At 49.0% G+C, this 62500-nt stretch overlaps 4 protein-coding genes across 7 annotated transcripts in view; all 4 read left to right on the top strand.

Annotated features, from left to right (window-relative positions):
- The first annotated feature begins 11242 nt into the window (after positions 1–11242).
- Positions 11243–40681, top strand: chl1b (cell adhesion molecule L1-like b). 3 transcript variants are annotated; one of them, XM_076013384.1, is made up of 28 exons: positions 11243–11476; positions 13141–13158; positions 14190–14298; positions 14485–14675; positions 15423–15545; positions 15704–15874; positions 16131–16157; positions 16309–16420; positions 16561–16742; positions 16951–17082; positions 18388–18528; positions 18606–18717; positions 19020–19189; positions 19320–19485; positions 19977–20101; positions 20455–20556; positions 20802–20999; positions 21080–21150; positions 21921–22143; positions 24312–24427; positions 24683–24887; positions 25049–25171; positions 26680–26856; positions 28821–28850; positions 30006–30077; positions 32837–32963; positions 34005–34082; positions 39095–40681. In XM_076013384.1, exons 1-28 carry the CDS (start codon positions 11380–11382, stop codon positions 39300–39302), a joined length of 3606 nt encoding a protein of 1201 aa, XP_075869499.1. In that variant the 5' UTR covers positions 11243–11379; the 3' UTR covers positions 39303–40681. The 3 variants fall into 3 exon arrangements, with proteins under 3 accessions (XP_075869499.1, XP_075869500.1, XP_075869501.1); XM_076013385.1 differs by lacking the exons at positions 28821–28850; positions 30006–30077; XM_076013386.1 differs by lacking the exons at positions 13141–13158; positions 28821–28850; positions 30006–30077.
- Positions 35909–38349, top strand: LOC142879865 (tripartite motif-containing protein 16-like). Its single transcript, XM_076013392.1, has one exon. The coding sequence runs from the start codon at positions 36145–36147 to the stop codon at positions 37810–37812; it is 1668 nt and encodes a 555-aa protein (XP_075869507.1). The 5' UTR covers positions 35909–36144; the 3' UTR covers positions 37813–38349.
- A 3208-nt stretch (positions 40682–43889) lies between the features above and the next one.
- LOC142879866 (tripartite motif-containing protein 16-like) lies at positions 43890–45691 on the top strand. The gene has a single exon (XM_076013393.1). The coding sequence runs from the start codon at positions 43890–43892 to the stop codon at positions 45555–45557; it is 1668 nt and encodes a 555-aa protein (XP_075869508.1). The 3' UTR covers positions 45558–45691.
- A 5120-nt stretch (positions 45692–50811) lies between these two features.
- Positions 50812–62500, top strand: part of cntn6 (contactin 6) — a 69371-nt gene continuing 57682 nt past the window's right edge. The window contains exon 1 of one of the 2 annotated variants that reach the window (XM_076013389.1): positions 50812–50950. The gene's annotated coding sequence lies outside the window, so the exon portion shown is untranslated. The remainder of the gene's footprint in view (positions 50951–62500) is intronic. The other variant, XM_076013387.1, reaches the window with a different exon arrangement.

Raw genomic sequence — 62500 nt, forward strand, 5'->3', positions numbered from 1 at the left:
CAGCTGCAACGTTTGTTTGTGTCGTGACTGACTTGGACCAAAGACCCAGTCAGGGCGCTCAGTGCGTGCAGCTCGTACTCTTTGATCCATGCGTGGGGTTTTTTTTTTTGGTTGCTGTTATCTGCCTTGGAATCACTTTCTGCTCTGCAGCTCCAGCACCAGACGACTCGGCCGAGCCTGGAAGTGATTGCGGGCAGCGGCCGTTACAGAGTCACGGATGAACGGCAGTCTGAGAAAACAAACGCACGGAAAAAGTGGGTGAAACCCGCATGAGTGGAATTTCTACCTTCTGCCGCACATCTGCAGCCGCAGGTCGTGCAAAACGGAAACAGCCGCTGGTGGAGGTTCAAGCAGGGGCCGGCGCTAAAACATTTCTCTGCTCTTCTCTTTTCTTTTTTTTTTTCATAACGCGCGCTGTGAGAATGAAATCGGACGGAGAAGCCGCTGAGGCTGCTGACCTGTTGCCATGACGACAGTTTTCATATTGATTCCAGAGCGCCGCCGCCGCCGAGGCCCCGCCCCTGTCAGTCAGCGCCAGGTCTCAGGCTTATTGGCCGTTGGCGACAGACCGGGCGGCAGACGAGCCGTCGGGCCGCTGCCCAAGAGTTCAGTCAGCGAGAGGCTGCGTTCAATGCCACGCCAGCGCTCAGTGAGGGGGAGGGGCCGGGGTTGGCGGAGGAGGGGGGGGGGTTCCATTCTCAGCCAGTTAGAAACTCTATCTCATCTGGAACGGATGAGGGAGATGTGAAGGTTTCACATGAGCTCCTGATTTGGAAACATATGGTGGCGTCGGCGAGGTTGGATCAGACGCCACCTGCCGTCCGTCCGTCCGTCCGTCCGTCCGCAACCACCGCAGCTCCCCTACCTTTGGAGGCAGAGGCCGGTAACCCGACACGCCGTACGGAATGTTTCTCGGTGCTGTGGGACATTTTCCACCTGTTTGTACATGGAAGCAATGGGGAAGAAAGAAGAAAGAAAAAGAGCAGGCATGTATGCCCCGCCCACCAGCATGAAGTCGGGACACTGACAAGATCTGGAGACCAGTAAAAAAAAAAAAAACTCCCTCCCTGACTTCCATGATGTAGTCAAGATGAAGAGAACCAATGAGAAGTTGCTGGTCCAGTCAGAGGAGAACCGAGCGGCTCAATTGAAAAGTGCCTTCATCCTCATTTAATATTCAACCAGCCATCAAGTACAACAAACTGCTTCTTTTATTTTGAAAGTAAATGCAGGGTTTCCTGTCTGGTTCCTGTGCTACAACATGAATCGGACGCTTCACCTGTGGAACCAGGTGGTGGCGCTCAGGTTCCCCCCTGGCCGACACTTGACACACACAGCTGACCGACTGCAGCCTTGACCACACTGGCTTCCTGTTTCCTGTCCCTGCTGGAAGCCTCGGCTCCTCCCCCCTCAGTTGTTCTCTGCTTTTCAAGATGGACATTCACTTTAAACGTCTCAGCAAACCCAGCGACTTGCCAGCTCTGCAGTCTGAAGAGAAGCTGTTGCAGGTCAGCAGATTCAGGACCAGCGGTTCAGGTCCAGGCTGGACCAGAACCAGAACCAGGCTGGACCAGGACCAGAGGGTCAGGAGAGTCAGATTGTATCTCCAGTGACTGCAGACTGCAGAGCTGCTGATAACAGCGTCCAGTGGCTGCTCTGGGAGATAAAGGGAGGACGTGTCCGGAATGAAAAGATTCTCTGCACGTTTTCCTTAAGGGGAACAAAAGAAAAGGAGGCGGAGGAGGTGTTTGTGGTTACCGACTGGATTCTGATTGGCTGTTGAGGAACCGGCATCAGGAGAAGTTGCTGAGTTGACCGACTGCTCCGGCGTGTTGTCGCTCCCTTATCCCCTCGATGCCGTCTTAACCACCGGCTCAGAGAGTCAATGAATTTTTTTTTTCAAATCGGCAAGTCTGAGTGTGAATGAGTGGCGGAAGGAGCGCCCCCTCCACCCCTCACCCCCACCCCCTCTGCCCTCCACCCCCACCCCTCCCCCCAGGACTCTTTCCCAGGACAATGTCAGGTCTGTCCGGCCTCAGAGTGCCGACACCACTGGCAGCTCGCCCCGGTACCTTCCCATCTCCGCCAGCCTGGCCCCGCCCCCTTCTGCCCCCCCACCCCCAGGAGCAGCTAAGCACTTGTGCAAAGTTCATAAGGCTTCCCTCTTGTTTGCTGTGGCAGCTCCATCCTGCCGAGGCGTCTCTCTCTCTCTCTCTCTCTCTCTCTCTCTCGCTCTCTCTCTCTCTCTCTCTCTCTCTCTCTCTCTCTCGCTCTCTCTCTCTCTCTCTCTCTCTCTCTCTCTCTGTGACTTTGCCCCCTCTCCTCCACCTCCCCCCTTCCCCTCACCCCATTCCTCACTCACCCTCCCCCTCCCCGACACCCAGCGCTCAGTGCTTCTTTCATCCCCCTCCATCCGTCCTGTCCTTTAAAGCCCAGTTTGTCCGGCCGGAGCCCAAACTAAGTCGGGTTAAGAGGCTCATTTGCTCGGCCAGTTGAATCGAGCGCCGAGCGCCGAGCCGGCCCGGTTTGTTTCTCCCTCTCAGGGGAGGAGCTCCAGTCTCACCCTCCGCTATCAGTTGACTGGTAATAGCCTTGTTACTGGCGCTGAACTGGTTCCTGTTTGGAGGCAGCGGGACCTTCGCTCGGCTCTTTCCGACGGCGAGTTACGACTTTGCATCAGCATAATTCAAGCATGACCCTCCAACACCCCCCCTCCCCCTCCCCCTCCATCCCAGCCCCCCTGTCTGCCTCCCACCTCCATCCATCCCTCTCCCACCCCCCTCTCTCCTTCCCCCCTTTCATTTTCCGCCTTTCTCCTATTTAAAGCCCAAGTCCCAGTCGGCAGCTCCACACCATACATCATCCAGACTCCCCACCCCCTCCCCCCCGTGTGTCGTGGGAGAGAGAGAGACTGCAGAGGACCCCCCCCCCCCCCCATCGGGCTGGTGGAAGGAGGCTCCTTATCGCCAGGCTCAGCTCCCCACTGACACGGCAGCAGGGCCGGCCGGCTTTGGAGGTCACCTGCAGGGTCACACATCCAGGCCCAGGCTGAGGAGCCACAGCCAACCACAGCCAACCACAGCCAACCACAGCCATCGGTGCATTAACAGAACTGAACTGGAGCATTGTGTGTATTGTGCAGAGTCGACTCCTTTTGCTGATTACATGAGGCTGAAGTCCCAGATTCTCACCTCCGTCTGTGTTGCTGCTTTTCTGCAGAAATGATACAACTAACCGTTGTCTGAAGAGCCGGATGGTTATTATTACTAGCTATTAGCTAATAAGCTATGATTATTACTATTAACTTGTGAGTCATTATGACCTCCACTGGGGTGAGTGTCTAAACAGGTTTGATCGGCGGCCTCACAGCGAGCAACTTATGGACAAACGCCCACCTTCATTACCATGATATCGTTTTTCCAACATGCTGAATCAATTTCATAGTCAAATGAAGATTTATTTTGACTGATATTGATTATTTTCCCTTCTGGCGGCTGCTGTGATATTTTATTTTTTATTTCCGTCCACTTTCAGAAGAGCCTCTCTCTGAAAGCCGCTCGCTGCTCCGCACTCACGCCGGCCGACGCTCCTCAGTTGCATTAGCTAATGAAGGAGACCACAGACTCCGTTTTTTCCTCACAGCGGGCGATCCGGACCCGACCGGCCTTGATCGCCCGCCGCACCGGCCGCACCGTCTCCCTCTCTTCCACCCATCAGCAGCTAATCAGTGCCTCTGGCTTCAGGTGCCGCACCGCCTGCTGCCACCAGGGTGGGGGGATGAGCTGGATGGAACTCACATTCCTCCGCTCCCCTGTACACACACACACACACACACACACACACACTCACACACTCTCACACACAGAGGCGATGAATAGCCCCGGGTCGGGGCTTTGTGGGGGCTGATTGTCGCTGGCTTAATGAGCGGCTCTGCCAAGTTCGCAGCTTTGGCAACATATGCGTCTTCTTCGGCGTCTCTGAGCTTCCAGCTCAGCCGCTGTTTGGTCGTCGTCCTCGTTGCTTTCTTTTGTATTATTTTTTTTTATTTATTTTTTGCATCACCTGAGTCAGAGTAGATGCTCTGCTCCTCCCACTGGGACGGTGAGATGAGGAGGAGGAGGAGAAGACTCTGAGTATCCACAGTGTGTAACACAGCACCTCGGGGTGGTGTGTGTGTGTGTGTGTGTGTGTGTGTGTGTGTGTGTGTGTGTGTGTGTGTGTGTTTTTCAGGTGATGATTTGCACCACAGTGCTCCTGCAGAGGCAGACGGGAGTCGTTCAGATTGAAAGATGTTTCTGTCCTGGGGTCGGTTGATGAAAAGGTGCAGTTCGCTGCCAAACACCACGCAGGAAGACGGGGATGTTCTCCTGGTTGCGATAAGGATGGCGCCATGCTGAAGCCTTGTGGTTTTATTTAATCTTTCCCTCTCTTTTGGCAAAGTCAAGCAGCGAGCGTGAAGGAGCCAAAGTGGAGCATGGAAGCGCCCACATATCAGTCAAACACACATCATCGCTTTACGCCCGTGAAAATCGTTGGCGGGACCTTCATCATTTATGAGGCGGGACGTGTCTCAGGGGGCGGGGCCAACATTGACAAATTATCCTGGCAAATTAAAAATGCATCCGTTTGAAGCGTCTGTAGCCGCCGCAGTGGATTGACTTCATGTTGGAGCGAGCGAGTCGCTCGTATCGAGTCTCATGAATCTACGAATCAAGATGTAGGGTAAATGACAATCAGCGCCGTTGAGGTTTAAGATGGTGTTAAAGTGATATTCTGCACTTTATTATGAGTATTATGTTCTAACCGCGCCGTCGTCGCTGTGAGGAAAATGAAAAGGCACTCAGGATGCAGCTCAGCTCAGCGTCGAGGACCAAAACCAAGTCGCTGGAAACTGATTCAATTCCAAATGTCTGGAAAATGGCCGTGGCTGGTCGCAGCAGGAGGGAGGGGGGACGGGTCTGGTGGGGGTGGTGGTGGTGGGGGGGGGGGGGGGGGGGGGGTCTGAGTGTGCACGTTGTCCCCCGAGTGTGCACGTCAAGCAGCATTCCAGAGACTCGCTGGTCTGCTGGATGTGCTGCAGGTGTGGATGCATGGAGGCTCTGAGTCCACGTCATGTAAACAGTTCTCCATCAGTGTCGGCTGGGAGGAGGTCCAGCTCCACCAGAACCAGGACCAGGACCAGGACCAGAACCTGGACAGGGATCGTAACCAAGACCAGGAGCAGGGCCAGGACCAGGACCAGGAGCAAGAGCAGGGCCAGAGCCAAGGCCAGAACTGGGCCAGGGTCAGAACCAGGACCAGGACCAGAACCACAACACATGAAATCCAATGTTTTGTTTTTTTTTTGTTTCTTTAGCTCAACCACATCAAGATAAATCGGCTCCATCTCAGATCCTCCACATGACAAAATTCTTGTCGCTCTTTTACATAAACATCACTTCGACAACAGCGGCGGTGGAGGTCAAAGGTCGCTGACTCACTGCAGGCTTGTGTCGCCTCCTTTGGGGGAAAAAAGAACAGTGACAGTCTCCAGAGAGTCCGTTTTCTCCATTTTAGGCTCTTTTCTGTCTAACGTGCGCTGTCGTTCTCGCGCCTGTGATAGTTTAAGGCCGGGGGCGGAGTCATGGCAGCAGCCCTACACAATGCAGAAGGTCCTGACTAACTGTTCTTCTCGGACCTTCCCAGAAAATCATAAACTGATGTGAAAAAAAAATTCTGCTACTCCGTTGTTGTTGTTGTTTTTTTTTTTTTTTAAATCAGCCCCTTGTGATGTCACACAAAGCGTCACTCATATTCTCATACCGCAATAGTGGCCACACGGGGCGGTCCGCAGGCGTCGCCACTGCAGTTGAAGGAATCTGATTGGCCGCCTTTGAATGTGACCTTTGCAGTTCATCTCTGACGGGGCCCTCAGGTGTCGGAGCTCTGCTCCAGATGAACACCTTCAATAAGTCACATAGACGCCGTGAAACCTTCCACCTGGAAGGTCGGAGTCACCCGATAGCCGCAAGAACGCCACATTATTGCAGTTTTTTACATTTGTTTTCAAAGTTGAACGACGAGGTCGTGTTTGGTTTTTTATGGCTGCTGTATTTCTGGACGATCTGCCCCGTCGGGGACGTGAAACAAATCTGGGCGCCTGTTCTGTGTTTGGTATTCTGAACTCAACCTCCGTTTGACCTCACGAAGTGCCGCAGAGTCGCAGGAAGTCCCGCGGCTCCTGTCAGAGCCACTTACCTGGAGTGACAGCGTCCAGACACCGGGGCTCGAAGCCCCGGACGGGAAATTGTGACACCAAAAAAAATTGAAAAAGTTACGATTTCACCCGTTTTTTGCACGTTGAGCCCCTGCAGGGATTAAAAAAAGCTACGCTTGGAGCGGCGGTGGGCGGGACATCAAAGGTTCCCCGGCAGAAATAAATTGCTCCAGGGTTCCGACAGGAGGGACGGACTTGGCGATATGAAAGCCATCGATCACGGCCCGCCGGCGCCGCTCGCCGTCGTCATCCGGCAGGAAGATTGCCCCGGATCGGGCGAATTATTAACGCGGAGAGGGAGCACGACGATGCCGTGCACAACATCATATTCCCCGCTCGTCGCCCCCTGCAGCCTGACCCGAGAATCCATCTCGCTGCCAGCAGCGAGAGGGGAGGCTGACGGGACCAGGCGTTAACACGGCTGTTGTTGTCCTGGGTGAGGCGGGGGGGTTAGATTTCTCCCCAGTTAGATTTCTCCTAGATCACTTGCCCCCAGAATTCAGCGGCATTTTGACGATCGTTTGCATTTTTTAATTTTTTTTTTTTTTTTATCAGCGGTCTAGAATGAAAAATCCTAATCGGCAGCCGAAGCAAAGACGCGGCTGTGGGTTTGAACAAACACGGCTTGTCTTTCCGCTGATGAGCAGCCAGTTGGTTTGGGAAAAAAGTAGGATCAGCTCAAAGGGCCAATCTGCTGCCCTTTGTGATGTCACAAAAACCCACTGTTTCTGAAACCGGGTGCTGCAGTAAAAGCACGTTGGGGAGGAGGAGTTGACTTGTCATTAGAGAGAGAGAGAGGGAGAGAGAGAGAGGGAGAGAGAGGGAGAGAGAGAGAGAGAGAGAGAGGGAGAGAGAGGGAGAGAGAGAGAGAGAGAGAGAGAGAGAGAGAGAGAGAGAGAGAGAGATTGATTGTCAGTTGAAGCAGAATGTGGAACCTTTGCAGACTCGACGTGGCCGGACTATAAATATATTTCTGACAAAAAAAAAACCCTCCTGCCTGTTGCTTGCAAAATCCATATTTATGGCCTTCATTTGCATTTCAGCGGCCGTCATTGTTCAATGTTCATTGTTCTTCAATCAAGGCAGGAGCGCCGTGTTTCATCACGTCGTCAGGGCACAGACGGAGACTATTGTTGGAAAACATCTGGACGATGAATCGTGCACAATGTCGTCGTCGAACTCAACACTGTATTATTTGGTTTTGTTTTTTTCTGCTATGCAAAAATGCTAATTTGGTCACGTGATCTCTGAGCAGCAGGCGGGGCTCCCCGTGCTCATCACTCATTGGCTCATGTGTCATTCCTCCTCCCCACCTGCAGGGGTGAGCAAAAACATTTTCAAATGAATAATAATAATAATAATAATAATAATAATAATAATAATAATAATAATAATAATAATAATAATAATGAGAACTCTGGGGTTTTATGATGGTTCCACCAACTCTTTTTTCCCTCTCCTCTTTTTCTCTCTCTCTGTCTCTCTTTTTCCCATTTGCAAACTAAATGGTCCTCTCATCGCAGGGAGGTAGACAACAAAAAAGTGAAGAAGAGAAAAGGAGCAAAACTGCCTTTTGCACATCTTAAGCGGCGCCAGTCGGTCGGCGCTCGCCGTTAATCAGCTCGCCCGTCGCTTTTAATTGTTCTCAGGCGATCAAACAGGAATGGGAGTGTAGGAGAGGGTGGGAGGGGAGGAGGGAGGGAGGGGGGGTTGGAGTGAGGGGGGGGGGGCGGGGGTGTAGCTGCTGTTTCCCTGTCTCAGGTCTTTAACGGAGAGAGTATTTTAATCCAGTCTGACAAGACGAGGATCTGCTTAATCCCATTACAAGCCTTCACATTAAAGTACAGTACAGGCCGCCTGTTGTCTCCTCACGCGTGTGTGTGTGTGTGTGTGTGTGTGTGTGTGTGTGTGTGTGTGTGCCAAAGGCAGATGGTGCCAGCTCACTGTCGGGCCCACTGTAGTTGTGACCCCGCCCAGTCACCAAAACAAGACAGAATCACGAGTGACAGGAAACCTTTAGTCAATCTATCTATCTATCTATCTATCTATCTATCTATCTATCTATCTATCTATCTATCTATATATATATCTGTCTGTCTGTCTGTCTGTCCGTCCTAGCCAGCTCCCCTCTATCTCTCTTTTTGTTTGTTTGTTTTGGTTTGTGTTGTTTGTGTGTGTTGCTGTGTGCGTTCTCTGGCTCAGAGTTGAGGTGGCGAGAACAGATGGCTGAGAGAGGACGAGACAGAGAGAGAGAGAGAGAGAGAGACACGGCAGACGCAGTGAGCCACAGACGGCGAGAATCATCGCAGTCATCCGAGCGCCAAAGGGAGTGCGAGGAGGCGTGACGAGGGCAGGGGGCGCTGTTGAGTCTCACAGTGTTTGAGGGGACGTGCACTCTCTCCTCAAGGTCACAGAAAACGTTAAAAAGTTTCGAAAGATATCAAGCCAGCCAGACAGACAGAAGGTTTTGATTGGACTATTTTCAAAGAAAATAAGAAGCTGTGACGTCGCCGTTAGCTCGCTAAGCTAGCTCTCCGCTGAGTACAACGTTGCTATAAGTTTGAGAACATCTGCAGCTTTTTGAATTTTTGCGTCGTACTGTTGGGGGAGGGTCTCATGCGGCTGGGGCCCCGCCCACTCTGAGTGAGAGGAGGCGGAGCTTGGTGACGGCCTGTAAATCAGCCCAGCCGGGCGACGACCGGTTCCGACTGGTTGGTGCAGTCGCTGTTAGATGTGGTAGATGGGAGCCTCCCCTCCACCAGATGGCCTCGCTGCGTCCAAACAAGTGTTTTAACAAGGAAGGGGCGGGGCCGGCACGTCAAAATCAGAATGCAACTCAGAGTGTAATCCATCTAAGGCTGCATCAGGTCGGCGCAGGATTCCACTAAGCTCAATGAGAGCACATTGTCTTGGGATTGGAACGCCCCCCACTCCTCTCCTCCCTCCCTCCCGCCGTCCCACCCCCCCCCCCCCTCTCATCCAGGCCTTTTCCTCTCGCCAAGAAAGCAGGAGCCAATTAGCACAAAACCTCTTTAGCTGTTTGATTTTAATCTGCGTTTAGTAGCATAAATCACAGCGCTCGGAAACGGAGCCGAGGCCCCGGGGAGCCTTGCCGACGCCTAATCACCCCGAGGCGGCTTTGATTTAGAGTCGAGGCCCAGCCGGGCTGTGCAGAGCCGCTCAGTCCCACAACCTGGACCGCTGGTGCTGTAGGAGGAGTTTACAAGGGGTCGGAGGTCACCGCTTGACTCGGGGTGGAGGGGGTGGGCTGGGGGGGGGTCCGTATCGAGTTACAGGCCTGAGTTAATACCATTAAGGTGACGCTAGCACGCTAACTCGCTCGCTAGCTGGGGTTCACAGGTTCACAGGCTGGCCTCTCCAGATCGACCTGCACGGAATGCATGAAATCCACTCTGCTCTTCTCGGGTCAATTTTTCAATCTGCTATCCTCAGTTTGGTCGCTTGACCTCGGCGGTTCTTATTGAGTGTGTGTGGGCAGCGGGCTCTTCGGCGCTTCGGTGCTTCGGCGCTTCGGCGGCGACCTCGCCGCAATTAGAGGCTTTCATCAGCGTGGAGCTGCTTGCAGTCCGGTCATTAGTTCAGCAGGCTGCACAAGCACTGGCGTGAAACCACCTTCCTGCAGCCTTGCTGTGCTTTCTCTTCCGTCCAGTGAGTCCGTGGTTGACACGCCCGCTCAGAACACACTGCCCGGAAAGCAACAGTATGGGCGGTTGATCTGCAGAGTGACTGACTGACTGATCTGACTGTCGTATTCAAGCGGACCAATCAGATTCGTCATTGTAGTCCCGTTGTAGTCCAGTTTCTTTTTTGTTTCAGTTTCCAGTTTCAATTTTTCAGTATTATTTTCCACAGCAATCCCAATATCACCCTCCAACCAAATCCTCGGTGTTTCGCCGTTACAACGCGACGCGTTAGCGATTCCGCCGCCATGTTCGCTGCGTGTCGGCCTGGGCTCGCCTGTGCGGCCAGCCGACTCCTGCTGTCCCACTGCTGACTGCGTGCAGCGCTGCAGCCTGATGTTTCTCCTGCCAGTTTGGCTGTTATCTCTCCAAGGTCGCTATCGGAAAACAGCCGACTTTTTAAAGCGCCTCCGGAATTGCGCCGACTGTGTCTCGACTCTCCGCGATGATTTTGATTTCGATCTCGGCTTGGTTCCCGAACGCAGTGCCTCATTTTTATTCAGTCATTCATTCGTTTATTTATTTATTTATTCAATTTTTTTTTTTTCCTCCTGCAATGCTAAACATCTGCCTGCTACCAGTGAACACACAGGCTCTCTCCCATTGTGTTCCATTGTCTCATTAGAAATACAGTTATTTCCCCCCAGACGGCAGAACAGTTTGACTCCCATGGGGGAGGTGGAGGGGGGGGGGGAGCAGGATCTGTTGCGAACATTCTGAAGTCTGAACTGCAGCCGAACTCTGTGTTGATGCATATTAAAAGGCGCAGACTCGTGGACGGTTACGGCCGGCTGAGCGCCGAGCAGCCGGCGGTGTTGTCGGCTCCCCCGGTGGTCAGAAGAGCAGCTACAAGCTGTCCGAGAAGTCGCTCGAAGTTGCAAAGTGACGTCATCGCCTCATTTGCATAATTGCCCATGTGCAGTGTCAGAGTAACAGACACTGCAGGGCTGCATGAGAGGAGAAACGTGGTGGCAGAGACAAGTAAACATGTTGAATGTGTTGAGAAATGGACTTCTTCTTCTGAGAGAACAGAGACACTCTGACCGAGTGGCTGCCTTGGTTTGTCACCTTCATGGCTTCATGGTCCACATAGGATCTGACTAGTGACCACATGACGAACCAGAACCACATTGACTAAGAACAAAGTCACCATCCGGACCACAACATCTGGAGCATCAAAGCCGTCGACCAGAAGATTGTTGTGTAGTTTTGGTTGTTTAGTTTTGCTTTTGGGCTTTGTCTCTTTCCGTCTGCCGCAGACTCACCAGGCTCCTCCCCCTTCCCCTCTTCTTCATCCCGCCAGGTGCCACGTCTCCAGCGGCGGAGCTCCAGAGACATGAACTGAGGACGCCACTGGGTGGGCAGGGAAAAGAAGTGTCGCTTTCTTGAGCACGGGACTGAGATTGGATTCGCCGAGAGCCAATGGCGTCGCAGGAGAGCCTGCCATTGGCCACACTGGGTGTGATCACCTGCCTGTGTGCCTTCCACTGGAGCGCAGCCATGGACATCCCACTGGAGGGTGAGTGCAGCACAGGAAGTCCCGTCTGTCTCATGATGAATTCATCATTTAACCATCATGAATGATTCACCACAGAGCTCAATGAATGGGTGTGGCCTCGTCGCAGGACTCCAAGAAAACACATTCAATACATATTTCATGAAAGGGAAAAAAAGAATAAATGAATGAAAATACACATAAACGGCATTAATGATGTGAGTTCAAACCAGCGACCTTCAAAGAAGCAAATACAAAGTAGCTTTAATGGCATTCGTAGCCAAGCAGCCAATTGTCACAGTGCATTCTGGGAGATCAGCGGCAGTTTGGGTTGATGTTGATGTCCAGTGCATGTTTTCAGGCCTTTATCTTTCATCCTGGACTCCAGTGAGGTGGCGTCACATGATCAGTTTGTGTCAGTGTAATTAGCCCTCTGTTTGTAGCCTGCAGCCTAAAAAAAACTGTTGCTTTGTCAGACCTTGTGGGTAAAAAAAAACAAACCCAAAAAACAACAAAAAAACAAAAACAAAGGCAGTCTTCGGGCGGAGCAAAAACCTGGCTGGGGGGGGGTTGGTTGCCTGAGTGGGATGTAAGTGAGCTAGCAGCCCCCTTTGTGACATCACAAAACCAAGAACAGGATTGATTGGTTGTCCAGACAGGGATGACCTCATCACATCACAAACAGAATAAAACCAGTCTCACGTCTTCTTTCTGGAAGACAATTTAAAGGTGGAACAATGAAATGAGATGAGAATTTTGGATTTGGATGATTCACAACACGGCTGCCATTCTTCTATCAACCTCTGTCAGCGTCTCACTGAGTCGGTGGGGTGAGAGGCGTGAGGCGCATTCATAAAAAAAAAACAAAAAGAAAAAACTGCACTGCTGAATAATTGAGGCGAGGAGAGGAGGGAAGAGGAGGGAAGAGGAGCATCACACCGCTGGGAACTGTTGCGTCACGTGTTCTGAACACTTAGAGCCGTTGTCTGCCTTTGAATTGTCTCTCTGTTGTGTTGGATCTGCACATTTGCTCAGTTTCCTTGGAAACGTTCGCATCAAACATCGGCCGCTAAATAATTTAGAAATATCTCGTAAGGTTGTGTGAGGGAATAAAGGAGCCAAACAGGCTTGTTTTACAGTGTTTCACAGGTATTACTGTCATCCATCCATCCATCCATCCATCCATCCATCCATCCATCCATCTTCTAGACTCCCTCCTTCCTGCACTCAGGGTTGTGGAGGTCTGCTAGAACCTATACTCTTCTTCTTCTTCTTCTTCTTCTCCTTCTTCTTCTCCTTCTTCTTCTTCTTCTTCTTCTTCTTCTCCTCATTATCACCATAATTATTATTATTATTGTTATTATTATTATTATTATTATTATTATTATTATTATTATTATTATTATTATTATTATTATCATAATAAAAAGAGAAATAGGAAAACAGCAACATATTGCAGTTGACTGCTGTCAGAATATTTTCCTCCTGCTCAGGTTGTGTTTGTGTGACTCATTCACCTGTTTGTTGTTTTTAAAGACATGAGGGAATTCTGCTGACTGTGTTTTGTTTCTCTGTTTTTCTGCCCTCCTGCCCTCCCCTCCCCCCTCACCCTTACGGCTAACCCCCCCCCCCCCACACACTCCTCCCACCCCTCCCCACTGCACCCCACCCCGCTGTGGATTTTGTAGTTTTAGGTCGTACAAACAGTAAGTTCACCCCCCGATTGCTTCACTCGAGTCGACGTGTGTGTCGGATCTGACTCTCATGTGTCATCCATCAGTCGTGTCAGTGTGTGTGTGTGTGTGTGTGTGTGTGTGTGTGTGAGGGAGAGAGGGAGAGAGAGAGAGAAGTGCTGCTAATCTGCCGCAACTTCCAGGAACAGTGGCATGATGTCACGGTTCATCCTCCTCCACATGTGGTCGCGCTGCGCTCAGCATCACAAACCACCAGGCAACAAGCAGTGAGACAACCTGCTGGTGGATCACACAGGTCCAGCCCTGCCTGAGTCTGATTGGTCCAGACTGGCACTGACGGGAAAACGATCGAAAACGGGAGCCTTTCACCGTGGATCTGACTTCAGATCCATCAGAAATGATCCACTTTAAAATCTGCTTGTTAGGATTTTGATTCTTGGCTGGGACCATTTAATACATCACTGCTCTTGTGTTTGACATCACAATAACATATCCATTACCTGTTTTGCCATAATTCTCCCCCTTTAAGGGCTCCTATTTGTGCATTTTATTGAATTTCATGTGTTAGAATTTTAGGCTAGAATTTCGCATGTCAGAAGTAGCTTTGTAGAGTAGCCACTGATTTCCTGCCTCCCCCTGATTGTCCCTGAAATCTGCCTGGTAACAGCGTCATTTCTAGCATACTTCCATTTGGGTCCTTTAATATGATTCAGGTGTGAGAAAAAAAAACAAAAACAGAACCCTGCAGTTTAACAAGGCAGCGTGTTAACCAGAACATGACCTGAGCGTCTTGATACTGGAAAGCCGCTGTGTGCACATTAACGCGTCCTGTGAGACAAATGTGCGAAGGGCCTCCAACCATTTTACCATTTGACCTCTTGGCCCTTCGCTAAATTTCAAGCTCGCAGGTGTTTCCTCTGCGAGTCAGACACGGTGTTGCGGGTCAGTAGCCAGAGTGTTGGGGAGCCGCAGCCCACTGAGCTGTGGCCGCACTGAGGCCCCTGCTGCGCCTCTAACTCTCTGTCTGTTTGTTTGTCGTCCAGTTGAGCAGCTGCCCACCATCACGGCTCAGTCTCCCAGCTCCCGCATCGCCTTCCCCTTCGACGAGAACTTCCCCATGACGTGCGAAGCCAAAGGGAATCCCGAGCCAGAGTGAGTGGCCCGGGCTGGAGTGACTCCTAGACGGGAGGACGCGTTCACAAAAGAGCTCATTAGCAGTCGGACATCCAGCCATAACCCGCAATAGCAACAGTGACAACAACAGCAGCGAGGCCTTGTGTTGGTGCTGCAGCGGCTTCACTGGGAAACTGATCCCACTGGACTTTTTCCTCTGTGCAGATTCAGATGGACAAAGAACGGGATGGAATTCGAGCCCTCGCTGGACCCCCGGCTGGTGAAAGAGGAGAATTCCGGGACCTTTGTGATCCCCAATAATGGGAACCTGACAGAGTACCAGGGAACCTACCGCTGCTACGCCTCCAACAGGCTGGGAACGGCCATATCGCAGGAGATCGACTTCATCGTGCCCAGTGAGTCGCACACCAGCTGTGTGTGTGTGTGTGTGTGTGTGTCACGATGAGTGTGTTGAGGTTCTTTGAAAGTGATTCAGGACCAAAGGTCGGGTCGGATGACTGGACCATCTCACTGTGAGCCTTATTGTGTTGGACGTGGCCTGAAGTCCTGGACCGGGTTTGAGTCAGAAAATCTTTCCCTGCTCAGTGGAAACTCAGAGATGAAGCTCGACGTCTCGCAGCAACATGTTTCTGCCCTTCAAGTGAACTTACAGAAGTCGGCCTGTGGATCAAAGGTTGTCAATCATAACAGTTTTACCTCCAACCCTGTTTGCATTGGGCTTGGAGAAGAACTTCCTCAGCCCTGTCAATGAGGGCTTTTGAGCGCCCCCTACCCTGCACAGAGCCACACCATCAGCTCTGAGTTGGACCGTGTGTCCGCCCACTCTGCTGTTTATAGAGACAAAGAAATATTGTAGTCTTTTTGCCACGATCAACTTAAGTTTGATATTGTTTTCCTCCAGCAGGGGGCGCTTTCTGTTTTTGGCTGCGCTTGAGGCAGCAGTAGCAGTGTTTGCTTTCCCTCTGCAGACAGCAAACACTCATATTCCACTTGGCTGCACGGACCTCTCAGACAGCACAACACACATTCCGAATGGTTTCACTGCCATCTGCTGGCCAACACAGGAACTGCATCACGTGGTGTTTCACTAGCATTCCATTAACCCCGACTGACTCTCCTTCCTCCTCTTTGGTCTTTTCCAGACGTTCCCAAGTTTCCCAAGGAGACGATCGACCCGGTGGTGGTGGAGGAGGGCCAGGCCTTTGTTCTGAAGTGCAACCCGCCCACTGGGATCCCACCATTGCAGATCTACTGGATGACCATCAGTGAGCGCTTCCTCCGGCCTGCCAGCGGCGGCGCTGTTCGCATCGTCGCTCATCATGTTCGGCTTTTTCTTCTGCCGACACATGTGAATGTGTGCATGCCAATTTTTTGTTTGTTTGTTTGTTTGTTTGTTGTTGCGTGTGCACGTGCACGTGCACAGACCTGCAGCACATAGAGCAGGATGAGCGGGTGTCCATGAGCCTGGACGGAGACCTCTACTTCTCCCACGCCGAGGAGAAGGACAGCCGCAGGGACTACTGCTGCGTCGCCGCCTTCCCCACCATCCGCACCATCGTCCAGAAGACGGCCATGTCGGTCGTCGTCACCACCAGTAGGTGTCGCTCTGCCCTGGCGTTTCCCTCTGCCTCGCTCTCTCTCTATCTAAAAAGAACCCTTAGAAAGACACTCATTATGTTGTTTTTTTTCAGTGATTCTTCCATCACAGTGTTTGTATTCATGTGCATCTGTGTTGGATTTGTGTTGTAATTTTATTATTATTTTTGTCCTCCTGGTGATGTTTTCTCATTTTACGGACTGTCCTCATCTCCACGTTGTTGTTTTTTTTGTCTCATTCATATCCATTTCAGAGAAAAGTGACATGAGTCCTGATGCAGGTGAGTTTTTGTTGTGTTTTGTTCTCTTTTCATTTTTTTTTAACCCATGACAGACACAACGGTGACTTTCTGGATGCTGTGTCACGTGACTCTATTGCGTTAAAAGCTCTCATTCTATTTTCTTTTTCTTTATTTCGCTGCTCTTCCTCAGCCAATGCCATCCTGGCGAGAAGACCCTCCATTCTGACGCCCTCTGGTGCCAGATCAGCGGTACAGCGGGTCAAGGGAGAAGACCTCATGTTGGAGTGTATTGCAGAGGGATAGTAAGTCTCTATTTAAAATACAAATGATATATATATATATCGTTTAACCTTCTTGTGACCTTGATTACATTTACCTGAAGAGAAATGATGTCGCAGCTTCACGCGTCTCTCCCCATCTCTCCTCCTTCTTTCCCTCCCAGTCCGACTCCAAGGGTGGAGTGGGTGAAAATGGGTCACCAGCTTCCCGCCAAAGCCAAAGTAGAGAATCATGGGAAACTGCTGATCGTGCCCGACGTTGAGCAAGAAGACGGCGGCAATTACGTGTGCACTGCGAATAACCTGCTGGGAGAGACCATGCACTACTTCACTGTGACGGTGGAAGGTAGCGACTGCACATCACAATCACTTCAACTGCTTTGTTTTGCAGCTGTGAGAAAAAACATAGGGAAGTAGGTACAAGAGGAATTATTTGGTAAAAGTATTCACATTCTATACTGAAGTAAAAGTACAGGTACTGCAACAAAAAAAAACACAGTCACCAGGATGTGGACGGTGTTCATTGTAACCTCTCGCTCCTCTTGTCTCTCCAGAGCCTCCAGAGTGGGAGTCGGAGCCCCAGAGTCAGCTCAGCATGATCGGCTCCGAGGTGGTGGTCAAGTGTTTGGCCGGCGGGATGCCCGAGCCGAGCATCACCTGGAGGGTGAATGGTGTCCCGCTGCATGGTGGGTCCCAGTGCAGGCCCCCCACCCTCAGGTTTTAGACTGGTGGTGTTAGACCAGGAGAGGAACCAGGAAACTCTGGCCATGTGTGGTCTGGTCTGGTCTGCTGGGTCTAGTCTGGTCTGGTCTAGCCTGGCCTGGATTGGTCTGGTCTGGTCTGGTCTGGTCTGGTGGGTCTAGTCTGGTCTGGTCTAGCCTTGCCTGGCTTGTTCTGGTCTGGTCTGGTCTAGCCTGGCCTGGATTGGTCTGGTCTGGATTGGTCTGGTCTGGTCTAGCCTGGCCTGGATTGGTCTGGTCTGGATTGGTCTGGTCTGGTCTGGTCTGGCCTTGGCTGGCTTGTTCTGGTCTGGTCTGGTCTGGTCTGGTCTAGCCTGGCCTGGATTGGTCTGGTCTGGATTGGTCTGGTCTGGTCTGGTCTGGACTTGGCTGGCTTGTTCTGGTCTGGTCTGGTCTGGTCTGGCCTGTTACTGTTAAGGAGCAGTTGGCTTTCTGATGGGGTTCATTGCTTTCAGAAGCTGCATAAAAAAGAAAAGGAAAAAAAAAGCCTTTCGATGTGTTCACTTGGCCGAGCTTTTAGCAGCGACTCAATGTCAACGGAAAGGTCGTCCTAATTTATGCTGATTTATGTCAGTTTGCGCCGCTGAAACAACTCCCTGCTCCCGCTTGTCTCTCAAGTGGACACGGCGCTTAAACAAACCCTAAAAGCCTCCCGTCTCTCCGCCGCAGCTTCATCGATATTCACGGCTCCGCCTCCTTCTCCCCCCTCCCCCCCTCCACTCCCCCACCCCACTACCCCCCTACCGAGACCTTCGCTCACTCGGCGCAACACAGCACGGAGGGGATTTTTAATCAGGGACGGGACAAATAGTCAGCCAGTCTAAAAGTGTTGGCAAAACACCATCGGACGAGGTGTTAAATCCACTGTATGACGGTTAATTAGCGCCGTGCTTTGGATTTCACTATGGAGAGAGAAACCCTCGGGGGAAATTAAAATGAAAAAAAAAAAAAAGCCTTCAAAAACGGAGGGTTTTGTCCAGCCCAAAAGTTTTTGGACAGCCTCGGGCAGCCTCGGTGGACATGATGCAGGAAGAGGAGCAACAGGCTGAACTGCACAGCTGAGAGGAGAAAATGTTTGCAGGTTTCCTGCTTCATGTCCTGTAATGCTTCTCTATGTAGCACACAGTCAAACAAAAAAAAAAGTAACTTTTATTTTCAGGCTAGGTAGTGGCATCGACGTATTTGTGACTGTAATTTACCCATACACACAATACACAAACCTCTTGCTGTGCGATGTGTGTTCACTTGCAGACTTCCCTGCAGCCAACAGGAACGTTCTGGGCGACACCATCGTCATACGCAATGCCCAGGCCTCCGACAGCGCCGTCTACCAGTGCGAGGCGGCCAACGTGCACGGGAAACTCCTGTCCAACGCCAACATCATGATCATGAGTGAGTTTGCTGCCGGAAAAAAACAAGAAACAAGAAAACATTTGAGACCGACTGTGGCTTTGCCAAACTCTCTGCAGATCTGGCCCCCGTGGTTCTGACCCCCGACGAGGAGGAGTACTCGGCCGTGGAGGGGAAGGTGGTGAGGATGCGCTGCGAGGTCTTCAGCTCGCCTCCTCCCGACATCTACTGGTGAGTCCGTCTCACTGTCAGTGTCTCCAGCCCGCCAGCAGATGGCAATAGATCTCAACCCAGTTGCTGCTGCTGCTGCTGCTGCTGCTGCTGCTGCTGCTGCTGCTTCTTTAAATAAAAATTAAAAAATCCCTCAAAGTCTCACAACCGCAACAGCAGCTGCGACGAGGCTCATTTTGCAGTGAAGATCTCTCCCCACTCCCGCCGCGGTTAATTGATCTGCGGCTGAGTTTTTAATTGGACGCGGCCTCCCGCCACCCCGACTCTCGCCGGCTGAACGTTAACGCTTGGCCCTTTTCCAGGAGCAGAGGCGACTCCTCCGCCGAGCCCGTGCAGGACCCCAGGTTCAGCGTGCACGCCGACGGCACGCTGGAGATATCTGGCGCCCGTGTGGAGGACGCGGGGCGCTACACGTGCCTGGGCAAGAACACGGAGGGAACCTCAGACATCCGCGCCACGCTTCACGTCAAAGGTCCGCACCTGGCATGTTTCTGTATCCATAAAAAAGCTGTAAAAAAAATAAATAATGATAATTACAAAAAAGTGTTTGACGGTAAGCAGTTGTTTTATTGTATTCATTTATTTTTTTTAAATCTCGGCAGATCCCACCAGGATCGTCGTCCCCCCCGAGGACCTGCACATCCTGATAGGAACCACGGCGCAGCTCTCGTGCACCGCCGAGTATGACGCGTCCTTCAGCGACGACTTTGAGCTCCTGTGGGAGAAAGACGGCGCGGAGATCTCGCTCAACGACACCGAGGCTTCCAGGTTGGGAGTTCAATGACCTCCAAGCAGCACAGTGCAGTCTGTCCATGTCCGACTTCTTCTCTTTTTTATGATTCATTGACTTTGTAATGTGAGAATGACGTCCTGGCTGTAATTATTCCCGCGAGACAGCGCCCCCCACTGGCCCGGTGGAGGATTCAGTTACTCTGGTTGCCTGCCCAGCACCCTCGGGGGGAAAAGAAAACACGCCTCACTTTTTCACTACAGCATCATGCACACCTCTCACCTCGTGATAAGGTGTGTGTGTGTGTGTGTGTGTGTGTGTGTGTGTGCTGGGGGGTAGGCAGTGATCAGAACAGCAGAGGGCGCCAAAGAGACTAAAGAACACACGGCAAACAGAAGAAGAGAAGCAGCGCAGACTGCAGGGCAGGCGACCAGAGTGACGGAATCATTTTACAGTGATGTCATGTTTTTGGGAGTGAAAGCAGAAAGGTTGGCTTGAGTTCGTCTTCTTGCCCTGCGTCCGTCCTCAGGTACTTTGTGGAGAACGGCGTTCTGCAGATCGTCAACGTGAGTCACAGCGACCGGGGCGTCTACACCTGCGTGGCCAGGACGCCGGTGGACGGAGACGAGGCCTCAGCGGCGCTCCTGGTGTTAGGTGAGACCCGGAGACCTCGGAGGGGGCCAGACCTGACCCTGCGTGACATCTGCGGTCTATATATAAGTCAGGGGAACCGCAGCAGAGCGTGAACGTGCACGTGTCTTCATCAGAGGAGGTCTGACTGAAGACGCTTCAGGACAGTTTTGGTGTAAAAAATGACGACAAAAAAAAAAAAAGACAAAAGAAGCGGCAGCGGCGAAGCTCCGCCCACGTCCTCCACCACTCGGGACGTTTCCGTTGAATATTTGTTGCCTCGGTTTCCCTTTTTGTTGTTGTTGTTGTTTTTTTGTTCTACTTGCAGCTGATGACTGTTGTGTCTGTCTGTGCCACCGTGTTGTGACGGTTTCCAGACGTCCCCGACGCACCCGAGCACTTGGTGCTGTCCGAACACAAGGGCAAAAGTGTGAAGCTGAAATGGATCCCGGGGGACGATCACAACAGCTCCACCACAGGTACGGAAGGGAACTGCGGTCCTGCGCCTTCTCTCCTGGAAAACACGCCTTGCCGACTGAAGTCAATTGTCATTAAAATCTCTATCAGACTTGTGTGTTTCACATTTAAATGCCTGAATGATGAGCAAGAGCTCCTCAGGATCAACATTTACAGTCTGTGACCCTAACCCCTGGTTTTCCCTCGTGATGAACTACTGAGCGAGGAGCGGAAGGCTCTGACGGCCTCGCTGCCTCTGTCCCGGCAGAGTTCGTGGTGGAGTTCGAGGAGAGCCAATGGGAACCCGGCGTCTGGAAGGAGCTCCTGCGAGTGCCGGGCAACCACCACTCGGCCGTGCTGCGGCTCCACGGCCACGTCGACTACCGATTCCGCGTGTCCGCCGTCAACAGCGTGGGGAGGGGTCGGCCCAGCGAGGCCTCGGAGAGATACAAGACTCCTCCCTCAGGTTTGCCACACCCCTCTCTGAGGCGGCGCTGCGTTCCCGTGCCATTGCGACCTAACCTGATCTCCTTCCCTTCCAAACAGCTCCCGACAGGAACCCCGACAACATCAGGATCGAAGGTCACGTTCCCCACGAGATGGACATCAACTGGGAGGTCGGTGCCTTTGCTGCAGCTGGCCGGCGTGTTTAAACGTCAGCGCCTCCTTTCCTTCTGCATCTGCCGCAGCCTTTTTTTCTTTTTTTTTCTTCTTTTACTACCAAGGAGAACATAAGAATGAGGAGCGGCACCCTCTTTCACGTTGCACTCTACAGTTCAAACCTTTAGAAACGCTCTTCCCTTTTCCCCCACCATCGTTTCTGAGCGGCTTCCAATTCCCTTTTCTTTGATTGGAAGAAGAGAGCATGAAAGGAAACTTTTTTTCTTTTCTCCCCCCCTTTTTTAAACCTGTACAGTAATATATTCAGTTTCATTGTGAAAAAGAAAGAGAGATAAATCCCCCTCCTCACCTATTATTGGGCTCTCCTCCGACGCTGGCTGGATTCACCGGCTCGCCCGCTCCGCTAATGATTCACTTTAGCGGCTAATGCTTTATCCTTCCCTACCCGCAGCCTGGCCGGCCTCGTCCTCCAGCCAGGCGCTGGATCTTTTCATCTCGGATGTCTCCCTGTATCAGAGCGGAGCCACGCTGGCCCAGTCGGGTCAAGTGTTCCTTTGTTTTAATGGACGTCGGGCTAAAAGCTGCTGCCGGGTGTTTTTTTTTTAATTCTTTTTCTGAGCCCAGTTCACTCGGCCCAGCTTGTCATGCTAATCCTGCACAGCCCAGATCTTACGCAACTGCGAAAGTCTCTGTGTAACCGCTCACCCCATTGTTCCCTTTTTCACACACTCATCCCCACTCGTCTCTCTCTCCTCCCATTGTGCAGCCATTGTTGCCCATGGAGCACAACGGGCCCGGGCTGGAGTACAAGGTGAGCTACAGGAGGCAGGATGTGGAGGAGGACTGGAGGGAGCACATGGTGAAGAGACACTCCTTCGTGGTGAAGAACACGCCCACCTTTGTGCCCTACGAGATCAAGATCCAAGCCAGGAACCATCAGGGTTGGGGCCCCGAGCCCCGAGTCGTCAGCGGCTACTCGGGGGAGGACTGTGAGTCTGCGGCCCAGCAGTGTGGCACCATTACACAAAACATTATTGTTTGTAGTTTGCAGAAAAACTGGTGGATGGAACTGCATTTCTAAAGCGACTCCAGCAACTGAGTCACAGCCGTCCAGCTATATATGGACCGTGTTAATTGAAGCATTTAACGCTAAATACAGAGAACAGATCCTGTTGGAAGGAGTCCCCACCTGCACCGACAGAGGCCCAGAATGTAGATCTGCTCAAAGTCTTGAGGATGTTTAACCCCAACGTGATACCTGGTACCAGAAAGATGTCAATTAGGATTACATCAGGATTATTATTATCAGTTATATCGTACATTAGTTTTCTGCAATGCACTGGATGACCATGAGATGCTTTGAAAGGCGTTTCCCCAGCCGACATCCAGGGGTCATTCTGCTCTGATTCAGGTGCTGAGTTGCCTTTGAAGGACAGATTGGTTTCTTCGGACCTGCAGAATTTGCTAAGTCTGTCCCTGATGGCAGCAGGATGGACATCCAGGCAAACACGCTGCTTTTGGCTGCAGCCAAACGAGGTGTCGCTTTGCATCAGGCCGCAGGAAAAATCACAAATCAACAGAAACGTCTGTGTCTGCGGTGGCCTCCACAGGAGACTGGAGCACATACGGAGCACATTCCAAGAATGAAGCAGCGAGGGCTTTGTGTACTCAGCACGATCAAGGCTGCGCCGCGTTCAACAGACTGCACAGAGACTTGTTAGTGCACCCCCTAGTGGCCAAAACCAGTCGGCCTCGCAGAGTATGAACAAACACTAAGCCACTATTAGATCCAGTGAACACAGGAATATACAGAAGTTGAGTCCGACCAGTTGGCCTCCTCCTTAGACCTGCCACCCCTGTTTTACAGTTACAATATCTGCACGCACTCCTTGGTACCGTGCCACTGTCTCCATGCCAGCCTAGCGGCGATGGTTAGCAACGAGCAGCTAAACAAAATATGGAGTTTGTTTAGCAAGACAGGGGACAAACTAAATATATACAGCAGTGCATGTGAGTTATAATCCTGCTCAGCAGGACATGGCTGAACACGCAGATGTCTCACTTTAACTGGAATTGCAGTGTCTTTACTCTCAATTAGCATGACAACAGAATTTGAGATAATTAGCTTTATTTAGCCTGACGGCGGCTATAAAAATGGATCTGCGTGAAGCCGTTTGTCAGCAGCTTTGTGACGAAGCTTCACGTTGAACCCGCTGTGACTGTTGGTGTTGCTCTCTGCCTATTGATTTATCTCCACTTCTCACCTTTTGCTCTATCGATTGGGCCAAGAGTGCAGAGCAGCTCGCGAAGCCCCTGGACATGCATTTTATTTTTTTTATTTATTTTTATGGAGATGTGATTTAATTTCACGCGCACGCACAAACACACTCATCCCGCCTCTTCCAGCCCAGCTCTCATGTCTCCAGCTCCAGGGTTCAGGTGGACCTTGGAACGATTTATTCCTGAACTGTCTTGTGGTTGTGTGCCGTCACTGCGCCGGCTGCTGTGCTAAGAGAAATTCTCCCCTGTGTTTAGCTTTCTTCTGGATTTGCCCTCGGGAGGTCACCTCAGGTCACCAGCCCTGGCTTGTTTGTTGTCTTGTGTCCTCGTCCACACAGGGTGTTATTAAAGGCAGAGCTCGTGCCCTAGTAGACGTGCTAATGTTAGCTTAAGCCTTCTAGCTTCAACGATCCTGCGGCTGTGAGTGGTGTGTTTTGCTAATTAGCTCTAGTTTTAGCTGTGTTTGTTTCCTATATTCTAGCTGTCTTTAGGTTGATTATTTTTCACCCCGGAATTCAGTGGAGCATCCTCTCATGAGTAAAAAGGACGCCTCTATGTGGGCGGAGCCAACGCTTGACAAGGCCTGACAAGAACGTACGGAAGCACATTGGAAAAAAAAAAGGGTGGCAGCAATGCGCTTCCCTAAGAACAGGCTTTTTTTTTTTTTTTTTTTTTTGACAGAACCTAAACCAGCTTGTTGCTATAAAACAGGGGAATTCTGACCAATACGGAACCTTTAAATCTGTTTTTTGGAGTTTGGGCTCTTTTACTTCCGGCCAATCGCTGCTTTGCGTTTCCCCCACCAGTCGTACTTTTTTCCTTGAGTGACTTTCAGTTATTTTCCCAATATTCTGATGCCTGTTTCTTGTCTGTGCAGTTCCCTCTGCTGCCCCCGAGGACGTGGCGGTGGAGGTGATCAACAGCTCCGTGGTCAAGGTCAGCTGGACGCGGGTGCACAAGGACAAGCTGCATGGACATCTGGGAGGCTACAGGGTAAAAAAAACAACAGAAAAAACACAACAACACAAAATCAGCCTTTGCTTGTGGCCCTGACCTTGTTTCCAAACACTCTCTCCAGCCCAACCTTGTTCACTTTTAGCCTAGCGCTGTAGCGGGAACACCACAAATACACACACACACACACACACACGCCAGTTCCTCATTAGTAATTCTCTCACACTTACATTTGTGTGCAAAGTTGAACAAAAGTTGGACGTCCCCGCCTGCGTGTTGTCTCCCCTCTGCCAGCTGAGCTGGTGGCGCCTCCGCAGCCTCGCCGACTCCCACAAAAGCCACCAAGGCAAAGAGACGCTCACGTTCCCGGGGGACCGGAGCCACGCCGCGGTCGCGGGACTGACGCCCTACTCCGAGTACAGCCTCATCGTCATGACCTTCAACGGGCGGGGGAACGGCCCCGGGAGCCACGCCGTCAACTTCAGAACCCCGGAGGGAGGTGAGCGACTCCGGAAAGCAAGGCCGAGCCAGGCCATCGATTCCCATCACCGTCCGGTGGGAAGATCTAATCACGGAGAGCGGAGCTGGGCCTGAGGAATTTGACCTCTGGCTGTGTGTGTGTGTGTGTGTGTGTGTGTGTGTTTGTTTCCCGCTCCACAGTCCCGGAGAAAAACCCACTGTTCAGCGTCAAAGACGTCCACAAGCACAGCGTGTCTCTGGTGTGGTCGCCGCCGCCGGAGCCCAACGGGATCCTGAGTGGCTACCTGCTGGAGTACCAGCTGGGTGCGTATCAGCCTCGGCGCTCAGGGACTTCTCAGCATCGTGAGGGACGTAGTGAAGCTGCAAGGAAAGAAACTAGAGCAGAAGAAGAAGAAAGATGAATTAATTTTGACTTAATTAGAGTTTACACAGGATGTGATGCTTCATTTTTACATGAATAATAGAAAAATAGAATACATGTCCACATATATGAAGTAAAAATTAGAAATAAATGAAAAGCAAATTGCTGAATAAAGCAATGATTGTGTAATTAACTGAGGAACTTTAATGTCAACAGTCATGAGACTGAGAGAAAAGACATTCAATTCACAGGCTAGAGTCCAAACTTGTGACTGGCAGTGTGTATATAACTAGAAACACAGAAGTCTGGCTCGTCCCTGTGGGCGTCGCCCTAAGAAAGGAGTTATACGTCTTTGTTTCTGCCGCCGCCGTCGTTACACTTTCCTCACAGCAAAGGTCACTTTCAGCACCTGCCGCCTCCTTTCTTCCTGCTACAGTGAACACGAGCGCCGCCGCCGCCGCCGCCTCGGCTGCTTTGCGCTGTGAAAAATGACACCCGTTAGCGGCTCAGACACGGCCGCTGCGTCGTGGATGAGCGGAGCGCCGCCCGTCGTCTCTCTGAGTGATATTTCCAAGCGACTCGGGAGCCCGACCAGCGGCCGCCTTTTAATAAAGCCAATAAAGCAAATGCGGGAGTGTGGAATGACAAATGACATTCGCTTTATTCGGCTCGGCTGTCACACGGAAGCAATTCTTTTCTGTTGTTTGCTTGCTTGTTTGTTTGTTTGTTTGTTTTTAAATGCCAGCCGTTAGATTATATTTTCCCAGGCAGCGTGCGAGACGGAAGCTGAGCCAATCAGAGTGCGGCAGGAATATCCAAATCGTTTTGTCGTTTATGTGTGAAAATGATTTAAGAAGAAAAAAAAAAAAGAAAAGAAAAGCCTTGTGTTCTCTCAATTGGAACGGCTGGTGTGAAGGAAGGACCCCCGATGCAATAAAACTGTCTGGTGCCGCAACGAGACTTAAAAAAAAAAAAACAAGCAGAAAAAGTGCTTTTTTATTTTATTTTAGCTCCGCTGTCCTGCGTCGTACTAACGAAGGCGACAGTTGTCACGCGGTGTGATGCTGATCCAGTGGGAAGAGGCCGAATGTTGTCGGACTGAGCAGCTGGAAGGCCTTCCAGGAAGTAGACTGATCCCTGCCGGTGAATCCCCAGAGATCACGTCTGTCCGTCCGTCCGTCCGTCCGTCCGTCCGTCCGTCTTTTCCTGCTTTTGGCTTGTTCCACTTTCCCTGGCAGTATGTGGAAGCAAAGCGCCTGTGACAAAGCCTCGGTCTCTGCAGGAGGCTGCAAACAGCGGGCTAAGCATGTCCTTCCTGTGGGTTGCCTTGCTGTCGACTTTGCAGCGGGAGTCCGAAGGGAAAATGTGAAGCTATGGAGGACGCTGAGTGTCTCTTTCTGACACTTCTTCCACTGTTCCCTTTGTTTTTGTCTTGCTTTTCCGAATCCAGTCAACGACACTGAGATCGGCCCCCTGCAGACCGTGGACATCAGCGACCCCGACGTCACCAAGTGGACCCTGCACGACCTGGAACCTCTGACCAAGTACAGGTTCTACCTGCGCTCCTGCACCACGGTGGGCTGCGGCCCCGTGGCCAGCGAGGAGAGCACCACCACGCTGGAGCACAGTGAGTGACAGTGACGGCACCCCCTACGGACAGCAGTGTCAGTAGTGTAGTGTTGTGCTGTGGAACCTGAGTTCAACAAGTCCGGTAGTGTTGCTGTCGTAGGTTCCCGGTGCGTGAACCAGACAACAGGAGCTCCAATCGGAATGTTTCCCCTCCTGCAAGCTGCGGAAAACATTGCGTCTTCCATTGGAACGCACACACAGTTGCGCAGTTTGATGTTTTGAACGCAGCTTTGGTGGAAATGTGAACGTGTGGGATCATTTTTTTCAAATTATTTTGACCGTCAGCTTTGGAAAGCTCCACACGGTAGAGCAGTGGGCGGCTATGCAGGGTGTGTGTGTGTGTGTGTGTGTGTGTGTGTGTGTGTGTGTGTGCGTGTGTGTGTGTGTGTGCGTGTGTGTGTGTGTGCGTGTGTGCATGGCTTAACATTTGGGGAGGACACAGAAAGTGAAAGGCCGTGACGGCAGCGGACGGACGGTGATCCGGCGATGCGGCCGAGCGTCGGCTTTCTTCCGTCTCAGTCATTCCAGCAGATAAACAATTTCATACGGCCGCCGCCGCCGCCGCCGCCGTGGGGGGAAGCTCTCATTTGTCATTGTCACCGGAGAGCAAGCGCTTATTGATTGGACAGAGAGCAGCGGCTGTGGAACAATCAGCCCAGAGAGAGAGAGGAGCAGGAGGCGGGAACCACAGGCTTTGTTTGTTTATTTATTTATTTATTTATTTATTCCCTTCTTGATGCCGACACGCTGTAATCATGCGAGTGTTTCCCGTGGCCGTAATGAGGCGGCTCGCTGGCATCTAATCTCATCTTTTCAATTACACGTCGTTGTGGCTGCGGCTCAAGTGGTGGCGGCCGGGGCGAGATGGTGGGCGGCGGCTCTGTGAAGGATTGGACAGGAAATGAAAGAGGAAACTGCGCCTGGATTGGCTGTGGCGCTGCGCACAATGGATGGACTCCCAGTGGGAGAGAGGCAGTAATTGGGCTTTGCACCTTTGACAACCCAAGAAGCCGCTTCTGTCAGAGGTCATGGATTCCAAAGACGGGGGGCGGGGGGGTGGGTGGATTAAAGGGACGGTTTGCTAAAAAAGAAAAAAAGAACGACTGAGTTGGACGTTGACGTTTCAAGTAAAAACTGAAACACTGTTGGGTCTTCTGGCTCCTCAAGCGAGAAGGTTACTCTAGCAGCCCACCACCTGGATTTGGGTCACTGGTGGTCATGCTGGGGTGGGGGGGGGGGGGGGGGGGGGGGTTGGGGGGGGGGGGTGATAGTCGGGGAGATGCAGGTGTTGAGAGCTGAGTGTGTGAGTGATTCACTGGAAGATTCCTCCTCAATCACAGAGGGAAACCTGATTGGCTGCTAGTGTGACAGTCCTGTCACGAGGCCTCTGATTGGTCGTGCACTCTGGCTACTTGGCCAAAGGGAGCTTCCCATTGGCCGACTGGTTAGCGTGCATGACTCTGCTGAGTGTGGGGTTCGAAGCCCAACCGGGGACTCTTCACCTTGCCACGTTCAGACATGGAGTTCTTACAGGAAGGAAGGACTGTGTGTGTGTGTGTGTGTGTGTATGTGTGTGTGTGTGTGTGTGTGTGTGTGTGTGTGTGTGTGTGAGAGAGAAAGAGAGAGAGAGAGAGAGAGAGAGCAACTCTGTTGCTTTAACATGAAAGTTTTAACATGAAAGTACTTTCAAACTGCAATTGTGTGTGTGTGTGTGTGTTTGCGTGTCGTTTTCAGTTAATTGCACATTGCTGTGAGCGTAGACTTTGATGGCCTGCCATGTGGTGTGTGTGTGTGTGTGTGTGCGTAATTGTTCATTTGCGTGACTGTGTTGTAACCCTCAGCTTGGCAATGCATCGTTTGTCCCTTTTGTCCTGTTGTGTTGTTCGTTCGTTCATTCATTCATTCATTCATTCATTCATTCATTCATTCATTCAATGATTTATTTATTCTAATTTCCCGCAGCTCCAACTCTGGCTTCCACTGCCCGCACCAGTATGTAGCTCTGCGCTGGTTCACAGTGATCACGCACTCTTCCATCTAGCAGACAGTACAGTTAGTGTATTGTGCTGTAGTATGGCATGTCAGGCCGTTGTCGTAGTCGTTGTAGTTGTTGTTGTCGGGTACCAGTGCATGATCCACATGTAGAAACTAGAATCTTTAGGCGATGTAGAACAGCGGCTGCATTTCCATGACCTCTAGTATCGTGCAAAACTGTAAAAAAAAAAAAAAGATATTTCAATAAAAAAGTGGTGATGGAAACGGCTAAACTTGGGAAAACCCTCTCAAATATGCCTAAAAGGTTTTGAATTTTAGAAATTAGAAATATTGCTTTTATTTTGAAAAAAAAAAAAAAACTGTCATGGAAACGCAACTGGTTTCAACGTCGCCGCAACCAATCCAAATATTTCTGCACTGCTTGTCCTCGGACCAAGCTAGCTTCTGCTAGCTCAACAATAACCTTGCATCTCCCATTGGAGTGCATCGCTGTCAGAAACGCAGTTTTGGTCGGCGTTTGAACGTGTGGGTGCTGAGGACCCCAATCTAATTATCTTGACTTTGTCAGAATTACAAAGCGCCAAACAGGCTTCCTGGTGTTTGGGGTTCGTCGACCTCGTCCGCTGTTTGGCCCTCCGACGCCTCCTTTCATTAGACAAACGTCCACTGCTGCTCGGAGAAAGTTTGCCACTTTCCTCTCCGAGGGCGGCCGTTAATGAGGAGCCTGATTATAGATTCATATTCATCTTGGCTCATTAGCGGCCGTAAACCAATATTGACTTTTATCCACGAGCAACGGGGGCCCCGAGTGCAACTCGCCCATCAAGCCGATGATGATGCCTGCGTAGCCGAAAGGCAGGAGGCGATGTTAAGCCATGCAAAATGTTCCGTGTTTTAAACAAGAACGTGCAGGAAAAGGTGAATAAATACACAAATAAAAATATACATTAGTCCACTTTGTTTTTTTTGGGGGGGGTATCATTCGCAGTGAACAGTGTAGACGTGCAGAGACGTGTCGTCCTAGTGAGTAGCTACTAATCCTAGAATGCAGCAGCAACTAGCATGTGTGCTAACAGTCGGGGGTGTAGGTAGCATAGCAGCCCCGGCACTGGGGAGCCGATGGTAACCCCTTGTTTTGTTTTTTTCCTCCAGGCCAGTCAGCTCCCCACTCACCTCCCAGCACGCCAAAGTCCCCCATGACCAAACCCACACGACACAACATAGGTAGAGCCCACAACACGAACCGACACAACACTGAGCAACGCCAGAGCAGGAAACTAAACGCCGCCTCCCTCTAATCTTGAGCCTATTAAATGAAACGGCCAGGAATCTGTGTAAATAAATGGCTTTGAAGAAACAAAGCAGAAACATGAATTAAAAAAAAAAAAAACGACACAGGAAGAAATGACATGGAAGCAGCGAAATTCAAACTCCCACCAGCAACAACGAGGCCGCAGCTGTGTGACGGCGATTGTACACTGCTGAGCAAAGCTGCCGTTGCTGTGTTTCTTTTTATTAAGCGTCCATCTTAAATTGTGGGAGAGAAAAAAAAAGCAGATTCCAAACTCCGTTGCAGTTTGGTCCTGGTTCCCAGCAGAAGCCGACGTGCCAGATTGCAGAACCGCCTTGTTTCCCCGCCGCCATGCCGATGGAACAGGCAGGGTTTTAATTTCCGCCGCTCCGCCACGGGGGAAATACGGGCCGACAGGATCCATACGCCGAGTCGACGGCGCCGCTGCCGAGCCGCTCGGAGGGGACAAACACGTCTAATTGTCGGTGATTGATTTGTTGGGCCGCCGCCACCGTTGGCACGAGTCAGCGTATCGAGCGGCCAGTCACCTGACATCTCCCTGTAATCTCCAAGTAGGTAAACAGTGGCACTGCGGGGGGGTGGGGGGGGGGGGGGGGGGAGGAGGAGGTACAAAGGAGGAAGAAGAAGAGGAGGTGGTGGAGGAGGCGGGGAGAGGGGTGGAGAATGACAATGAGGAGGAGGATGAGGAAAAGGAGGAGAAGCGGGGAGTTGAGGAAAAGGAGGAGGAGGATGTGGAGGAGGAGGAGGAGGAGGATGTGGAGGAGGAAGCAGATAAGGGGGAGGAGGAAGATGAAGGGGAAGAGGTGGTGGGGGGTAGAGGGGGGAGAATGACAATGAGGAGGAGAAGGAGAAGGAGGAAAAGGAGGAGAAGCGGGGAGTTGAGGAAGAGGAGGAGGGGCTGGAAAAGGCTGAGGAGGGGGGAGATGTGGAGGAGGAGGAGGATGTGGAGGAGGAAGCAGATAAAGGGGAGGAGGAGGATGAAGAGGAGGAGGAGGTGGGGGAGGAGGGGTGCAGAAGAAGGTGCAGGAGGAGGATGAAGAGGAGGAGGAGGTGGAGGAGGAGGATATTTGCTCTTGGGATTTTCTCAGCACTGGGGAGAAGAAGAGCAGATCAGTTGGAGCTTTGAGGGTTTTTTCCAGCTCTCCATCCTTGCCATGACACTGCCTGCTGGCTTTTAAAGTGGCGACCCCCCCCCACCACCACCACCACCACCACCACCACCATCACCTCTTTACAGTAGGACGCAGTTTATTTGATTGCATGAAACCAAAGTGAACCAATGAGATTCAATGTTTTTAGGCATCTTCTGCTTTACGCAAAACCAGCTAACCAGCCAACCAGCCAGCCAACCAGCCAGCTAGCCTCACTTCCTGCTTTAGTCACGGCTCCTTGGGAAAAGAGCTGGGAATGAATGGATTGAAGACTTGAGTGATGATAATGTGGGGGATTTCGGACGTGAGATCTCAGCAGTCCGGCCGCTTTGCAACCATCGGCTGCTGGGGATTTAGTTTATTCAGGTTGTTGTACAATCTGCAGGCTTCCTTTCTTTCTCTTTTTTTGAAGAGTGGAGTGTTTTTGAGCTGATCTCCGCAGCTCTCTCCGTCAGGGGGGAATCGATGCCTCTTCATACACAAAACACACACACAACACACACACACACACACACACACACACACACACACACACACACACAGTTAAGGGGAAGGTGAAGAGCAGCATCCTTCACTACCTAATGACGCCTCTCCTAAAACTCCTCCAGTCCTTTTTTTACTAACCCTCCTTTATTTCCTTCTCTTCGCCTCCTCTGTCTCGACTCCTCACCCACGTTAGCTCGGCTGCTAGCGGCGCTGTCGCAAAGATCCGTAAGGTCACTATGTCTCGAACCTTGCCCCCCAGACCACCGGCCCCCCAGACCCTCGGCCCCCCAGACCCCAGACCTTCAGATCTTCACGCTGCACAATCCTCTTTGTTGTCTGACCCGTCTGTTTGCTGGCATGACTTCTTCACCAGTTTTTACGCACTGAGCTGCAAGAATGAGGCAGAGTGAAATCGCTGCTTTGCAGGAAATCTTTTTTATTTATTTTATTTTTTTTTCAGTGGCAACTCACAGCGTCTTTATTGTGGCTTTATTTCGAGATCTTTTCCAGTATTTCCTCTGGCAGGTTCTCTTGACCAAGTCAGCAGGCTGAGGAGGAGTCAAGAGGGTCGGAAAAGAAAAGTAAAATAAAACCAACAACATTCAGAGCGTTCGGAGCGTTCGGAGCTCACTGACCTCCCGCTGGACAGGGCTTCGACGCGCCGCCGCCGCCACCGTCCTTGAGCTGCCGCCTCCGCCGCCGTCACCCGGATTGAATTTGGCAGCGTCGGCCGGCTGCGAGGAATCGCAATTTGTACAGCGTCCCCCCCTCGCTTGATTAATTAGACAAGCCGGATTAGCTGTTTAATATTAATATTGGAGCCTTTCCACAGGCCGCCGCTGCAGCAGAGCGACCGGCTGCGTCGATTGTAAACATTCAATCAAGCGTCCCGATGAAAAGGCCAAGGCGTGTCAAAGTCACCGGCTTCTCTTTTCTTTTCCTTTTTTTCTTTTTTTTTTCTTCTTTAAAATCCACCCCCTCCTCCCCTCCTCCCGTCCACCCCTCCCCTCCCCTGCCCTCCCCTCCCTCTGCAGGTCTGGCCAGCGTGCATGGAGGAATCTCCACCCAGGGCTGGTTCATCGGCCTGATGTGCGCCATCGCTCTGCTCACGCTGGTCGTGCTCATCGCCTGCTTCGTCAACAGGAACAAAGGAGGAAAATACTCAGGTGGGAAGTCATCATCATCATCATCATCATCATCATCATCATCATCGTCATCATCATCGTCATCATCATCATGATTATTATTATTATTACCAACATTTTTTCTTTCAATGTAAACTAACACAGCCGTCCCTAAAGTTGAGCCTTCATGCGGCTCGTCCACTCCTACAGTGTTGCATCATTGAGACGCTGGGCCAGCGACAACCCAAACAAAACCAGACACAATGAATAAATAAATGAATAAATAAATAAATAAATAAATAAAATGCAAATGCTGCAGTCAGGATGGAGTGATGGCATCCGCTCTGGTGTCTGGGTGTTGTTCTTTCCTGTCAGCGACACCAGAGTCCTTATCAGCTTTATTAGTCACGGCTAATAGCCGTCAGCTTTGTCGCAGCGGCCGAGGGATCGCTCTGCTTGTCAGCTCAAGAGAGAGAGAGAAAAAAAAAAAACAACCAAACAATAAAATCGCGGCGGCTCCGTCCTCTGTTTTCTCATTAAGTTCTCATTACGGGCCGCAGCTGCAGCCAACCTCCTGCTTCATTCCCTCGTGCCAGCGGGTGCTCTGTGGTGTTGCGTCACACACACAAAACGACACCTTTCCTTGAGAGAGAACAAAAAGTGAAAAGACTCTGCAGCGCCCCTCACCCTGTCGGAGCCATTTGAAACGTTCCCGAACCCGACACGTTTTCACAGTGGAAACCAGACGGGATTTTTTTTGATGCCAGACTTTGGCTCCTCCCCCTTCTGACTGCCTCCGTAGAGCGAGCTAGCTGAACAACACTGCGCTCCATCTTGAAACGTGTCACGTGACCCTTTAAGTGGCTCTCCTTGGAAGGAAAGTGAGCCTCAGCACCACACGGTGGTTCTTCTTCCTTGGCTTGTGAAATCAGGTTGGGGGGAGTCGGGGGTCTCGCTCGGGGGCAAATGCAGAAGGGGGGAGGGGCGGGGTCTCCACCAGCTGTTCCTCAGGTGTAACACACTCATCTCTCCCTCTCTCTCTCTCTCTCTTTCTCCGCCTTTTGTTTTTTTTTCTCACCTCAGTGAAAGAAAAAGAGGACCTGCACCCAGACGTGGAGTCCCAGGGCATGAATGACGACACTTTCTGTGAATACAGGTAAGAGCGGCGCCCCCCTCTGGCGCTGTTTCACCACCTCGCTGCAATTCCTGTGCAACACTTCGTCTTCTTCTTCTTCTTCTTCTTCTTCTTCTGCCTCACCTTCCGCTGTGGTTTGTCTCCATCCTCGCCTCCCGACGCTCCGTCTCATTTTCTCTTCTGGTTGGGAAAAGACGAGGCAGTGTGAGTCAAGTTCACACCGAGCCTTAAACTCCCTCCTGCTCCGGACGTCACAGCGGGCCCGAGTAAGAAACTGTGTGATAAACCGGCGGTAGACCCTCCCCCTGTCCCCCGACGCTATTTTACACTCCTGTGTAGTCGGTGTGGTAGTACCCCCCCGACCCCCCACACCCTCTCCCCGCCCTCCATCACCATCCTCCTCCTTCACCTTTAGCAGTGGTGTTTGTGTTTGTCGCTGCATCGTCACAGAGACGTGCGTGCTTCGTCTCCGGCTGGTCGCTGGTCGCCCTCGGCCTCATTTGGAAAGCGGCTAATCTGTAGCACCCAGGCACGCTTCATCAATCTCTTCAAAGTGAGAAGTGTGATCTCACTCCACTTTGGTGGTGGCGACGCACACCTGAGAACAACGCCACTATTTCAGTATTTACAGTCTGGGATGGACAGAGATGCTGATCTGAAGAAAAAACAAACAAACAGCCCAGCAGCCACCAGACAGTGCAGCTTTGAAAGATCCTGACAGTGTTTTTTTTTATTTTTTATATATGTTTTTTTAATACATCTTACAAAGAGAACCAAGTACAAACATCAGCCGATAAGGGAACAAAGCTCGGTTGGAAGCAAAGTAGGGCCCAGGAGAGCAGGATTTGGTGATGCAACACAGTGAGAAGGAGAAGAGCTGATAGGCTGAGGAGGAAACTTTAAGCCTGGTGAAAAGAAGGTGCGCACAGAAACAGCCAAAAGAAAAAGAGAGAGTTGCGTATTAAACCGTCTGGGCAAAATCACTCATTTCCACTATGTCATTAATTTCTACATATTTTGGTTTTATTATGTTTAAAAAACAAAAAAATGTGTGTGAAAGTTCACTGGGGGCAGCAGGACGGTTGAGTTGAGAGGTTGAGAGGAAAACAACGACTAGCATGAGCAGCCACCTGATGAAGACCCTGTCACCCCAGAGTCCCCTCCAGTGCAGTCAGCTGGTAACTGCTGCCTGCTTCCCATTGGTGCTTGGGGAGACACAGCTGTTAGCGAGCGGCCGTGCTGGCTGGCATTGAACTGCACTGTAGCCCTCAATGCCTTTCAATGCTCAGTCGGTTCAGTTTACAGGAGAAGGTCATCACAGACAAACAACCGTTCACACTCAAAGAAAGAACCAGTTTAGAGTTCCCAGTTTGAGGAGGGTCACCCCTTCTGCCTTTGAGGGACCATCTCTCAGTCCAGTTCTTTCTGCACTGCAGAAGTCTTATACAGTGACCAGAACCAGTCCAGTTGCTTTCAAGACTACAATAACCTGACAACTGACTGACAACCTTCACAGACAAATTGCCATACACTTTGGGAGTGGAAGCCTTCACTGAACATATCAACTCTTCGGGCCACAACATGAAGTTCACCCTTGAGCGAAGGCGGCAAAGCTCTAATAGACCGAGCAAGTCCCTTTGGGCTTGAACGAATCATTTAATGAAGGAGACGCTGCTGAATCTTCTTCATTCTCTCCGGTCGACTCCTCCAGTCCAGCAGGTTGATCCAGTCTGAAGAGTTTCACCGTGAGAGATGTTTCACTCCAAGCAGCAGTGCACACAAGAAGTGTGTGTGTGTATGTGTGTGTGTGTGTGTGTGTGTGTGTGTGTGTGTGTGTGTGTGTGTGTGTGTGTGCTTGCGTGTATGTTTGCATGCAAAAGAGAAAAAAAATGCACATCCACCCTGACTCTCCTCTTCCTGGAATGATGTAGAGCAACATAAGCCCCTCCCTCTCTGCTCCCTGCAGCCAATCATAGCACTGTCTTAATGTTCTTCGTTATTGTTACCTCGTCCCTTCAACTTCAACTCAATGTGGTTTCACTGCTGAGGAAGTAGAACTCAGTCAGTCGCTCTCTGAGGTGAAATGGCTCAGTCAGGAGCTCAGCTGGACCCAGAACTCTTATCATGTTGCCTCTGTCTGGATCTTCTGAAGGATCCAGTTGCTACTTCCTGTGGTCACAGCTACTGCAGGAAGTGTCTCCAACACCACTGGGATGTAGAGGAGGTGAGGAGAGTCTACAGCTGCCCTCAGTGTAGGACGACTTTCACAACAAGGCCTGTCCTGGAGAAGAACATCATGTTAGCAGCTTTAGTGGAGAACCTGAAGAAGACTGGACTCCAAGCTGCTCCTGCTGATCACTGCTATGCTGGAGCTGGAGATGTGGCCTGTGATTTCTGCACTGGGAGGAAACTGAAGGCCTTCAAGTCCTGTCTGGTCTGTCGGGCCTCCTACTGTGACTCTCACCTCCAGCCTCATCTCCGGTCTTCAACATTTCAGAGACACAAGCTGGTGGATCCCACCCAGCAGCTCCAGGAGAACATCTGCCCTCATCATGATGAGGTGATGAAGATGTTCTGCCGCACTGATCAGCAGATGATCTGTTATCTCTGCTCTGTGGATGAACATAAAGGTCATGACACAGTGTCAGCAGCAGCAGAGAGGACTGAGAGGCAGAGAGAGCTGGAGATGACCAGGCAGGAGATCCAGCAGAGGACCCAGCACAAAGAGGAAGACCTGAAGGTGCTTCAGAAAGAGGTGAAGTCCATCAATGGCTCTGCTGATAAAGCAGTGAAGGACAGCGAGGACATCTTCACCCAGATGATCCGTGTGCTGGAGAAAAGACGCTCTGAGGTTCAGCACCAGGTCAGATCCACACAGGAAGCAGAAGTGAGTCGAGTCAAAGATCTTCAGAAGAAGCTGGAGCAGGAGATCACTGAGCTGAAGAGGAGAGACGCTGAGCTGGACAAGATCTCACACACACTGGATGACAGTCAGTTTCTCCACAACTTCTCCTCACTGCCAGCACTCAGTCAGTCTCCAGACTCCTCCAGGCTGGAGATCCATCCTCTGAGATACTTTGACGATGTGACAGCAGCTGTGTCCAAGCTCAGAGATAAAATACAGGAAGTTCTGATGGAGACTCAGACACACATCTCATGGACTGTGAGAAACGTTGATGTTTCACTTGATGAACCAGAACCCAGCAGCAGAGAGGACTTCCTCAGATATTCACGTCAAATCACTCTGGATCCAAACACAGCAAACAAACATTTGTTATTGTCTCAGGAGGACAGAAAAGTGACATTCATGAATAGAGTTCAGTCTTTTAGTGATAATTCAGACAGATTTACTGACTGTTATCAGATCCTGAGTAGAGAGAGTCTGACTGGACAATGCTACTGGGAGGTGGAGTGGAGAGGGAGGTGGGTTGGCATAGCAGTGACCTACAGGAACATCAGCAGATCAGGATGGTCAGTGGAAAGTGGATTTGGATCCAATAAAAAATCCTGGCGTCTAGTTTGTTCCTCTGGTGGATATGAGTTTTCTCACAACAACATCAGCACTGATGTCTCAGGTCCTCAGTCCTCCAGGGTGGGAGTGTACCTGGACCACACAGCGGGTCTTCTGTGCTTCTTCAGCATCTCCGGAACCATGAAACTCCTCCACAGAGTCCAGACCACCTTCACTCAGCCGTTGCACGCAGGACTTTGGGTTGATCCAGGTTCTTCAGCCGAGTTGATGAAACTGTGACTGAGGTCGTCTGAGAGACTCTGAGCTGAATCCTCATCTTTGATTCTTCTTCTGCCTTCATGTTTGTTGCTGACTGTCTCCAGCTGTCAATCAAATATGGTGGGCGGGGGCCTGGACCCTGTTTCTGTCTCTCTGCTGCTAGTTTGTGCATCTATTGTTGTGTTGACTTGACTGGGTTTTGTCTGTATGAGCAGTTTACCACTATTGAATTTCCCTTGGGATTATGTATCTAACCATCTAGCTATGCCCGGCTCGATGTAACAACACTGAATAAAAAAAATACATATTTAATAATTAATAAGTAAAACAGGGTATCAACAGTGGAGTCTTTCCTAAAGTGTCACGTGAAAAAGAATAAAGCCGTTAGTGCCGCCTTTTCACAAAAACATTTGGTGCCAATAAATGTGTTGGGACTGCCATCATGGAAAGGGGAGGAGCATCGACTAAAATGTTCAACGGATAGAGGAAAAAAAATCACACAAGTTTGACCGGCGTGCACATTCTTCTGCAACACGGGCAAGCAGTCATGTATTGATTTGCCCCTCTCCAGACAAACTGGGCAGCGAGGAGCACATTCAAGAACAGTACTTAATGTCCATGTAAAGGGTTTGTCTAACAGTACTTTTCAACCTTTTCTGAGCCGTGGTACATTTTTTGCATGGAATAAATCCCATGATGGCACACCACCAAATAAAAATGTATGTATATAAAACAAAGCTTTTTAGCCAGATAATGACAACATGGTCTCTCTTTATTCATTTACAGTCACTCAGTGTGAAACCTGGGCCTGTTTAGATGCTTACAAAACTGATATCCTGGCAGGAAGGGAGGGAGGAAAATAGGCTCAAATTCCTTTTGAAGCACAGATCAATTTAGATCAATTCAGTGAAAAGTGAAATTGGATCGTTTTAATGGCACACCTGACATTATTAACAGTTGAAAAACATTGTACATACGTGTGCATCTGTGTGTGTGTATGTGTATGTGTGTATATATGTATATGTATATATATATATATATATATATATATATATATATATATATATATATATATATATATATATATATATATATATGTATATATATATACATATATATATATATATATATGTACAGTTTATGGAGAGTGGAAGGTTAAATTCCAGAGACTTGACAGGAGGTTTAGCCTCAGTCTAACCCTGATCCGGCCGTCTCTCTCTCTCTCGCTCTCTCTGTCTCTCTGTCTCTCTCTCTCTCTCTCTCTCTCTCTCTCTGTCCCTCTCTCTGTCTCTCTCTCTTACAGCGACAACGACGAGAAGCCTCTGAAGGGCAGCCGGCGCTCGCTGAGTGGGGAGATCAAAGCGGCGGACAGCGGCGACAGCCTGGTGGACTACGCCGACGAGGACGCCCAGTTCAACGAGGACGGCTCGTTCATCGGCGAGTACGCCGGGCGGAAGGAGAAGAGGGCGTCGGCCGAGGCCAAAGCCGCCGTCGCTCAGACGCCGGCGTGAGGCCCCCTTGCCGCCGAACCGCCAACCCCCTCTCCCCCCTCCATGCCCCTCCCAACACCCAGCCCCTCCCTCCCCTCCTACCGGACGCCGTTTTGGTGGAAGCCGACGTCAGAAACGAGCAGGACGAGTCTGGAGTCTGCTGCCGCCAGCGTGGCCACTAACACTCAGTACTGTGTAAATATGGTGTGTGTCGTCTTTGCCCAGTGTCTACTTCCTGTTTTTGTTTCATGTTTACTATCACAAAATGTAGAGCGCTTTTATTTGTTTGTCTGGCTTTCTTTTTACCTTGCCACTCACTCCAGTTTGTACAGGTCTGCGGTGTTGCACGTCATTGAAAAGCAGCGTCGTCTACAGAGAGGCGGGAATATCAATATGACGGTTTTATGTCAGGCACCAATCATTTCCGACTCTTTGGTACTCCAAATACATTTATGTCAATTAACTTATTATGATTATTATTATTTTTATATTACCCCAACTCTTTTCTTTTCTTTTCTTTTTTTAACAGTAGAGACAAAATAACACGTCTCACAGTATCTTTACATATCAAGAAAACCCACTTCTGACAAGGTCTAATTTCGTTCTTTCTGAGAGGAGGACACATAAAATAAACCAGATCTGGGTGAAGCTGTTTTTTTTCTTTGTCATTTTTTTTAAACAGAAATGTGTTTTACCACGTTTAGCTATTCATCAGATTATAATTAGACCTTCTTTGTGCTTAAAGCTGAAATTGTGAACCATTTTCTGAATCTGAAATTTGTCATAAAGCTACAATGATGTTTATACAATGTTTTCATCAAGAAGATAAAATATGTTGTACCTTAAAACTTTTTTAATGTGATATACTTGAGACCAATCCAACCAACACATTGTGCTAAATGTAGACACCAATCAAGACTGTTGCCATTCAGATCTCTATTTTGTCAATGTGCAAAAAACAGAAGCATATTTAGCCCTCTGTTTGCAGCCTCCTGTTCCCGCTGATGCTCTTCCACTTTTGCAAGTGGAGGGGGGGAAGAAACCCCCTTAGACATCACAAAGGGCTGTGTGTTTTATCACATACTGGTCTGTAAGGTGGAGCAGCAGAAGAAGTAAAATATGTTTTGTTTTGTTTGTTTTTCTCCTGTCTGGGTATTCCATTGATGGGACGGAAACACAGACAAACACCGAGCAGTGCTGCAGAATCGACTCATTTCACTTGGATTTTACTTTGAGCAGATCCACTTCTGTTGTGTCTCATTTCCCACTCAGCTAACTTCTTTGCAGGCTCCTCCTATTTTTTTTTCTCATGTTTTAAACAGTCTTCTTTCGTACGCACAATAAAACATTAATATTGTTTTTTTTTTCTTCCCGAGAACTTCAGTTTTTGAGCAGATATATATATATATGTATATATATATATATATATATATATATATATATATATATATATATATATATATATATATATATATATATATATATATATATATATAAAAACCCTCTGGGCTGCAAAGGTCAGGAGGTCAGAGTTCTGCCTCAAGTTTGAACCGAGCTGATAAAACCCTCGCCCCTCCTGTTCCCCTCCTTCGTCTTTCCTGTATTGCAACAATTTTTATTTTAAATCTCACCCTGTGTATTTCACACTCTCAGCTGACGACAGACACACTATTTCACCGTCTCAGTCTGTCGTGAAAGAAGTGGATGGATGATGTCACTGCGACATCATCGGCATGTTGTGCTTTTGGGAACCATCGTGTGACGAAGCGTCAAGGCGCCTGAGGGCTGAAATGGTGGAACTGCCCTTTAAAGAGACTTGGGAGGCTTTCAGAGCATACGGCACTGGACACTTTTTTCATCGCAAGACACTGCGGCCTGTCGGGGCGTCAGATTTTGTACATTTCCTTCAATATACTGTACATGTAAACACACTGCTTTTGTTGTGATTGGTTGATATCAGCACCGTATTCACCGAAAAAAAAAAAAAAAATTGCAATGTTTTGTAAAGCCATTGCATGTTTAAAATGTGTGTTTTTTTTTTTTTTTTTTTTTTTTTGATGTTATTAAATTGCTTTACTTTCTTACACTTCAGCTTCGCTCCGTTTCTCTCTCGGAGAAGCAATCCCACCTGACAGAGGCGGAGAGCGGAGGGTGTGGCCTTCAGGAGGTCGGTTGCTGCCTGCGGGGGTCGAGACTCGAGAGCCACTTGCCCGAATGCCTTCATCAAAGGAGGGTTGTGGGAAGCGGCACAACGAGACACACCCGAGGCAACGCTGCACCAGGCGGTGTAGCTGATAGTCAGTGGTCGTGGGACACACAAAACATGCACGGAAACTGCTAGCAGTTACAGCCGATTGATAGCCGTTACACGCGTTTAGTATTTGACGTTGTGTTTTCCCAGGCGCTTTTGAACGCACCGGTATATCGGCACCCTGAAGCAACCACGCAGAGGAGACGTGCTTTGCTAGCCGCGGTAAAGGAACATTTCTGGCCCTTTCCAAGTTTAGGAAATTAATTTTGACGGTCTTCCTCCAACAGCAAACAAGCTTTTGTTTAGTTCGAGCCTTTCAGGCATCATGAAACAAGCTTTTCTCTCGCTTACAGCCTCGTAGAGAAGCGGAGAGAGTGAGAGAGAGAGAGTGAGAGAGAGAGCTTTGCTACAGAAAGTCTAGCAACAGAACGGCTCGGTTCAACGCAGGAACACCGAAGAAAGCCCGCCGCCCGTCCAGGAACTCGTAAGTCACTGTTCCCACGTGGTCACAGCCAAGACTGGTTGAGAACCATCTCGAAAACAGTGTTTTCAACCTGTCTTGAGATGCACAAAAACTGCTATTCTGGGAGGAAAATAGGTTTTCATCCCTTTAAAAGCACAGTCACTCAACAATGGTATATAAATATATTATTATATATAATATTTTTTTAAGTGAAATTTGATGATTTTTCACTGCACACCTGACAATTTCTGACTGTAAGCTAGTGTGCTGTAGCACAATGGTTGAAAAATCTGAAAAAGGGGGAAAAAAAACGCAGCATTTGTGAAAAAAAACAAACCCTCCAGTTCCTCATTTTGTGCTCCCAGTAACCAATCACAGGTGTCTCAATATTTCCTTGTTCCTTCTCCTTCAATTTGAACCACTTTCACTTTTGAGAAAGAACTCGTTCAGTCACTCGCAGGGCCCTTTTCCACCCAGCAGGAACAGGTTCAAAACCGGTTCTTTGTGTTTCCGCTGCAGAACACTGCTCCGGGTGCTCAACGCAGGTGCTTTTCGGGCACCAACTTCATGCTGGGCCAGAGTTGAGAACAGATTTGGAACCACTAAAGTCAGAAATTGGGATCCGGGTTATCGCTAGGAACTTATGCTGTGTTTAAACCAACTGCCGAGCTATACTTGCTACTGGAGTGTACTTTGCCCACATATTATAATGCAATGGCAGTTTGAAACAGACTGGCTTCAAAAGAAAAATCAGAAACACTGTAATTAGTTGCTAAACATTTTATTTGGATCGATGCCTTCAGCAGGTTATAATATCGCTCAGTCCCTCGGTTAAAGTACTCATTAATGAAACAAAACTTGCTATATCGTCTTGTATCATTATCTGATTACGTTTTGTAACTGCTATGTGATCAATGTGAGCGCACTCGAACTTATGTAGCCGAGCAAATGCAACACCGACATGCTCATTGTTCGGAATCTAATAATCTTTTATAATTACTTGTGTCCTGAAACATAGCTGCGATAAACGGCCACTTACAGCGTGGACAGGAAGCCACAAGTTGTTTTCCATCTGGTCAGCACCCTACGTTGTTGTTGTGGCTTTGCGTATGGTGCACCTGATTTATTTCAATGGCAAAAGGTGAAATGATTTAGACAGGAGCTCAGCTGGACCCAGACACCTAGCCTACCTACCTTTTGGCCATCACCTCCAGGCTTTTGCTCCGTCGTGGTGGTCAGATACATGGGACTCTCTATACAGTTCTTTCTGAACTGCAGAAGTCTTATGAAAGGACCAAAACCTGTCCACTTGCCTTTAACTTCTTAAGACTATAATAACCTGGATGGCTGAGAACCTTGACAGACATATTGCCGTACACTTTGGGAGTGGAAGCCTTCACTGCACATACCAACTCCGTGGACCATAACATCAAATTTGCCGCTGACCAAAGGTGGACAGGAAAGCGAGTAAATTTTGCCTAGCTTCTCATCAATGTTTAATGAACGGCACACTGCTGAGTCTTTTTCATTTTCTCCAGTCGACTCCTCCAGTCCAACAGGTTGATCCAGTCTGAAGAGTTTCACTGTGGAGACGTTCCACTGTAAGAGGCACACGATTGTGTGTGTGTGTGTGTGTGTGCGTGTGTGTGCGCGCACGTGTGTGTGCGCGCGCGTGTGCGTGTGTGTGTGTGTGTGTGCGCACGTGCGTGCGCACGTGGGATCATAAGAGAAAACCTGACACTCCTCTTTCTGGAAAGACGCCCAGTAACATAAGCCCCATCATGGTCCCTGCAGCCAATCACAGCCCTGCATGTTTCCTCCTCCCTTCACCTTCAACTCAACCTGGTTTCATTGCTGAGGAGACAGAACTCAGTCAGATGCTCTCTGAGGTGAAATGGCTCAGTCAGGAGCTCAGCTGAACGAAGAACTCTTATTATGTTCACTGTGTCTGGATCTTCTGAAGGATCCAGTGACTGCTTCCTGTGGTCACAGCTACTGCAGAAAGTGTCTCCAACATCACTGGGATGTAGAGGAGGTGAGGAGAGTCTACAGCTGCCCTCAGTGTAGCAGGACCTTCACAACGAGGCCTGTCCTGGAGAAGAACACCATGTTAGCAGCTTTAGTGGAGAACCTGAAGAAGACTGGACTCCAAGCTGCTCCTGCTGATCACTGCTATGCTGGAGCTGAAGATGTGGCCTGTGATTTCTGCACTGGGAGGAAACTGAAGGCCTTCAAGTCCTGTCTGGTCTGTCAGGCCTCCTACTGTGACTCTCACCTCCAGCCTCATCATGATGTTGCTCCCCTACAGAAACACATGTTGGTGGAACCCACTCAGTTACTCCAGGAGAACATCTGCCCTCGTCATGATGAAGTGATGAAGATATTTTGTCGCACTGATCAGCAGATGATCTGTTATCTCTGCTCTGTGGATGAACATAAAGGTCATGACACAGTGTCAGCAGCAGCAGAGAGGACTGAGAGGCAGAGAGAGCTGGAGATGACCAGGCAGGAGATCCAGCAGAGGACCCAGCACAAAGAGGAAGACCTGAAGGTGCTTCAGAAAGAGGTGAAGTCCATCAGTGGCTCTGCTGATAAAGCAGTGAAGGACAGCGAGGACATCTTCACCCAGATGATCCATGTGCTGGAGAAAAGACGCTGTGAGGTTCAGCACCAGGTCAGATCCACACAGGCAGCAGAAGTGAGTCGAGTCAAAGATCTTCAGAAGAAGCTGGAGCAGGAGATCACTGAGCTGAAGAGGAGAGACGCTGAGTTGGACAAGATCTCACACACACTGGATCACAGTCAGTTTCTCCACAACTTCTCCTCACTGCCAGCACTCAGTCAGTCTCCAGACTCCTCCAGCCTGGAGGTCCCTCCTCTGACATACTTTGAGGACGTGACAGCAGCTGTGTCCAAGCTCAGAGATAAAATGCAGGAAGTTTTGATGGAGACACCAACACACATCACATGGACTGTGAGAAACGTTGATGTTTCACTTGATGAACCAGAACCCAGCAGCAGAGAGGACTTCCTCAGATATTCACGTCAAATCACTCTGGATCCAAACACAGCAAATAACAATCTGTTATTGTCTGAGGCGAACAGAAAAGCGACATGCATGGAAGAAGTTCAGTCTTATTGTTATCATTCAGACAGATTTACTGCCGCTCAGCAGGTCCTGAGTATTGAGAGTCTGACTGGACGATGTTACTGGGAGGTGAAATGGAGAGGGAGGTGGGCTGGCATAGCAGTGACCTACAGGAACATCAGCAGATCAGGATGGTTCGAGGAAAGTCGATTTGGATTCAATAAAAGATCCTGCCGTTTATATTGTTCCTCTGGTGAATATCTATTTAATCACAATGCCATCAGCACTAATATCTCAGGTCCTGAACCCTCCAGAGTGGGAGTGTACCTGGACCACAAAGCAGGTCTTTTGTGCTTTTACGGCATCCCTGGCCCCATGGAACTTCTCCACAGAGTCCAGACCACCTTCACTCAGCCGCTACATGCTGGACTTTGGGTTGGTCCAGGTTCTTCAGCCGAGTTGATGAAACTGTGACTGAAGTTGTCTGAGAGACTCTGAGCTGAATCCTCATCTTTGATTCTTCTTCTGTCTTCTTGTTGTTGCTGAGTGTCTCTGGCTGTCAGTCAAACATGGTGGGCAGGGCCTGGATGCTACTTCCTGTTTGTGCTCCTGATGATTGTTGTCAAACTGATGCTTTTCTCCATGGTTACTGGATGTGTGTGCGACGTTGTTTCTGTTCCACAGCAGCCGACAGTTTAATAATCTGTGATTAGTCCAGATTACAATTTTATTGTGGAAACACAGCAGAGGTCTGTTTTCCCTCTTGATTTTTCCTACCACAAGGTGTCACTGTTTGTAGAGGAACTTATCCATCTTATGAACCTCCTGACTGTTGATCCTTTCACAAATAATCACGTTAATGGAAGTAAATACTCTGAAAGAATTTTGTCTTTTCATTCTCAACGAAAACTCTTGTATGGTAAGATTGACAATAGTATAACAATAATCACATCTTAAATAATGAAATCAAGTCAAATCAAACTTTATTTATAAAGCACTTTTCTACAAAAGAAAATGCAACACAAAGTGCTGGACAAAAATATATTACAACAAAAATGCCGCAGACAATGAAAACCCACCCACTCTTTTTAAACACATAAACCACACCCCTACCCAACCATCCACACACCCATACTGCTGAAATAGTCAGTATAGTATAAATGGAGCAGACCATATAGTCTGTTGTTGTCTATTCCTGTCTTGTTTGGTGGTTGAGCCAAACCAGACAGTGGTGTTATGGCCGGGTTCCTCTGGAAACCCACTATCAAGTCCACAGTCTTGAGTGGGTTTAGCTCCAGATGGCTCCAACTAACCAAATGACCAGTCAGTCCACTTCGTTCTCCCTATAGGCAGACTCATCACCATCGTGGATGTGTCATCTGCAAACTTTACAAGTTTCACAGTCTCGCTAACAAAAACTGCAGTTGTTGGTGTAGGGAGAAGAACAGCAGTGAACACGTCCCTGGGGGGCGCCAGTGCTGATGGTACAGATTTTAGAGATGATGCTTTCCATTGCCACCAGCTGTCTCTTGTTAGTGAGAAAGTTGCAAATCCACTGAGAGGTGGGAGCCTGCACGGTGAGCTGGGAGAGGCTGTCTTTCAGGATTGCCCGGATGACGGTGTTAAACTCCAAACTGAAGTACACAAACAGGACCTGTGCATATGTCTCTGGGGAGTCGAGGTTTTGGAGGATGAAATGCAGTCCCATTTTGACTGCATCATTTACTGACCTGTTTGCCTCGTAGGCAAACTGCAGGGTGTCCAGCAGAGGTCCTGTGATGTCTAACAGGTGATTCAGCACAAGCCTCAAAGGATTTCATGAAATGACGCCAGGGCGATAGGCCTGTAGTCATTCAACCCTGTGATGGTGGGTTTTTGGGGGACCAGGATGATGGTAGAGCTTTTTGAAGCAGGAGCTTCACACACTTCATGAGCTCTGTTGAACATCTGCATGAAGATTGGGGCAAGCTGGTCAGTGCAGATTTGCAGGAAGGGGGACACACCATCAGTTCCCGGAGCCTTCCTGATATTCTGTCCCTTCATCCTCACATACCCATTTTCCACCAAAATGAACCAGGTGCTAAATCGGTACTGGTGCCAGAGACGGTGCTTTGTTGGTTCAGCATTCACACCAGGTAGAGCGACGTCATTGGGTCATTGAGGAGAACAGAAAAGTGACTTTCATGAAGGAAGTTCAGTCTTCTGAGCATCCAGACAGATTTACTTACTGTCAGCAAGTTCTGAGTAGAGAGAGTCTGACTGGACGCTCTTACTGGGAGGTGGAGTGGAAGGGGGGAGGGTGGTGGGGAGGGGTTGGTGTAGCAGTGGCCTACAGGACCATCAGCAGGGATTCAAAGGAAAGTACATTCGGATTAAATGACAAATCCTGGCATCTAGATTGTTACTCAGGAGGTAGACATCAGTTTCATCACAACAACATCAGGACTGATGTCTCAGGTCCGCAGTCCTCCAGAGTGGGAGTGTACCTGGACCCCAGAGCAGGTCATCTGTGCTTCTACAGTGTCTCTGAAACCATGGAACTCCTCTGCAGAGTCAAGACCACCTTCACTCAGCTGCTACATGCTGGACTTTGTGTCTATTCAGGTTCTTCAGCTGAGTTGATGAAACCGTGACTAACTTCATTTATGAGACTCTGAGCTAAATTCTCATTTTTGATTCTTCTTCTGTCCTTGGCTGTCAATCAAACATGGTGGATGCTCCTGATGACCGTTTTTGACCTGATGTTTGTTTCCAAGGTTTCTGGATGTTTTTGCTTCCTACTTTCTCTTCCTTTGCATCCCATTCATCCCACAGATTAATAATCTCTGATCCAGATGACAGTTGTATTTTTGTGGAAACTTTCGAGGCACCAGGTGTTACCTTTTGTAAATGAACTGACCCTTCTGACGAACTTTCTGACTGTTGATATACGTTTATAAAGAATCAGATTAATGGATGTAAATATTCTGAAACAATTTAACATTGACAACTGAATGAATGAATAGTTAAATAAACAAATCTTCAGTAATAAATAAGTAACATGTCAACAGTGTTTTTTTTCCATTGAATGCGTCATGAACTTTAAAATTACAATGAAAAAAAATGCCCATATTTCAAAAAGAGCATTACTATTATAATTAGCTAAAACTAAATAGTGACTCATTAATGAAGACCTTGTCAGGTTAAGTTAGTTGACAAGAATCTTAATGCTAATGTTACCTATGTTAATCATTTGCTCGCTAGTTTTATGCTAGTAATAAACCCACCCCATATTTTTTTCCACACATAAACACCACAACAGACTAATAAGATCAGGTATAAGGAGGTTTGGTTAACTTGGTGCGTGCAGTAGGTTTGAGGGTGGTGTTTTTGGTGTTGGTGTTGAAGAAGAACAGAAAAAAACCCACAAAAATGTCCCCATAGTTTTTTCTTTTTTTCTTTTTTTTACAAAAGAAAAAAAGGACATTCCAGGAACTGAGTCCCATTTGTTTGAATTTCATCGCTATAAATGACGTGCACGGTTCACTGAAAGTCCAATTGTGGCCCTACATCGCCGGCCTCCTGCCTTCTGAGTGAGGGTGGGCCAGACAGCGTTTATGTAATTAACTCCACAACGGCGTACTCGTGTTCACTCCACTGGCGGTGCTCGGCCCCTAAAGCCGAGTGGCTGTCACACGGAAGTCGTGCCTGGCAGCATAAATCCCATGTGTTATCGCCATGTGACCCGTACGTCGTTGCAATGCCCATGTCAAGCGGTTGGAGAAAAGAAAAAAGTGGCCCATTGTGCATCGGCGCCTCTAATGGAAATCGTCAGCGGCTTCAAGCACAAAATGGACTCTCAGCGGCAAAAAATAAAGTCACTTTTTCTGTCCAGGCAGACTCCTGCAGAGTTTCGTCAAAATTAGAGCCATAAATAACACAACAGTGCAATGAAAATCAAAATCGCCCTCAAGGCTTAAGAGTTGAGATGGAGAAAAAAAGGTGCATTAAGAGGAAAAATGGCCTCCGTCTCTTGCCTCATGCATTTTCTCTCGACATTACCAAAGAATGCAGGGGGTCTGATGGCACAAAATCACCGGATTCAGTTATTATGTGACGTTGTGCGTGTGGTGTGTGTTGGTTTTGACAGACGGTGCTGTCTTCAGCTTCCTGTTGTGTGTTGAAAACAGAAGATGTCACATTTGTTTGTGTGGGACAGTTAGCCAACCATACTTGACTACTATACTGTTGCCACGGCCACAACCTTCCAGGCCCAATCAGAAAGTGAACAGTTGAGCCTATTGGCTGATATTGTTTTCTAGTCATTTAGGGCAACCAGAAAAATGAACCAGACTGAATGATCATGTGCAGCCAAACAAATCGCTCCAAACGTGTCCACAAAACTGCTGTGGGCTGGATGAAAGTGTTCATTCACAGACATTCACATTCATTTCCCCCCCTTTTTTTCCTGCCATAAAATGGAACGCGACACGATGAAACAAGCAGGAAGCCTGAACACTTTTATTCCCAGTTTGGCTGTGATTTCTTTGGGGGCAAACAGCAGCGAGAAAAGATTTCTGTGACCAAAGGTTGTAAAGTGAGGAGGTGTGAAGGAAATAGAACAGAAACCCAATGAGAAACCAGCAGCATTCCGATCTGCATGACGGCAAGGCAGACAACAACAACAGGGTGGCACAACTGACGGTGATACACTGTATCACCGTGTCTGTATCATGTCAACTTGGTAGCTGATTTTTCTAGAGTTGAGCTGTGTAATGCCGATTGTGTTCTATTTTCCTTCCTGCTGCTAGACTGCAGGAATACCCCCCCGTCCGTCCGTCTGACCACCCTGCTGACATTGACCACCAGCTGCTAGCCACCAAGCCCATGCAGTGCACCCTCACTGTCATCTTGTATTTTTAATTTTATTTCAAGCAGAATCCTGGTACCTCATCTTGACTGAAATTTCTGTCCACACTTAGAGTAGATTTTTTTTTTTTTACTAATCAAACGAATCCCAGATTCCCATTGACTCAGTCAGGCAGTGAAGTAGTTTTACCAGGATTCTTTATGTTTATGAAAACTAATGCTACGTCCCTCACTTCCCCCCCGAGCCTTTTTTTTATTTTTCCCTGACTCATCCCCTTTTTGGCTGTAAGTGAAGCTTAGAAAGAATGTTTGTTTTGTGGTTTTTCTGTCGGTTCCTCCGCCAGATCGATCGTGGCAACAATAAAAGAAACGAGACAAAACTCAAAACGACGGCGGCATAATGAAAGCTTGTTAGACTGAGCTGCCGCAGAGCTTCCTGCTCTCTGCTGAGCAGCCCCGGCTGCGTGGGGAAGTGAAGTCGAGTCCAAATGAGATATCAAAAAAAAAAATCCCCACAAGAGAGAAAGAAATTAATCCATTTTATACAAGTAGATCGATATAAGCGGAAAGTTTTTGTCCAGCTGTCTGTTTGTTTGTTTCCTTTGTTGAGCTGAAATATTTGAAGTTTTATCCTGGACACAGTTCTCAGGTGATTGACCAGGATGAGCATTTCCCTGCTTAACTTCCACTTCAGTTTCACCGACAATTTTTTTTCAAACATGTCGGCATAAAACTGTGCAATTGTTATTGTTTTCTGCTTTTTTTAAACATCACAATCTTGAGTCTGAAAATCCATTTAAATGTTTCAGAGCCACGGTGCAGGTACGTACTACTGTCAAGAAGTTACCCTGTGTTTCTTTTTGTGTTTTTTTTACCATAGGTGTGTCCCGCAGCGCTGACCCCTGCTGGAGAGGCAGGCTAATGACGATGATGTCAGCCGTCTGGACTGAGCACTTAAGGGCTCCGCAGTCTGAATCCCGGGGCTTTTATTTCTCCTGCTGAGGCGATAATTGACTTTGGTGAGTGCATGAGAGTGTCAGCGAGAGGCTGAGCACACACACACACACACACACACACACACACACATATGCATGCACGCACACACGCATGCATGCACGCACACACGCTAAAGCTGAACATGGACTCAGCTGCGACCTATGTATGAAATCCAGGCTGGCGGCGGCCACATGGTGCGGTGGTCAAAGGTGTTTGAGGGTCCTGGGGGGGGGGGCAGATGGCCAGATGGTTCCTGGGTCTCAAGTAGCGCCGCTTCCCGCTGGAACGCCGCCCAGCACCGTCAGGTGGCGGCAGGAAGCTGCGTCGGACAGACAGGCAACTTGACCTCACCGCTCGGCCGCTCGTCACGCCGTGCTGGGAAACGCTGCGACTCCCCCCCCCATCCACCCCCCCCACTCCCACCCCCCGTCCTTCCTTCTGTTCTTATTTGAATTTAAAGACCCCCGTGTGTGACATTTAAAAAGGTCTACGGTAATGGAATAGAACAGGTATGCTTTTTAACTTGATGAAGTTTCCATATATGGATAACTTTTTAAACTTCACTTCCTTATAAAATACATTAATGAGACAGGGGACTTTTAGCACTTTGTACAAACAGCTACCTAATAACTGCCCAAATAGAATCCTAGTACTGAGCAATATTAGTGTTTTACTGTATTTACGGGGGTTGTATTCGTCAGACGGTGGAGATTGTATTCCCCACTCAATTTATCTATTGATGAATTTATTAATTGCACAGCATCCATAGCCTGCACCAGCTGCCAGCAGGGGTCCCTCCGTGGAAACCAACCACTGAACTTGAATAAGTTTTTACGCCCTGCTGTTGTGGTGAAACCACACAGTGCGTCTGGGAACGATGATGCGATGGCGAGCTAGCGGCACGCGGGCGCAGGGATCAGTCGCAGGCAGGTGTGGGATAATCACACTGAAGAGTCGCTTTTTTCAAAGGCCTGTTTGAGAAGAATTCCACAAGCCTCATTTGCGCAGCGGTATCTGATCAGCGTTCCGGAAAAGTGCTTTTAAAGCGGTATCTTGTGCGCGACATTTGTGTGTGTGTGTGGGCAGAACTGCACAGAGTTCAGGTTCCTTTCAGAGATGAAGAAGATTTTGTTTTTTATTCTGCCTTGATTCTCTCTACGTTTCCAAACACCGAACCACGGGAGTCTATATGAGAGCAGGCGGATGACATGTGGCATGATGGTGGCAAGTAAATCACGAGAAAAGTGTAAACATGAGCATCAAAGCTCTGAGACTGGCGGATAATTGGACTCAGTCAGACGTTCCCAGGATGATTAAACGCCACGCAAGTTCCCGCTAGGCAAACACCCCCCAGTTCCCCGCACAGCATGAATTACACGATAAAAAGGCCAATCCGCCGATTGCACACCGCGTCTCTTCAGCAGTATTACAGCTTCCGAGCAGCCCGCATTATTTATGGAGGAGCCGCCGAGGCCGCTGAGCAAACCTCGTCTTTATTGTCCAATTGGCTCCTCGCCGAAATGCCTCTCTGCTGCCCCCAACACAGTTTTCTATTAATGTAAGTGCGCCGCCTTACATGGGTTCATCTCCTGTATCGGCGTTTATGGCCATCGGAGGGCAACAGGGTTTTGAAATACTTCCCGGGAGGGTGATATTGAATGCAAATAGCCGGATTAGAATAGCTTGTGTTTGATGCACACAGGCAAGCGGCTCCGCAGCAAGATAACCTTTACACTTCAAGGCTGCAGGGAATGCTGAGGGATGATGAGTGGTCAGCTTCACGTGGCCGAACTCTAAAAATAGAATTAAGAATAAAAAAAAAACAAGAGGAAGAAGAGAAGATAGCGATGCATTACATGAATTGGCTGAAGCAGCAACATCTTTATACCCCCCCCCCACACTCCCATTTTGCACATGCCCAGTACAGGTCAGCTGAGGACATCTGTTGTACCTCTAGCCACCCGCAGGAGCCGCCACACCAGTGATCTCGGCCTTTCATCGCACCGTTTCCTAAACACCTGCTCAGCGAATCCGAAACGGTCCAAGAAATGTAGGTTCCAGCACCTCTGACTGTGGACACTTGATCAAATACTAAGGAGATCCAACTTTTGGTGACACACGAAACAAAGAAATAATCTATAAACATGAGTGAAGCAACAAACTCAGCTCAGGAGGACTTTGATTCTTCTCTGTTTCTGAGCAAAGCTCCCAGCATACAGGCAGCGAGTCGCTGCTTTAGAGTTCATTCTGGAGAATCACACTTGGAAGATCTTTCCTCACTCGCCATCACAGCAGTGGGGGCCATTGTGGCAAGAGAGGCTTTAGTTTGTTGCCAGTGTACAGTTTGACAAGACGTCCTCGTCGATGCTACGGTGAAGATATTAAAGGACCAAGTTGGCCTGAAATCCCGCACCAGTGACCAGTAACCAGTGACCTGTGACCAGTAACCAGTAACCTGTCTCTGTCCTGCCTGTTGAAAAATCAGAAGTGAGAGAAAAGTTCATATTTTGCTTTTGCTTCCTTCTAGCTCTTTGTGATGTCACAAAATATTGTATTACATATATATGCATTTGTACAAAGAAGTGTCTTACATGTGTCATTGTCACATGTCAGATTCTACGTTGTCTTGGAGGACGGGTAGAAGGACAAAGAAAGAGACAGCTGAGGAACGATGGATGCCATATTGATTCCTGCTGGATGTTCATACAGAACAGAAGAACCACTGGAAGGAAATTGAAACCATACACATTTTTTTTTTTTTTTTTTTTTTTTTTGTATCTTCGATCAATATGGACGAGCCCGAGGCCGAGACGGCTGCCGCTGTACATGGAATGAATCCGATATAAATTATTTATTCATTTGTTTCTCTCCAATATTCTGAAGCAGAAATTGGCCATTAGTGCAACCAATCGTCCTATCGTTTTCTTTTTTTTCTTTTTTATTCTTATGGCCTTGTAAGCGGAATATGAACAAATGCTTCTTTATATTTTCACTGTAACTGATTGGCCGACTGTCAGTTGCTTTGGTCACCTGGCAGCCTGCATGGGAATCTTTGTGGACACTTAAGACGACCAATCAGATTGATTGGCAGAAGTTGTTAGACGGACATAAAACAAGGTGGAGCCAACACCTGGCTGGGATTGGGTGAGGGGGAGGAAGGGAGTGGTCTCACACCTGTGTGAGGTGTGAGTGCCCTTGGTGACATCACAGAGAGTAGTTTTGGTGAGCGGAGCGGGCCGAGGAATTTGGTAAGGTTTTGAGTTTTCTCCTGTTCTCCAACTGGTTGAGACACGTCTTGATGTTGAGAGACAAGTGGACAAAAGAAATGGTCCTTTGAACTTCGAGTCGGAGAAGAACGGTGCCGCCGCCACACAACAAAGTACAGCGATGACCACTTTGTTGTCCAAATCAGACAAAAACACCCTCCCCCCTGAAGAAGGATGAAGTTCCATCTCATTGGCCAGCTAATGGCGTGTGCCACTGGTCAGGCAGGAAGGGCCAATTACCATTATAGTCATTTAGCATTTTTTGCAGGGCCGGATTACCATCTGCAATTTTACGGCCGGTTGGAGATGGCTGTATTTTCCTCCTTCATTTGGGGGAGAATTCACCATCAAACCTGCGCAATCTGTGCAGCTTCATCTGCCAATGGATGTTTTTGTTTATTGGAGGGACAGCTTTATTATGTGTCCTCACAGTCTCTTGTAAAAAAAAAAAAATAATATATGTATATATATATATATATATATACTATTGTTGCAGCTCGTATTTAGCTGTTTCATGGTTTGGCAGTTTATTTTTTATGACATCATCTTTGGAGGAATAGTGTTACACAAAAAGTGCTCACTGGTAGACGTGACAGAGTTCTCCTGACAGAAGGTGACTCAGGGTTCTCTCTCTGCTCTTAGAAAGGAGAGAAGCCTCCTTGGTTTTGGTTTACATGTTGTTCTCACCGGCACAAAAAAACAACACAAAAAAAAAACAACTAATGTGTTTTGCCACTTCTAAACTCATTCAGCATTTCATAGAAACGTAACCCATGATATTGTGTTGAAACCATTTATAGTGCCTCTTATACAATAAAGGGCAAATTTGTGGAGCCGGACGGAGGGAGGCTGTGATGCGATGCGGTTGCCTGGCCGGGACGCGGACCTCCTCCGGAAGGATGGACGGAGAGACGGATGAATGAAGGGACACTTCCTGTTAGCTCACCGCGGATTTAATTCATCGCTTATTTCAAAACGTCCTCGCCGATGAGATGAGAGGGGAATCATTCTGATCAGCGTTCTCTAATCACTGGCTGCCGGCAGCTTTTCATCCCACGCAGCATATTGTGCTATTGGCCTCGCAGCCAGCGGCCCGCTGCCAGTAGCGGCCCTCCTCGGAGCCAGGCAGGAAAAGGAAAGAAAGAAGAGAAAACAACGAGAGTAAATTTGGGCCGAGCAGATGGGACGACGGGACGTGTGTTTGCCCAGATGGCCTCTGTCTATTGACAACAGCAGCACCAACCTGTATTTGCTCCACTTTCATACGTGACGGCAAGTAAGTGTGTGTGTGTGTGTGTGTGTGTGTGTGTGTGTGTGTGTGTGTGTGTGTGTGTGTGTGTGTGTGTGTGTGTGTGTGTGTGTGTGTTTTCTTAGATTGGTAGTGTTTACACAGGAGGCTGCCCGAACTCTTGTGGAAGTGAGGGGGTAAAGCTGCACATGGCAACGGTGCAGCACTGCTGGTCAGAAATACTCATCGTCACGCCGGTCGCTGCCGACTGGCAGGAAACAGATGCGGTGCTGCGCTTAATGGCCGTGTCCATTTCACACATAGTCTGGCTTAATTAGATTGCACTTACCCCAATACTAAAACAACATTAATAATAAATGATATTTAAAGAAATGGGGTAGAGGCCGCCCTACGCAAACGCATCGGTGCAAAGGTGCGGCAGGCGGAGGTAGAGGAGTGCCAGTTGAACATGTGTGAGTGTGTTGCATGTTGCCGCCAAGTCCCGTCAACCGCAACACACCCAACACGACGAGGCCATCAGCGGCACTACACATTCCCTGCGATTCAGCATTTTCCGGCACTAAAGACGAGCAACAGTTGGGAAATTTACTGCGGATGTGGAACAGCGAGTGGCAGCTTGCTTTTTTTCCTTAATTATTATCACTGTTGTGCGAGTGTGTGTGTGTGTGTGTGTGTGTGTGTGTGTGTGTGTGTGTGTGTGCTTGGTTTTAGCTTTGAATAGAAATTCCCCTTTGGAGTAATGAAAATAAGCCAACCTTCTCTTTTCTATCGCTGCTTGTCCTCCTCATGGAGGCTTTTCCAGGTGTTGAAGTTAATCACATTGCAGCTCCAGCGTGCACCTATTAAGGACACCTGTGAGGTTGGAGGTACAAGCAGGGCGATGAAAATAGGAGGTTTATATATTAATAAAAAAATCCAGTCAAAATGTTCCTATTGGCTTTTGAGGCAAATTGGCTGAGTAAACCAATGAGGATCCCAACTAGCCAAGAGCATTACTCGGATGATACATATGTGTGAATGTATATGTGTGTTGCCAACCAGAGGAGCCCGACCTGGGTCAGTGCTGGCTGGGGCCACGTGTTCTCCCACCTGGGCCGTCGTAAAAGACCCGGACCGGGTTTGAACTGGGACTTACATTGTCCGTTCAGCTGAAAGGGGTCTTGGTTCTCTCTCTGACCCACTTCAGCCCTGATCTGAACCCAGTCCTCTTCCTGCACTATGTGAACTGTTTCCTAGACTGGAAACAAAGCGTTTTAACATCTGCACTTTAACTGAGTCCCAGGCAGTCTGGGTCTACACTGGTGGGAAAACACACACACTCACTCTCAAAGCCACTGGACCGGACCCCAAAGGAATCACACTTTACAAAGTTGAGAAGTAAGAAGAAAGACGTGTTGTTTTCAGTTTTTAGTTTAAAAGAAAACACATTTGGGATGTGCACAATAGTTTGTTTTTCTCAGCCTGCAGCTGAAATCTTGAGGATTGTGTTCATCCCTCCGCAGTGTTGCGTTCGACATTTGAAGTCACAGTGTTGTGAACCAATGTGTGACAGCAGCTCTCTATTCTGAAACCGGGCCGAGGGATATAAGTGACAAGAGTGTTTTCACAGCAGGATGACACCATTGGGCTCTTTTTTTTTGTTTCTTTTTTTTTTTTGGTCTAATTCAAGGGAAAAGTATGTATTTCATCAGCTGATGGAACTGATGGATGAGGCCGCGGCTCCGTCCGGCTGCACGGCTGCGTGCCGCTGGCCGTGACAAATGGCAGCCAGCCGGGCGACTGTCGCCGGCGCCGCTGCACGCTGAGCTCCCGCACACATCATTCATCTCCCTCATACAGCTGATGAAACTGTAGCGAGGAGCAGCAGCACCCAAGTTGACGTCATAGTTCATGGCGCCAGACGTGGTCTAGTGGTTCAGTGTCTGCCCTCAGATTCGGGGCTTGTGGGTTCAATAACTGGCCGGCTCACCCCAAAGACTATAAAGCTGGTACCCATTGCCTCCCTGCTTGGTCCTCAGCACCAAGGGTTTGGATTTGAGGGGGTTAGAACACTCAATGATTCCTGAGTGTGGCTCCGCTGGTGCGGAGTTTGCCATTCTTTGGGATGTGACAATCAGTGAGGTGCGTGTGCTAGCTGGTGCTAGCTGATGGACGCTGACGTCATCCAGAGCCCTGAACGTTGAGAGGTTTCAGAACACTTCCTGTCAAGTCCGTGTCCCTGTCGGCTACAGCTGTAGCGTCATACAAACCCCCCACTACCACCCACCCAATCCATCCAAATGTTAAAGCAAGCGTTGTTGTCACATATGCCGGGAAACACCTCTGGCCTGCAGATTTGACTATTTTCAAACATCTGTGCCAGGCAGAGGCAGCCCAACTAAATTGTGGCTCAGAAAAAAAGAAACTGTCCTCTGACAGTTCTTTCTCTCTTCTCGCTACAAACCTGTCTTGTGTTCTTGGATGCAGTTTAAGAACTTTCAGCGGTTCGACTCACTTCATGAATACGTTTGGACCTGATCACAGCCACCGCTGTTGCCAGGCAACAACTTTTCCAAAGACCTGGACTGTTGCACAAACCTGCAACCCAAAAAAACAAAAACAAAAACAAAAAGCAACAAAAACACAGGGGAGCCTCACACTCGCTCACTTGCCACCTCGACTTCCTTCCAAAGTAAACGACTGCCAGGAGGCTGAAGTCCACTCGGCCATTCAGGGAGCCTGAAACCTGCTTCTCGGCCAAATAAAAAAAATAAGCCTGGACTCCAGCTCCTGCACCACAGGAGACAAACATAATCCCCACAGAAAACACTTTTTGAGTGATTTTTATTTAGCCCCCTCCTCCCCCCTCGTCTCACAATTGATTTTTTCAAAGTTACTTGTATCATTTCCACAAGAGCCTCAAACACTCCAAATGGCTCCTGTTAAAAAAAACAAAACTATTTTGTGGCTTCATTCACCAGATAATCGCAACCTTCAGGCAACATATTTTAAAGATTATGTGAAAACAAAGTGTCCAAAAAGACCAGCAACTATTTTCTTATATTGATCTATGCAGGTAGCAGCTTTGTGTTGGTCTTGCCCGAGTCGTCTGTCCTCACTGTCCTGACTCACTGAAAAGGGGATGGTGGAGATGATGCAGACGATAACAAAGCGCTTTTTTAACATTGGCAATGATGATGTCAATCCAAAGCTGAAGCAAAAGGAGGATTCAGTTAGAAAGGGGGCGCAAGGTGCAGTGTGCAAAACTGAGTGTGATTCATTGGTAAAAAGTTAAAATACGACCCTTGAAAAATGTTGCGTATTAATGATGTGAAGCCAGTGGTGCTGGTTCAGGAAGACAACGCTAGGCTGCGTCATGTGACTGACCAGCTTAAGGTGACAGGTGACTCCTATGCTGTTGCAGGTGTTTCTCCTCCACAAATTGGACGCCGTTAAACTAATCGGTTCCTTGTGAGTCAGGACCGGCGTGCACGGATTCGCTGTGTAGGTCCGTGAACAACAATGGCCCTTGTTGCGTTGCATCATGGAGGCATTAATAATGCATGCCGCAGCACTCTCGGTGCCATTACCGCATTTCATATTGTGTGTGTGTGGGGGTGCACAACATAAACACACACACACACACACACACACACACACAAAAAAAAAAAACTACCGGTTCATTCGCTCACTCTGGCGTTCCAGTTTTGTCTGTCAAACCGACCTTAAGGGCCCGTTTAAAAATTAATGAGCGCCGCTTACACCGTAAATAACCGCTGGCGATGCACTGCGGGGCTATTTTGAAATGTAAAACCCACTGTCACGCTTTGATTATCCGTGTATCCGCCCCCAGCGCCAAAAAAGCGGCGTTCCACGCCGCCTGCTTGCTGGCGGACCTATTAAGGCTCGGCGTGTCGCGCACTTCCCAGAGTTCCCTGCATGCTGCAACAGCATTTCAGGGGGTGTGGGTGGAGGCGGTGGAGGGCGGGGTGCATAATGAGGAGTCGCTCTGCGAAGGGGGTTATTATTTTCCTGGGACCATGCGAGGATTTGCGCAGGCGACGCCGATCTGCTGGAAATCTGTCGCTGGGAGTTTCCGTCGTCTCAGGACACCAGGACACACCCACAGAAAGCTCCCAGATAATAGCTGCATTCTGAGGATTTAAAGCAGGATTCTCATTTGTGTCTGTGTGTGTAAGGTGTGCGTGTGTGTGTGTGTGTTGGTGAGGTCATACTGAATTTGGACAATTGACAATTTTCCATTCCGTAAAAATTGTTTTTAGGCCATTCATTCATTTTTATATTTTCTTTCATTAACACACACATACATATATAAATGTACGCACATTTGTACAAAGATGTCAAAAATGTATATATCATATTTCTAAAGGTCTCACAACAAATCCAAATGTTCTCCATGTCTGCCAGTTCAAGTAGAACTGGAAGGTAGGGAGAGCAGGAAGTGACATCACAGTGCCCCCTGCAGATGTTTCTCCTTGTTTATCGGTCAACCATGTCAGTAAAAGAGAGAGCTGCAATTGGGCGCTAACGCTAACATGGGTCGCTAAAATGCCGCTGAGTCCCTGCAGAAAAAAACACCCAGAGCGCCACCCTCTGGCTGCTCCTGTTTGCAGGTAGACCCTGACTGTAGCTCCGCCTCTTTCTTCCCAAAGCCCTGCTGAGTGGTGCCGTCACTGCCACAGCCGCCTAATAAACGGCTCTGGGTGGAGCTTTCCAAAATGCCAGTTTTGAAAATCCAGGCCCCGCCCCCCATGTCCTCCTGATAGCCTCCTGCCTTCGGCCAGTCATTAATTACTTCTAAAGTGTTCCGCCACTGCTATTGTTACTGTTGCTGTTGCTGCTGCTGCTGCTGCTGCTGCTGCTGCTGCTGCGCTCCCCTCTTCTTCTGCCGGAACCGGACTGCAAAGTCTATTTTCTGCCCCGTATCAATTTTTCATGTGAAGCCATTTGTCCCGAGGGAGCCGACTGTCATCCCAACACTGGATCCTGGAGTTCTCACCTGTCCCCACGGCACTGACATTTCCTGGGCTTCAAACGGTGTGTGTGTCTGTGTGTGTGTGTGTGTGTGTGTGTGTGTGTGTGTGTGTGTGTGTGTGTGTGTGTGTGTGTGTGAGAGAGAGAGAGAGAGAGAGAGAGAGAGAGAGAGGGAGGAAGGAAATGAGTTGGCTGTACTTATTCCTACTTTAAAATCTTGTCCTACTTCTATCTGACACCTTTCCCGGCTTCCCTCGCTGGGATTTACCAGCATGTCCCATCTTCTCACAGTTTCCTGCCAGTGTTTGTCCGTTTGATTAGTTTTGTTTCATTTATTTTATCATGTTTTTTTTTTTTTTTTGGTTTTTACGAGTCCACAACCTCATGTCCTGTAGGTGTAAATCGCTCAGGTCTCATCCCGTCGTCCACTTCCGGATTCACTTGACCGTCTAGTCTCCTGTCAAGGTCATGTTGCCTCGTCTCCTTCACTTCCTGTTGGGTTTTGTGCTCACCTCCTTCCTCTTGTTTTAGGGGCCTGACTTCCTTCCATCATCTGATTGTCACCCAGCTGGACGAGTGCAGGGAATTGAACCAACAGCTACTTTGCTCCTTTTGAAAATCAAAGAAATTCTTGTCATTTATTTTTTCTTCCTCCTCCTCCTCCTCCTCCTGAACTCCTTGACGTACTTTCTCAACAAATTCTCTCTGAGAGCTGCTTTCATATCAGACCTTCAGCGTGCAAAGAGACCAGTCGTCTGTCCCTGAGTCACCTCGTCAATGATTTAACCGTCCTTGGTCCTAGAAAGCAGACGAGTCGGACTCAGACTACCATTTGTCAATGCGTCTGATGCCTGGCCCCACCAAAGTGGGTCCAAAATGCAAAACCAATCTGCTTCCCTCCTTCCTTCCTTCCTTCCTTCCTTCCTTCCTTCCTTTTCTGAAGACACAATTAGTGGAACAGGTCACGGTGAGCACATACAGCACATGCGGCGCCCTCATAAGGTCGCAGCGCCTCTCCAAGTGCGAGGAAACGTCACCACTGCATCCGCATTTTCCCAGCGGCCCCCTGATTGCAGCAGGTGCACGGTGCAGTAATATGACAAATGGCAGTCGGCGTCTGGAGCCATTGTGTTCTTTTGCAAACTGTTCCGTGTTGCTCATAATGACTCAAAGCTGCAGAAGAAGAAGAAGAAGATTTTTTTTTTTGAAGAAGAAGAAGAAGAAGAAGAAGAAGAAGAAGAAGAAGAAAAAGAAGAAGAAGAAAATGGCTTTTTCCCCTCCACCTCAGCGGGTTTTTTTTTTTTTTTTCTTTTTGGTCCCCTGCCACGCAATTTGTCTGGACAGCACATAAATCACCCAGCCGGGGCCTTAGGTGTCACTTATTTCAGACAGGTCGGATCCTGTTTGAACGGGTCCATATATAAAAAGCATCTCTGATTCGCCGGCTCTTTCTCTGCAACGTTGCCAACGCTGAGCGAGCGAGCGAGCGGGAGGAGGAGAGCGAGGAAACCTTCATCAACCGTCGCAGCACAAAGGAAGCAGGAAGTGTGCACCTCGTTAGTGAGTTCAGGCGGGCGAGAGTGCACGGGTGCGCACACACACGCGCCCACGTAAACACACACACACACACGTGACAATAAAAAGGCTTTCCAGGAAGGGGAAATAGCCAGTTGGCTGGAGCCATTAGGTGGAGCTCACTGCACTTTGAATGAAAGGATTAATGGACGTTTCACGCCCTCTTTGCAGGCCGCTTTCAGAATAATAATTTAAAAAAATTATGTTTTACTTTCTTTGCATGTGAGTGTCGGACATTGATAAAATAATAAAAAGGCACAAAGCAGCAAAACACCCTTGTTACTGTAACCGTAGAACGTTTGAAGAGTCACTCCGAGTGAGGGTGAAGTTGAATTGAATTTTCTTCAGTGGCAAAAAAAATAATTTTTCACCAATAGAGGGCGCAGCCAAGCACAGCACACAAATAGGCTTTGCACCCACTGTCCAACGGCAGTTCAAATCAAACTAAACCAGAGTCCTGCTTCGGATGCAGGTCCGTCACTGATAGTCGTCCCCTTGGAAACACCACC

Source organism: Nelusetta ayraudi, unplaced genomic scaffold, assembly GCF_046127955.1.
Source record: "Nelusetta ayraudi isolate G7.1 ecotype Tasmania unplaced genomic scaffold, CSIRO-AGI_Nayr_v1 ptg000146l, whole genome shotgun sequence".
Classification (NCBI taxonomy): domain Eukaryota; kingdom Metazoa; phylum Chordata; class Actinopteri; order Tetraodontiformes; family Monacanthidae; genus Nelusetta; species Nelusetta ayraudi.

Coding starts and splice junctions, on each gene's coding strand:
- chl1b (XM_076013384.1), top strand. CDS start 11,380: ATGGCGTCGCAGGAGAGCCTGCCATTGGCCACACTGGGTGTGATCACC. Junction 24,888..25,048: donor CTTCAGAACCCCGGAGGGAG/GTGAGCGACTCC, acceptor CCCGCTCCACAG/TCCCGGAGAAAAACCCACTG. Junction 25,172..26,679: donor CCTGCTGGAGTACCAGCTGG/GTGCGTATCAGC, acceptor TTCCGAATCCAG/TCAACGACACTGAGATCGGC.
- LOC142879865 (XM_076013392.1), top strand. CDS start 36,145: ATGGCTCAGTCAGGAGCTCAGCTGGACCCAGAACTCTTATCATGTTGC.
- LOC142879866 (XM_076013393.1), top strand. CDS start 43,890: ATGGCTCAGTCAGGAGCTCAGCTGAACGAAGAACTCTTATTATGTTCA.